The sequence below is a fragment of the Microcaecilia unicolor genome, chromosome 5 (assembly GCF_901765095.1).
Source record: "Microcaecilia unicolor chromosome 5, aMicUni1.1, whole genome shotgun sequence".
NCBI lineage: Eukaryota > Metazoa > Chordata > Amphibia > Gymnophiona > Siphonopidae > Microcaecilia > Microcaecilia unicolor.
In genome coordinates, this window is record NC_044035.1 from 314,310,580 (window position 1) to 314,382,668 (window position 72,089).

At 41.9% G+C, this 72,089-nt stretch overlaps 1 protein-coding gene and 1 long non-coding RNA gene across 2 annotated transcripts; one reads left to right on the forward strand and one right to left on the reverse strand.

The window, feature by feature from the left end:
- The first annotated feature begins 20,108 nt into the window (after positions 1–20,108).
- LOC115470828 lies at positions 20,109–37,378 on the forward strand. The gene is made up of 3 exons (XR_003942243.1): positions 20,109–20,120; positions 22,176–22,177; positions 36,092–37,378. It is a non-coding gene; the product is annotated as an uncharacterized LOC115470828 (long non-coding RNA).
- A 101-nt stretch (positions 37,379–37,479) lies between these two features.
- On the reverse strand, positions 37,480–53,961 carry LOC115470827 (cytochrome b-c1 complex subunit Rieske, mitochondrial). The gene is made up of 2 exons (XM_030204392.1): positions 53,671–53,961; positions 37,480–38,303 (listed from the first exon to the last, which is right to left on the reverse strand). Exons 1-2 carry the CDS (start codon positions 53,879–53,881, stop codon positions 37,693–37,695), a joined length of 822 nt encoding a protein of 273 aa, XP_030060252.1. The 5' UTR covers positions 53,882–53,961; the 3' UTR covers positions 37,480–37,692.
- Between the last annotated feature and the right edge of the window lie 18,128 nt (positions 53,962–72,089).

Here is a 72,089-nt window from a genome sequence, read left to right on the forward strand (position 1 = left end):
AAAGTGCCCAAACTGACCAGATGACCACCAGAGGGAATTGGGGATCACCTCCCCTTACTCCCCCAGTGGTCACCAACCCCCTCCCACCCAAAGAAATAAACAAAAAAAAACCTTTTTTGCCAGCCTCTATGCCAGCCTGAGATGTCATGCCCAGCTCCCTGACAGCAGTATGCAAGTCCCTGGAGCAGTTTTTAGTGGGTGCAGTGCACCTCAGGCAGGTGGACCCAGGCCCATCCCCCCCTACCTGTTACACTTGTGGTGGTAAATGGGAGCCCTCCAACCCCCCCCCCCCAAACCCACTGTACCCACACCTAGGTGCCCCCTTCACCCATAAGGGTTATGGTAATGGTGTAGAGTTGTGGGTACTGGGTTTTGGGTTTTGGGTGGGATTTGGGGGACTCAGAACCCAAGGTAAGGGAGCTATACACCTGGGAGCTATTTTTTTTATTTTTACAAGTGCACCCTAGGGTGCCCGGTTGGTGTTCTGGCATGTCAGGGGGACCAGTGCACTACAAATGCTGGCTCCTCCCATGACCAAATGCCTTGGATTTGGCTGGGTTTGAGATCGCCGGCATTAGTTTCCATTATGGGCGAAAACCGATGCCGGCCATCTCAAATCCGGCCATCTTTGACATTTGGCCGGTCCCAACCGTATTATCGAAACAAATGATGGCCGGCCACCTTTTTTGATAATACGGTTCGGGACTACTTTTTGCGGCGCCGACCAAATAGATGGCTGGCCATCTATTTGGCCAGCGCCATTCGATTATACCCCTTCACGTTGTTTTTGTAAAATAGTCCCCAAGTAGGTACCTACTTGGACTTTCTAACTAGGAGGCCCTTTTACAATACTGAAGTAGAACTACGCGGTGTTAGTGTGTGCCAATCTGGCATAACCACTGACCCACCGTGGGAGCCAGCGGTAGTGCCACTCCCACCACATGCCATTTCCGGTATGACTGGAAATATTTTTTATTTTTACCGCTGGGTTAGTGCGGGAGCCCTTACCACCTTCTAAATAGGAGGCTGTAAGGGATCTCCCAGGAAATGGATGCACAGCAAGTTTGTAGTTACCACAAAGCCATTTATTTCCTTTAAAAAAAAACAAAAAAACTACTGCGGTAAAAGAGACCTCACGTGTGGCAAATGCCACCACAGGGCCTGTTTCACCGCAGCTTACTAAAAGAGCCCCTAGGTGACCTGTAATAAAATTACCCTTCTTGTAGCTAAATAGGGAGTATATATATTTTTGTGGCGTGAATACAATGTGCTGGATTCCATAAATGTATTTATTTTATTTATTTATTACATTTGTACCCCGCGCTTTCCCACACATAGCAGGCTCAATGCGGCTTACATAGTACTACAAATTGTAGTAAACGTAATAATAATGGGGTTAACGGATAAGTAAATTGAGTATAGGAGGGATTGAGTGTAGAAGGGAATGAATAAATGGCACTCAAAGTTTGGCACTAAAATAATGAGTACTGAACAGTATTTATAACATGTGTTCCAAGAATGGCAGACTTTTATAGAATAGCACATAGCACTGAGATCCACACCCAACTTAGGGTGCGAGAAGTTACACCAACTGAAATCAGGTGTCGATCCCAGCACGGAAGTTGGGCACAGATTTGCACTACTCAAGCCTCTCCCATGGTCATGCCCACTTTGCAGATCCACGTGAAAATACTTAGGCATTATTCTATAAATATGCACATAAGTGTATTCTTTCATGGATCTGCCATTTCTACCATGTTTTGTCACCTTGAATCTATTTTCCATATTGAAAATTTAGCGCAAAAGTAGCACCAAACATTTGGCTTCATATATAGAATTCCCCTGATTCTGATCTCCAAACCCTCTACGATATCAGCTTGGGTTGTTAGATGGTACATCATTTTTACTTGTATTTCAAACTTTTAATAATTGTTTAAGGCAGCAATAAAGAGGAAAAGGTATTTATTGTCACATCAGAAGTTGTATGTAGGTAATGAAGCCTACCCTTTTTCCTAGGCTACTCTGCATTATCTGTTAAGAAGGTGGCGGAACATAGAAATTGATTTTAATTAACTGAAATCTGAAACTTGTTATTGGTAATTCCTTGTCAGGGACCTATCCTTTCACGTTGATGTTCTCGAGTTAACAGGCATGAATACCATGATTATTACTTGCAGGTTTCACACTTATGTTAATTAACACACTCATCTGCCGTTAACATGTAATTGGTACAAGTTTTATGAGTACGTGCACTTGTCATTTCTACAACAATTTTTGAATACACACCTTCCTTATCAAGAGACTTCTCCTATGCAGTAAATCACATGGAAAGAAAAATCAGTGAATCAGGTTGTTACTTCTTATAAGAAGCTTTTTTTTTAATATACAAATTTTATTTTGATGGGTGTTATATGAGAAAAAATATTATTTTAAGCCCCGTTTTGCATAAGATGATATGATAGGAGGTGGGATATCCAGGTTAGGATGTTCACAATTACCCCAGTATTTTATAAAACCACAGAGTTTTTTTTGTTAAATACATGTAAAGATGACAGCCAATAGATATGTATTTTGAAAGCACATGCAACAGGATCAGGAATTTCAAAAACCCACACAAGCAGAAAGAGTGGCATCACTTCACATCTTCTATGTATAGTTGCTGGCATTTGTACATGGAAGTATAACCTTTTGCTACTCCACATATAAGATATGGTAATTATATATGGGTAGTACCATTTTAGTTTGTGGATGGAGGACGACCAAAACTAGGGCTTTTGGTTGCAGCTGAAACTGAATCTGTGGCTGAAATTAGCTGCTGGTTTTCAGCTGAAACCATTGCCCCCTTCCCTTCACTCACTGGAGACAGCCCGTCGCTCCAGGCCACCTTTCCCCCACCCATAGGCCTTCCACAGGCCTAACTTTGAAGTCCTGGTGGTCTAGTAGCCTCATCAGGGCAGGAATGATCCCTAGTCACTTGTGCTCCCGCCAGCTCTGTAGTCAAAGTGGCAAAGTGCCCATGCTGGTTCAAATCTCAAAAATGGTTGCAGTGACCTCCCACAGCAGTCTTGCAAGGCTGCAATGGGAAGTTATTGCAGCCATTTGAGCTCCTGAGGGCAGGAGTGACTTGGGATCGCTCCTGCCCCAAAGAGGCCACTAGACCATGGAGGGGGTGTGTCAGGGGTGGAGAATTTATGTGGATGTACTATTCAGCTAGCACATTGACATTTGCAGACACTAACAGGTTGGTCTGTACAGCTGAATTTTTTTTCAAGTTATGCATGTTAATGCAAATATTAGCCTACGACCTGAAAAAGAAATACTTGAAAATGCTCTATTTCCTGGGTGCATTTGAAGTGGGCTTAGGGAGCAGAAATGTATTGTGATAGCACATGCTAAGCCCATGTGAATAGCACACTTTAATACTACTACTACTATAAATCACTTCTATAGCGCTACCAGTCGTACGCAGCGCTTTACAATTGAACATGAAGAAGACAGTCCCTGCTCAAAAGAGCTTACAATCTAAATCAGGACAAACAGATAGGACCAAAAAGAATAAGGGAAGGACAGACAGAAAGACACATAAGGATAAGATAAAAGTTACAAGTCAGGAGTCGAAAGCAGCATCAAACAGGTAGGCCTTTAGCCCGGATTTGAAGGCAGCCAGGGATGGAGCTAGACGTAATGGCTCAGGTAGCCTATTCCAGGCATAAGGTGTGGCGAGATAGAAGGAGCGGAGTCTGGAGTTAGTGATGGAGGAGAAGGGTGCAATTAGGAGAGATTTGCCTAGTGAACGGAGTTCTAGGGAAGGAGTGCAGGGAGAGATGAGGGTGGAGAGGTAGTGAGGGACTGCAGAGTGAATGCACTTATAGATCAACAAGAGGAGCTTGAATTGTATACAGAAATGGATAGGGAGCCAGTGAAGAGCTTTCAGGAGAGGGCTGATATGGGCATAACGACTTTGGCGAAATATTAGTCGTGCGGCAGAGTTTTGAACAGATTGAAGAGGAGAGAGATGGCTGAGTGGAAGATTTGAGAGAAGCAAGTTGCAGTAGTCTAAGCGAGAGGTGATGAGAGTGTAGATGAGGGTTCTGATAGCGTGTTCAGAAAGGAAAGGGCAAATTCTGGCAATGTTATAAAGGAAGAAACGACAGGTTTTAGCAATCTGTTGAATATGGGCAGAGAAGGAGAGGGAGGAGTCGAAGATGACCCCAAGGTTGCGAGCAGACGAGACAGGAAGAATGAGCGTCTCGTCGACAGAAATAGAGAATGGGGGACGGGGAGAGGTTGGTCTAGGAGGGAAGATAAGGAGTTCAGTTTTGGACATATTGAGTTTCAGGTTGCGGTGAAACATCCAGGTAGCAATGTCAGAGAGGCAGGCAGATACCTTGGACTGGATTTCTGCCGAGATTACTGGTGTGGAGAGGTAGATCTGGGAGTCATCAGCGTAAAGGTGATACTGAAAGCCGTGTGATGAGATCAAAGCACCAAGGGAGGAAGTATAGATGGAGAAAAGGAGAGGTCCTAGAGCAGATCCTTGAGGCACACCCACTGACAGCGGGATAGAGGAAGAGGAGGAGCCACCAGAGTATACACTAAAAGTACGCTGTGAGAGAACCAGGAGAGAGCAGAATTCCGAAATCCAAGTGAGGACAGCGTGTCAAGGAGTAGGCTGTGATCAACAGTATCAAAGGCAGCAGAAAGATCGAGAAGGAGGAGGATAGAATAGAGCCCTTTGGATTTAGCCAGGAATAGACAATTGTTTCTCTGTACAAGTAAGTGTACTCTTCCTGGTGCATATAGGGAAAGGGACTTTATCTGTTGCCTTTCTGTGGTTACAACCAAGGTGGTTTACATATTATATACAGGTACTTATTTTGTACTTGGGACAATGGAGGGTTAAATAAGTTGCCCACAGTTACAAGGAGCTGCAGTGGGAATTAAACCCCATTCTTCAGGTTCTTAGGCCACTGTACTAACAACTAGGCTACTTCTCCATGCTGCACACACATGTACAATTTTAGAAAAGCTATTTCCCACTTGTAAACCATATTTACATGCAGAAAATGCTTTATTAGATTACCCCCCTCCCTGTCACTCACACACATGCGCACGCACACGCACACACACACACACACAAATCTGGTGTTGGTGGTTAGACATGGAGGCCCATTTATTAATTAGCATTCATGAACCTTAAATGTCTGTGTTACTGCTTCATGTGGATTAAAAATGTTGTATTCATATCAGTGAGAATATTAATCTATTAATATGTATTAATATGTAGATGAGTTTTCAACATGCAAAATTATACAAAGCAACTCAACCATATTCTGGACTAGATATGCATTATTTCCATGATTAATGCAAAACCTTATTACACCTTTAGAGGCATAGTTTAAAAATGTGGCCGTTATTTTAGAAACATATTCATTTATAAAGAGCAGCATTTATACATGTATTTTGCATATACATTTAAATACTGATTTCAGAATGCTGCTATTTAGATGTGAATATCTAACACACATACAGATTTCACGAAGATGTCATTTGAGTGTGGCTTGGAGGAGCCAATGAGACTCATTTTCAAAGCACATAGACTTACAAAGTTTTATATACTTTGTAAGTCATCTGTGTGCTTTGAAAATGAGCACCTATATTCCCCATTTTGCAAAATAAATACACATATATGAGGGAGAATTCCCACATCAGGGTATAAAGGTACATATAGTTTTAAAAGAGTTCATTTTTTGGCCATGACTTTATTTATTTATTTGTTACATTTGTATCCCACATCTGACTTTACATCAGAGATTAAGGGAGTAATTCTCCATAATTCCGTGTAGTTTGTTTCCACCTAGAAACTGAAAACAAGTTAACAAAATGTGGTCTCACTGCTTAAGTGGCTGCACTTACCAGTAGTGCAGCCAGTCAGCAAATTCTGGGTGTACATAGAAGCAGAATGGGTGGGCACAACATGTACTCTCTTCCCCCTCCCCACCCCCAAAACACAATATAAATACCTGAGCTGGTAGGGATTCCAAAGCCCCATAAGCTGAATACCTCCTCCAGTCCTCCGAGTTTACCCAGGATGCCATGTCAGGAGCAATGTTCCAAAGCTGATATCTAGTGCATACTCACTTCTCATTCATATGTGAAAGCTGAGTATGCGTGAGATGCCAACGTTGACCCTGACTCCAGGCTCATGCTGTTTACACACATGCATGAGAAGTGAGCATGCACTAAGTGCCGGCTTGGGAATGCTGCTGCTGCCTTCAGAGGACTGGAGGAGGTCTTCAGATGACAACGCTTGGGAATCCCCGCCAGCTATAGTAAGGGTGTGCTGCTACTGGGTAAGCCTGAGCCCAAAGTGGACCCACCTATGGCTACAACACTGGCACATATATATGTTTGTAAATTGGGACAGCTACATATGGGGGTGTATTCTATATTTGGCACTGAAAAAAGTGCTATTCTATAAGCCGTGTTTATATTTAGGCATGGTTTATAGAATAGCGCTTATGCCCAGGAATTGTGTCTAACTTTAGACATGGATAAACTTCAATAAATGTGGCAAGATATTAACTCCAACTCTAAAAAGACAATCCAGCTTATTTTTGAAAGAGATCGCCAGCCATCTTCTGACACAAATCGGGAAATGGCCGGCGATCTCCTGAAGCCGGCCAAATCGGTATAATCGAAAGCCGATTTTGGCCGGCTTTCCGTCGCAGAAGCGGCCAAACTTCAAGGGGGCGTGTCTGTAGCGTAGCAAAGGTGGGACGGGGCGGAATGAGGGCATGCTTTGAGATGGCCAGTTTCGCCCGATAATGGAAAAAAGAAGGGCGTCCCTGGTGAGAATTTGGTCCGCTTTATTTGGTCCCTTTTTTTCAGGTCCAAGTCCCAAAAAAGTGCCCGAACTGACCAGATGACCACCAGAGGGAATCGGGGATCACCTCCCCTGACTCCCCTAGTGGTCACTAACCCCCCCCCCCTCAAAAAAACTTTAAAAACTTTTTTTTGCCAGTCTCTATGCCAGCCTTAAATGTCATACTAAGGTCCATCGCAGCAGTATACAGGTCCCTGGAGCAGTTTTAGTGGGTGCAGTGCACTTCAGGCAGGCGGACCAGTCCCATCTCCCCCTACCTGTTACACTTGTGGTGGTAAATGAGAGCCCTCCAACCCCCTCCAAAACCCACTGTACCCACATGTAGGTGACCCCCTTCACCCATAAGGGCTATAGTAATGGTGTAGAGTTGTGTGGAGTGGGATTGGGGGGGGGGGGGATTTGGGGGGCTCAGTACCCAAGGTAAGGGAGCTATGCACCTGAAAGCTATTTTTTTAAAAATTTTAGAAGTGCCCCCTAGGGTGCCCGGTTGGTGTCCTGGCATGAGAGGGGGATCAGTGCACTACAAATGCTGGCCCCTCCCACAACCAAATGCCTTGGATTTAGCCGGGTTTGAGATGGCCGGCCTCGGTTTCCATTATGGGCAAAAATGAGGCCGGCCATATCAAACCTGGCTATCTCTGACATTTGGGCGGCCCCAACCATATTATCGAAAAAATAAGTTGGCCGGCCATCTTTTTCGAAAATACGGTTGGCCCCACCCCTTCACGGCGCCGTCCTCTGATATGGCCGCCCTTAGAGATGGGCGTACCCGTTAGAAAATGCCCCTCTATATATCATCCAAATATGTACTAGAGTCCAAAGACATATGTTACAAATAAGATTTTTAGTTTTTTTAACAGATCTCAGTTATGCGACTCAAAACTAATATGAAGTTTTCATAGTTTCAAGAATCAAGCACAGTAATCGTCATCAGTCTCTTCATATATTCAATTTGTTATGTTTTACAGCTATTTTCTATTTACTATCTTCTTAAAGCTTTAATTCAGAAATTATAAGTAGTTTAAATAAAATACTTAGCTTTTGTCGACTCAGGGGCAAAACAGTTCGACATGGCACATGTTTCACATATGAAAAAATAAAAAAGAGAAATTCAGTCACAGTTTAAGAATAATTGTTAAGCACCTTACTTGCCCATTATTCCATGTTGATGTAGAGAACTCCCCAACACCCTCAATGTAAGGAGATTCCCCACCATTGCTCATCGACTCCTTGGCTTGCCAACCAGTGATGTTTGAGAAAACATGGTGCCGTTTTTTTTATGTGGTATTTAAACCATCAGCTGACTAAGTCCGTCAACCTCAGAACTTCTTAATCAGAGCCTGAAGGTACCGTCTCTGCTCCAGTTTTCGCTGAGAAAGACAGTATATGTTTTCGGGACAATTCTTGTTACTTCCTAAGGAGAAAGTTCTGTTGTTTTTTTAAGATGTCACAACTTTATTGACCCCTGATGAAGGTGCTGTGTGCTGAAACACGGCCTGTGTCGGGTCAACAAAGGAGAACTGATGTTCAAATTATATGATTAAAAATTGTGTCCCAATTTTGAAGGCTCCTGGTGCTTTTTTCGCTACTTAGACAAATTATTAAAACATTCGTCTTCACAGCTATTTCAAGGGAGCAACCTGCTTGAAACAACAGCAGTAATAAAAACAAACAAAAAAGGGAAATATTAAAAGAGCACAAGCAATACCATAGGACAGTAATCCTTTACACTCATAGAACAGGGACTCTTTAATTAAGCTGAGCTAAGAAATGAGATTAGTGTGTCTTTACATGGGACTTTTCCGTGTGCTAAGCCCATTTTTAGCATGACCATCAAAAAGACTTTTGTATATTTGTTGAATATCTGGTCATGTGCTAATGTTCAGAAAATACTGGACACAATTTTCAGCAAAAGTAACAGAAGTACTGGTAATGAGCTGAAAAAAGCTAAACTAACACAAGAGTTAGAGAATATGTGGTAACATAGGCGTAGCGTTACTCGTTTGCTCTTTTTTTCGGATTATAGTGGAGAAAAAGACCTCAGTAGTCACCGTTAGGAAACAATGTGCAAAATGCACTCAAGTGCCAACGTAATTTTGAATCAGTTTTTATCACTGGACAAAAAACTCCACTTGTATGTATGTAAAGGCTACTAATAGGGGTTACTTTACCCTGTATGCAAAAAAACCAAAATCGTGATGTTAAACTGTTTCTCAACCAAGAAACAATGGAAGCTTCCTCAGGGGGCCAAGTAACTGCTAGCTAATCATGATATCTTACAAAATGGCGTCCACCACTCATGTGACACCAGCAGTGAAAGCATTAGCACATGGCCATCAATAAAAATTAATGCAAGAGCACTTACCGCCTCCTATTTAGGATAGGCTAAGGGCTTTGGCCATAAAGCAGGTGATTCAATGCCCATTCTCTGCCCCTGACAAGCCCCCTCTAAAATTTTTTTTAAATAAACACCACACTCTTAGCATATGCAGATGGCAAAACAAATGCAGAATGCTATAGCGCATTCCACGTTAGGTTATTTTTATTACATTAGGCATGCATTAGCACCACATAGAGCTTAGTAAAAAAAAAATCCCCTGCATTAAATCTGTTAAAAGAACACTGAGGGGGTCTTTTACAAAGGTGTGATTGCATTTTTAGTGCACACAATAGGAACATATGGGCATCTCTAGCGTTTACCGCGTACTTATTTTTAGCACGCACTAAAACCACTAGCTCGCCTTTGTAAAAGGACCCCTGTATGCAGCATAGTCTATAGGGCCAATTTTCTGAGCTCCACTAATGAGTGTGTACCAACCAATTGCATGCAAAACAAGAAAGTGAAGTAAATTGTTACTAAATCAGACAACAACAGCTGGAAGCACACTGTAACAAGATAGTTCATTCATTCTATATTTCATTTATTCATCATCAAATCTTCCTAAAAATTGAAATCTAGCTCATGTGTGTCAATCTACCATATAAGGTCAATTGGTCCTTATTTAGCAGACTGACCCCTAGTGGTATCACAAGACTACAACTAGGAGTCATTGGTGCTATTTCACACCTGAGTAGTGCTGGGGCAGAAGCAGAGGGATACAGCTCTAGCCCCAGTCCAATCACTAGCAGAGATATGCGAGTAAGTCTACTACTACTTAACATTTCTAAAGCGCTACTAGGGTTACGCAGCGCTGTACAATTTAACATAGAGGGACGGTCCCTGCTCAAGGAGTGCTGCGTATGCTTTGTAGCGCTATAGAAATGCTAAATAGTAGTAGTAGTAGTACTTACAATCTAAGAGACAAGTGAACGGACAGTCCGATAGGGGCGGTCAAATTGGGGCAGTCTGGATTTAGTGAATGGTAAGAGTTAGGTGCCGAATGCAGCATTGAAGAGGTGGGTTTTAAGCAAAGACTTGAAGATGGGCAGGGAGGAGCCTTGGCATAAGGGCTCAGGAAGGTTGTTCCAAGCATAGGGTGAGGCGAGGCAGAATGAGCGGAGCCTGGAGTTGGCGGTGTTGGAGAAGGGTACAGAGAGGAGGGATTTGTCCTGTGAACGGAGGTTACGGGCGGGAACATATGGGGAGATGAGGGAGGAGAGGTAGTGAGGGGTAGTGTGGGTAGGGCAAAGGATGGGGGATAGTCAAAGTATGGTGTTGAGAATGTACCTGTTGGGGGAAGGATTGTTCTGGGGGCTCCTGTTGGGTGGTTGCTCTCTGTGGGGGTGTTTATTAGGATGGCGCACTTGAAAGTGATAGGGGCCTTGATTGAGGGTAGAGGCCATGATTAGGTGAGGGGCCTTGATTGGGTGGGATTAAGATGGGGTGGGTTGGTGTGCCAGAATGCTGGTGGGACAAATGCACTTAACATCACCTCTAGGGTATCTGCTAGCACTCAGGACTGTGCCGTACACTAGCTATCAATGATGGTCTCTGCCCACGAGCTGCTCTTACCCATGCTAAGCATCTGGCATTGAATTTTACTGAGCTGGCTGGTTTTAATGTCTGTAAGAGCTGAGCAGTGTTAATGGCTACTGCACAGCAAACCCCTTGCTAGCTGCTTAGTGCAGCTTAGTAAACATCTCCCTAAATGTTTTATGGTGGTCTAATAAACCAAATATACAGTAGCAAATGCAGATCTCTGGAGCATATCGAGGAATCCTCTTTATCTTCTCTGCAGCATGCCAGTACCTGATTGAGTTTCTCAGAGAACCGTGTGCTGCTTTTGAAATAAACTGGTTACTGGCACTAAATTACTTTCAGATTTACCAAGGCTGACTTTGACAGTACATGATTTAAAAAAAAAAAAAAAGAAGAAGACAATCCTTCATTTACACTTTTCCTTGAAAGATTTATGTTTGCATATTCAAATACTGAACTATATTAGTTTGGTATTCTATTCTGTGTACAGCATATGCAATATTATAAAAAAAAGCATGCATTAGAAATGCATCATTGATAAGCAGGTATGTTAAGAAGAAATGCATGCAACACTTGGCATAAGATGCCAAATAATACTTTGGTCCTAGAAAACATATAGGCAATCTACAAGATCCAGCACAGAACAAAAGGAAGCAGCAGATCATCAAAAATTAAATTCAAAATGTCCAATTTATTCACCATTAAAACAATAAATGTATAAATAATTAAAAGCCCAACACAGCCATGTTTCGTTCTTTCAAAGGGCTGTGTCAGGGGCTTGAAACAGAATTGTCAATAAACATACAAATATATATATTAGTATAAATAATAAAACCAAAAGTTAGTAGTGTAGATCATAAAATCAAAAATATCAGTTATAAATGCAGACCATATATAGGAACACATATAAGTGTTAACCATCCATATTTGTGCTATACCAAAAATTAAATGTCCATAAATATAACATAAAATACATACCCCAGTGGCGTTAACTGAGCACTTCACCTACTGGTTTTACATGATTGAAAACAAAAAACAGATTTTAAATTTCTTAGCTCTCTAATAAATGTGTAACAAATTGCACTCTGGATTCTTTTATAATAGCAACGTGATGGGGGAACTTATATACATGGAGTCTTATTACATAGTTAAGACAGCCTATAGGGTATGAGGAATCCTATAAACCTACTCATTACACAATATATTACACTTCATTCAAAAAATATCTTATCATTAGCTCCACATACAAAAGTGAATAACCTACTTCTAGAAGTGCGGGCACATACATTTCTTAGAGGCCCTTTTATTAAGCTGTGGTAAAAAGGGCCCTGCGCTAGCAGTGGCGGCCATTCTTACGCCATTCCAGGGCCCCTTTTACTGCAGCGGTAAAAAGGCCAAAAAAGAAATGTCTGTGTGGTAAGTTTGCACTTGCCGCATGGCCATTTCTGGGGGGAGTACTTACCGACACCCATTGAGGTGGTGGTAAGGGCTCCCATGCTAACCTGGTGATATCCAGACAGTGCGTGACGCTGACCAATTACCGCCAGGTAACATCCTGCAGAAATATTTTTTAAATATTTCTGCTAGTGCCAGAAATGTCACCACTAGCCACTTCCCTCCTTCACTTCTGACTCGCTTGTTCATTGCATTATAGTATTCTTGGTCTTACTTGCCATCCTTTTCCTAATTTATTTATTTATTTTTGTTACATTTGTACCCCACGCTTTCCCACTCATGGCAGGCTCAATGCGGTGGGCAATGGAGGGTTAAGTGACTTGCCCAGAGTCACAAGGAGCTGCCTGTGTTGGGAATCAAACTCAGTTCCTCAGTTCCCCAGGACCAAAGTCCTAACCACTAGGCCACTCCTCCACTCAATAATAATTCTTAGCACCTGTTTGTAGGGTGCTAAAACCCAAAAGTGGACCCTATCATCAGGTAACTGTGATTCAGATTATTCTTCCCAATGTGCGCCAGATTGCATTTGTGATACTGACATTGTGGTGTATGCCATTCTTTGTCCATGCGATTTGGTTTATGTGGGACGATCGTCACGTCCAATAAAACAAAGATTATCAGAACATAAATCTCGCATTCATACTCGGACATTATCAGCTCCATTGGTCCAACATTGGATAGAAAAAGCCCATTCAACATCGGACATACAGTGGAGATTTATTGATGTAGTACATGTGGGTTGGGAGGGTGGTGATATAGCTAAAATTCTTAATTTTAAGGTGCAGCGCTGGATATTTGAGTTACATGCACTAATGTTGGTCAAAAATCCTTAAACACAAAAGTGAAAATTCAAGTTCTTGAAAACTTTCATTAATCCAAAACTTTAAATGTAAAATTTAAATGGAGGAAAAGACCTCATCAAACTGTGGTGGAAATCACTGTTTATATAAATGTTTGCATGATAAATCCTGCTCACAGTTAAAACAGTAATCATAAGTCAAAAACCTCTGTGGCATAAATAGTTTTCGAAATCAAAAATACTCAAAACATGAAATTATTAGTGCTGTCTTCATTCTAATTAAAAAAGACAAAACAACAGTTGTGACACTTATCTTGTGTTGAACACAACGATGCAAATGCAGTGAGGTCTCCATCAGAACTGTAATGTTTAGTCGATTCATGCTTGAGACCGCACTGCATTTGCATCGTTGTGTTCAACACAAGATAAGTGTCACAACTGTTGTTTTGTCTTTTTTAATTAGAATGAAGACAGCACTAATAATTTCATGTTTTGAGTATTTTTGATTTCGAAAACTATTTATGCCACAGAGGTTTTTGACTAAGCTTTGGATTAATGAGAGTTTTGGATTAATGAGAGTTTTCAAGAACTTGAATATTCACTTTTGTGTTTAAGGATTTTTGACCTATATTATTTCAGTGAATACGATCCAGTTTTGTGTTTCAAAAATACATCATACACTCATGTTGCCATTAGCGCTTGGCCATTTTTTAAAATACTGCATGAGCACTTACCGCCACCCATTTTGGAGGCAGTAAGGGCTCCTGCATTATCTGTGTGGTAACTGTGAACTGTTTAGGGCAGGAATGCCCACTCTCTGCTCCTAACATGCTCCCTCAAAAAAAAATAATTATAAAAATTATTTACTGTGTGCAGATTTCAAAGTTACCACAGAATGGCTCAGTGCATCCTATGGTACTCTACTTTTTGCTGCATTATATTCATGTTAGTACCTAACACAGCTTAGTAAAAAGGCCCTATGCTCCCATTGACTTTAATGCAAATCAATTGGAATTAAAAAAAAATCATAACTGGATCCCCAAATTGTGGCACTATAGTGGCCAGGATTCATGGCATACCAGTACAAGCACCCCTAACACAGGGATAAAAGTGGATCAAAGGGAGCCAAAACTACCTTGCTTCCCCTCCTCTCCCCAACAAACAGAGGAGGGAATTCTAGAAATAGCGCTCAACAAGAAGTGCTGAAAATAATCAGCGCTAAGAACTATTCTATAAAGGGCATGAGCATGCAAATTTTAATGAGTGCCAAATAACATCAATAATTGCTGTGAGCACCCAAGTATTGATGGTTAAGAGTTCATTAATCAATGAATTTGTGCACACATCTCAGCAGTGCACCCAAATTTGAGTGCCATATATAGAATCCGGGGGACAATGCACAAGGCCTAGCCATATTTACCCAGTCAAGGGAATCATCCATCTAATTTGTTTTCTTCCCACACCATCTTGAAAAACGTGGCAATAGTTTGGCTAATGTCAGCTAAACTACCACCACCTTGGTTGGCTTGTAGTGTCTAAACCAGAGTACTCTGACATATGCTTGAGCCAAGGGGTTGGCTTGTTTGGGAAGGTCTTTGCCTTGAACAGTCCATGGATCACACAGCCCGCAAAGCTAAAGCAGAGGTAAAATTAACTTCTTTAACCTATTTCTACACTTTCACTGAAATTGTGAAGAAAGTAAAGTTTAGTTTTTGGTTAACTTTATTCTTAGTGTACTGAATTACTTCTGGTTCAGAAAGTTAGGCCTGCATAATACTGCTGAAAATCATTACTGACTGCTCTAGTGCTATCTAGATAGCAATAGGGCAGTGCCAGGGCTGAGACAGAGCTGAAAGCTATCTAGGTACCACCGATATTCAGCAAAACAGCTGGCTATCTGGCAACCATCTGAACCTTAATGCAGACAAGTCTGAAGCAATTATTTTCTCCTCTGGACAACCTACTATGCTCTTTTTGCCATCCCGTATTCTTGGCATAGATGTTCCCTTCAAGGACTATGTTAAGATTCTGGGTCCACTTGTATAATTCCCTCTCCTTTCAAAAACAGATCTTATCTGTGATAAAACATTGATTTTATGTGCTGTGGCACACCCGATCCGTCTGCTCCATGCTTGACATTTCCTCCCTCAGATCCTCCTTTTGGCCCTGGTCAATACAAAACTGGATTACTGTAATTTCCTATATCATGGCCTACCAGTTTCTCAAATCTGGTGATTTCAGTTTGTCCAGAAAACTGTCATTAAACTGTTATTTGGAAAAAAAAAAATATGATCATGTGACACCTTTGTAGATCACTTTTTTTTGCATTTTGGGAGGTGTAGTCTGAGATAGTTTCTTGCCTCATATTTAGTGTTTCTTTGAGGTAAGTTTATTAATGGTACTATATAGTCTGGATATGTGCCATTTAGGATTTGAAAGATAAAGGTGATTCTTGTTTGATGGGCAGCCAGTGTAATTTGATTAATAAAATGGAGGCACTTTCAAAATGAGAGATTTTGTATATGAACCTGGCTGCAGTGTTTTAAGCTGTTTGGAGTTTTTTTCAACGGGTACTCCTTACAGCCAGCATATATGGCATTACAATAATCAAATTGGGATAATGTTAATGATTGTACCAATAGTCTGAATGTTTCTGATGAGAAATAGGGTTGGATCCTTTTTAGTTTCCAAAGAGACCTGAAAGATTTTGTGATTACTGAGGAAATTTGAGTATCAAATGTTAAATATTTGTCTATAATTATATCTTGAATTTTCAGATTATTCTCAATGGGGAATGTCATTTGTGAAACTGTTGTAGTCATTTTGGTCAAATAGATTGGTAATGAATTTAGTTTTTCCTTTATCTAACTTTAGTTTGGATTCTGAGGCGCAGGTTTCCATCACATTTAAGCCACGTTTTGCCTTTTGTTAGATGTCTTGAATGTTCTTTGTGAAGGTTATGTATATGGTAACATCGTCAGCATATATGAATGTTTTGAATCCTGCTGTTTCTAGACTGTTACTTAGTGGTAACATAGAAACATAGAAACATGACGACAGATAAAGGCCATATGACCCATCCAGTCTGCCCATCCTCTGTAACCCCTAATTCTTCCTGTTCCTAAGCAATCCCACATGCTTATCCCATGCCTTTTTAAATTCTGGAACAGTCCTCAACTCCACCACCTCCACCGGGAGGCCATTCCACGCCTCCACCACCCTTTCTGTGAAATAATACTTCCTTAGGTTACTCCTCTTAACTTTGTCATATTCCCCCTCATTCCAGAGCTCTCCTTCATTTGAAAAAGGCTCTCTTCTTGTACATAAATGCCCTTGAGATATTTAAACATTTCTATCATGTCTCCTCTCTCCCTCCTCTCTTCCAGCGTATACATGTTGAGGTGCCTAAGCCTGTCCCTGTAATTTTTGCATTCAAGACCGCTTACTAATTTCATAGCCGCCCTTTGGACCGACTCCATCCTGTTTATATCTTTCCATAGGTGCGGTCTCCAGAACTGCACACAGTACACCAAATGAGGTCTCACCAGAGACTTATACAATGGCACTATCACTTCCTTTTTCCTGCTGGTCATGCCTCTCTTTATGCACCCAAGCATCCTTCTGGCTTTGGCCGTCACTTTTTCTACCTGTTTGAAAGCTTTAACATCATTACATTAAACAGAATGGGTGATAATGGAGACCGCCTGAGGGACGCCACAATCTGGTGACCAAGGAGAGGGTAAGGCTCCTTTCATTTTCACTTTGTAAGCCATTTGTGGACTGTGTCACATATACCAAAGTTGTCTAGTATGTTTAGTAGGATATTATGATCTACTACATGAAATGCGCTAGACATATCAAACTAGATTATTACGATCTTAAACCCTATGCTAATTTCTTTTCTGAGATTTGATACTAGGGTAGTAAGGTCAGTCTCGGTGCTATAGCATGGTCTGAAACCTGATTGCGATTTGTGTAGTAGGGAGAAATGTGAAAGGTAGTCCACATTTTGTGCTGCTACTATTCCTTCCATCGCCTTTACCATCAAAGGAATGGAGGCTACTGGTCTGTAGTTTGTTACATCAGTTATGGTGATTGAATTGTTTTTTTTTGCTATTGGTGTTAGGATAATAGAACATTTATTATCAGGGGAAAGTGCCGTAGAATAGTAGGAAAGAGATATGTTGCTGAAGCAGATTAATGAATATATTAGGAGCTTCCTTCATAAGGTAACTAGGACAAGGATCTAGTATGCATTGTGAGGTTGAATATTTTAGGAGGTAATGTTTTACTGTGTCATGGGTTGGTGGTTAGAAGGAAGATCAGATTTTATTGGTGGCTATTCCTGTATGTGTGTCTGACTGTTTTTTTAAATATCTTGATGGTTCATTTTTAATTTGAGGATTCCTTCTCTATTTTTTTGTTCAAAAAAGTAGCCAATTGCTCTGCTGTTGATGGAGACTCTGTGATTGTGGTTATTTCTTTTGTGGATAATATTTCTTTTCATTCTTCTTTTATTCTGTTTTTAGATTGTTTCTTGTGTGTGCTTCCCCTGAAACTATTTATTTGACTTTGTAAACCACTTTGATGTCTTGGTATGTATTAGTGGTATATCAAATAAAGCTGAACTTGAAATGAAACTAACTTACCCGGATACTTACTCGGGTAATGGTGCTGAGTATTAGCTATACTTGGATAAGTTCCAGTGGCCAGCACAAGTATCCATTTACAGCCCAGGGCTGAATATCTGAATATGCATTTAAATGCCATGGTTAGCTTTTTAAAGCAACACTGACTGTGGAGTTTAAACATTGGGGGTATATTTTTGCATTACTTCAGTTGTAGTGCAAATTTTTACTTCACTGCTTATTTCTTCAGAAGTAAATTAGCTGATTTCATCTAAAGTAAAGCAAAACATTAACATGGAAATGCAAAATAACCTATGCTAAAAATCAAATTTTGATTTTTAATGCTGGTTTATTGCTTGAGGCTATTAGAGTGCATCTCTTCTGAGACAGGGAATTAACAACTTCTTTTAACGTGTCTTGAGCCTGAATTTGGAAAAGGTGAATAATTAAATCCCCAAACCCAAATGCATGTAGCAAAGTGGCTATACTTATAGCTATCTGCAAGAAGGTACCTTGCTAGCCAATATATCATGAGAAATGTGTTTTCTTAATTAGCTCAGGACCAGTCTTCTTATCTACACCAGCATTACATCTTTCATTAGTTCAGACAACCATGCCTTCTCTAATCGGAAATTTCTCTGCTTTTCACAAATACCAATTCTCTGCTCCTCATCTTTGGAAGAAGCAAAACCGTTTTTTTTTTTTATTTGTTCAGCATGAATGAACACATCTCAGAAAGCGCCTCTGATGTACTCATGCTACTGGGGCCTTGCTACACTGCTTTGTGGGACACTAGCAAATGCTAGGGTTCTGCTGGCACTATAAAATGACATGACTACACCAGTAATAATAGCTATATCATTTGTGTTATTTTCCATCCAAAAAAATGGACAAACAGAAATGAAAGGAACTTCATTTAGAGGGGAAGTTATCAACGTGGGCTACCGTTAAGATGTGTTATTTTACTGTTAACTCGGTTATTAGCAACTAGGGGGTCCTTTTACTAAGGTGCACTGAAAAATGGGCTGCGCCAGTATAGGCGCGTTTTGGGCACGTGCAAATCCATTTTTCAGCATGCCTGTAAAAAAAGGCCTTTTTTTCATTTTTGCCGAAAATGGACATGCAGCAAAATAAAAATTGGTGTGTGTCCATTTTGGGTCTGAGACCTTACCGCCACCTATTGACTTAGCAGTAAGGTCTCACGTGGTAACCGTGAGGTAATCATCTACCTACACAGAATGATGATTACCGCCCAGTTTCCACTGCACGCCAGAAAATAAAAATTATTTTCCGGCGTGCGTAGCGGACACACGTAAAAAATGAAATTATCTCCAGGGCCATGTGGTAGCCAGGGGGTAACTCCAAATTGACATGTGTTGAGTGTGCGTAGGTGCCTACGCGCTTAGTAAAAGGGCCCCTTGGCTCATAGCATAAAATGGGACCTAAAATAGCACAAGTTAACACGTCTTAATGGTAGCCCAGTGGTTCCCAAACCTGGTCCTGAAGGCTGTCCATATCCAATCAGGTTTTCAGTATATCCACAAGGAATATTCAAGAGAGAGATTTGCATGCAGTGTAGGCAAATCTGTCTCATGAATATTCATTGTGGATATCCTGAAAACCTGATTGGCTTGTGTGCCTCCAGGACCAGCTTTGGGAACCACTTTGGTAGCCCATATTGATTGATAACCACACCCTTAGTGTTATGCCACTTTGGTATGCATTATTAATAAAGGGAAGAAAAAAACATTTTTACTGGTAGGAAGACAAGGTAGTGACTCAGTTAAGTCTCTTAAAATAGGGAGTACTGAATCCACGTTATCATCTACTATTAAAAAGAAAATACTAAGATGTTATTATAGAAAACACACTTTCTCTGGAACCCCAGTTAAATAATTTGGTTAAAAAAATCATTATTTCAGTTGAGACAGATCTTTAAAATTTTTAATGAATGTACTTTTAGATTTTTGACACAATCTTTAATACTGTCAATGCTTGATTATTGTAAATTTTTTTTTTTTTTTGGGGGGGGGGTTACTGTAAATTTATGATCAGAAGACTCCGAACTATTCAGAATACTGCTGTTCATATGACCTTTCTATTTCTAAATCTACTAGAGTAACTCCTTTTCTTTCCAAATTAAATTGGCTTTCTATAGAAGCCCGGATCTGGTTTAATTTTATTGTTTGCTTTTTAAACTTGGAAATGGTCAGGCTCCAAATTATATTATGAGATTATTACATATTTGAGCAAAATGCCTTTATATTCACTTTGCGACACCTCTTTTTTTTGCTTACCCTAATCTTAAAGGGATAATGTTTAAAACATTGTTTACCTCTTTCCCTGCAATCTACTGTGAATTATATTCATTTTGGACAGATTTGAAGACTTTTTTTTTCAGAAATATCTTTTGAATCATTATACTTAAGTACTGTAACAAAGTACAAGTAGTTCCTTACTACCCATCTCTGTTAATAAAAATTACCACATGAGCCTTAACTGCCACCCATTTTGTAGTCGGTAAAGACTTATGCGGTAATCCTACGCTAACCAGTTAGCATGCATAATGTAGCCATACTGATTAGCACAGGAACCCCTGGCACGTCCCTTCCGAAAAAAAATTGACATTTTTAGCATGTGGATTAGCATTTGCTACAATGGCACTTACCTCAGGATGCCGAGTGTGTCCCATAGTACACCATTTTAAGCTTTAGAAGCACACTAGCATCTAATGCAGCTTAGTAAAGGGACCCATGGAGGGGCATACTCGAAAGGGACACCTAAGTTTTGTTAAGGACGTCCTCGCAAAAGTCCTGATGAAGGGGCGGAGAAACCTGTATTATCGAAACAAGATGGACGGCCATCTTTCGTTTCGCTAATACGGTCAGGGATGTCCAATATCTTGAAATTTAGGTCATCTTTAGAGATGGTCATCCTAGACTTGGTCGTTTCTGATTTTCGGCGATAATGGAAACCAAGGACGACCATCTCAGAAACGACCAAATGCAAGCCTTTTGGTCATGGGAGGAGCCAGCATTTGTAGTGCACTGGTCCCCCTGACATGCCAGTACACCAACCGGGCACCCTAGGGGGCACTGCAGTGGACTTCATAAATTGCTCCAAGTACATAGCTCCCTTACCTTGTGTGCTGAGCCCCCAAAACCCTCCTCAAAACCTACTACCCACAACTGTACACCACTACCATAGCCCTTACAGGTGAAGGGGGGCACCTAGATGTGGGTACAGTGGGTTTGTGGTGGGTTTTGGAGGTAACAGGTAGGGAGGGGGATGGGCCTGGTCCCGCCTGCCTGAAGTGCACTGCACCCACTAAAACTGCTCCAGGTACCTGCATACTGCTTTGGTGGACCTATGACATCTGAGGCTGGCAAAAAATATTTTTAAGATGTTTTTTGAGGGCGGGAGGGGGTTAGTGACCACTAGGGGAGTAAGGGGAGGTCATCCCTGATTCTCTCCGTGGTCATCTGGTCAGTTCGGCCACCTTATGTGGCTTGGTCGTAAGAAAAACAGGACCAAGTAAAGTCATCCAAGGCTCGTCAGGGACGCCCTTTTATTTTCCATTATGGGTTGAGGACATCCATGTGTTAGGCACGCCCAAAGTCACGCCTTTGCTATGCCTCCGATATGCCCCCTTGAACTTTGGCCATCCGTGCGACAGAAAGCAGTTGGGGATGTCCAAAATCGGCTTTTGATTATACCGATTTGGACGACACTGGAGAAGGGACGCCCATCTTCCGATTTGTTTCGAAGGATGGGCGTCCTCCTCTTTCGAAATGAGCCTGATAGTGATGTAAGTTCGGCTGTTCTTACATCAACATAAAAGACAAGTCAATGCAGCTGAAATGGAAACAACTAGTGAAGTTCCTCTTCCATTGCTCGAAAACTGGGAAACTCAAGAGGCATTGAATACTAGGACTAGGGAAGTGAGAGTGGACAATATCTCATCTGGTTGTGTCTGGAACACCATTTCAGTCCAGGACAGCAGGCATTATGCCGGGCCATGTCCAGGCACTGACACTGAATATTCAGGTTTTTGTGATCAGCTATCCCTTAATCAGTTTAAGGGGCTCATTTTCAAACAGAAAACATCCCAAAATGACACAAAATGGCAGATGGTCTTTTTTTTGGTCCCAAAACGTCTAAATTGATATTTTCAAATCCATTTTTAAGATGGTTTTCTTTGCAGTTCATATGCTGTGCATCCAAATTACAAGGATGTTTTTTCTGTCATAATGGAACAAAGCAAAAACAGTTTGGTCTAGACCTGTTTCAATCATGACTAAATCACAGAAGGTGCCATAAATGACCACTGGAAGGATTAGGCAGGACCCCCCCCCCCCCTTACTCTCCCTGTGGTCACTGACCCCCTCCCATCCCCCAAAGATGTGAAAGAATCAGTACATATCAGCCTCTATGACAGCTTCAGATGTTATGGCCAGTCCTATTACAGCACCAAGTAGGTCCCTAGAGTAGTGCAGTGGTCGGTGCAGTGCACTATATAGAGAACGGAATCCAGGCCCATATCCCACTATGATACAATTGTGGTGGGAAGTGTGAACCCTCCAAAACCCACCAAAAACCTTCTGTACCCACCTATAGGTGAAACCTGTAAACATAAGGGCTATTGTATTGGTCTACAGTTGTGTACAGTGGGTTCTGGAGGACTCACCAAACAGAATAAGGGGGTAATGGAACTTTTATGTGAAGTCTATTGCACTGTCTCCTAGGGTGCTCTACTGCTTTGCTGGGATATCTATGTGGCCATTCCAATGGCTAGTTTTGTTTAATGGTCCAAAAAGATAGATGCAATGAGCCCAAAAACATCTAGCAAATGGCTATTTTTGAAGCAAAGGTTTGGATGTTTTTCTGGTTTGAAAATGGCCATGTTCGCTATTGGATTTTTGGATGTTTTCAGCAAAACGCTCAAAATCAGATTTACACATATTGAAAATGCCCCTCCATGGTGTTAGTAAAAGGGGCCTTATATTCTAGCATAATTCTCAGAATAACAATTCAGAAAAATAAAAATCAGGGTTGGGAAGTCAATCAACTAAACAAGACAGAAACTTCATTCATACTTCCCTTCTGGTGTTTGGGAGGTGGGGTTAGTGCTGGGCAAGACTTCTATGGTCTGTGCCATGAAAATGGCAGATACAAATCAAGGTAAGGTATACATAAGAAGTAGCACATATGAGTTTATCTTGTTGGGCAGACTAGATGGACCGTGCAGGGCCTTTTTCTGCCATCATCTACTATGTTTTATGTTACACTCCAAACTTCAATATACCTTAGGTGGAAGAACTGTTTTCAAGAAGAAAAGACCTCAGATAGCATTTTTAAAGTATCCAACAATATTTCTTGGCGCTTATTCATTTGCACTCATCAGTCTAAACAACCACTCCTCCCCTTTTGTGAAAAAAGCATGTGTACAAAATATTCAAAACACAAACTTCTGACAGTTCAAAAATCAATACAATAGACTATCACATAGCTAGGTCAGAGATTAGTATACAAACATAACTAAAAAGCAAAACACATCAATTAATATATGCCTCAGTTTAAAAATAAGAAATCTTTAAAAAATATTTCAGTTAATATCTCTCTCAGTTGAAAATGTACATTTTAAGTTGAATAGTAATTAAGATGCATTATGTCCCTAACATGCATTATTTGCCCCTTTAAGCATGTTAAAGGGTACTAACGTGCATTATATTACCTTAACGTGCAATAATGTGAGGTACCATACATTATATAGTAATGAGATGGAAAGAATGCAAATGAATACCATGGCTTATGGTTAAGCTGTGTTATTCCTGAAAAAATACTGCCCTTGGGCACTTCTTAAAGAGACCAGCATTTGCAATCAGGATCTGAAAGGCCCCTTCTATGCTATCCCTCTTTGAAGGCTCCTCCAATGCCAACCCTACCCAGAAGACCCCAGTTATAGTCCTCCTGCCCTGAAGACCCCTCACCAACTACACCCAAAGCACCCTCCCTTAGCCCCCCCTTGCCTCACTTTTATTAATCCTTGATGTCTAGTGGGTTTGAGGCAGGAGTCAGGCTAGGTTCAAAATGACACCAGCTACCCATAATGGTAGTATCCCAAGGTGCAAAGGTTTCTTCCATGTATGGTATATTTGAAGTTTGTACTATTAATTGTATATGAGGGTAGTTTCTGTGATTCTCAGAATCTATACAACTGACCTGAAGCAAGTTTTTTTTTTTTCTACGATATGTCTGTCATAGAAGGGCTGGACTGCAAGTGTCCTTGGAAGAATACAATTTTCTTCCCAGACTATCATCATAATTTTATCTTTCAGGTACAAATGGGTCATTTATAAAAGGGCTTTAAAAATTAACCAGGTGGATTACATTTTAGTGTCTGTTACTCCATATCAGCTCTTACTGTTCATTACAAAAAAACTGTGGGGTGAACACAATGTCTACTGTATAATGTAAAGCCAATTCACTAGAAAATCATCCACTGATCCAAACCCTTCAAAAATGGTATAAGTAGCTACAGAGGTGATCAAGAATGAAGAAAGGTGGAAGAAAGGACTTTACATTTCTTTTGTAAACTGCCTCCTTTGGTAAGTACTGTGTATTGTATGATTACATTATCTCATACTTCTACTGTAATTTTCCCTTGGTATTCCTCAAGATAAAAATGAAAGTGCACTTGTGGGAAGTGAGGTGAAATACAAAGGGCAGCTGCAGATTTGTTTGAAAGGATATTATGCAAATGTTTACCACTAAAAGCTGGGATTTTGGAAAACGATACAATAGATCCTTTTCTTTACTATCTACTAATGTATGGCTATAGTGTGATCTTGGTTTCAATAACAGGTCACCTAGGTAAGAAGTCCAGGTAGGTCACTATTTGGGGACTATTTTATAAAGATACCTAGGTGCCTAAATGCCATTATAAAGAAAAGGGGCATTAAAAAAAAAAAAAGAAAACATCTAGGTCCAAAAAAAAAAGTCCTGTTCATAATGTCCATAAAAATGGCCATCTCACAGCCATAATCAAACAGGAAAAACGTATAGACTTCCTGTTCAATTATGGCTGTGAGATGGATGTTTTTGCACTGAAAATGTCCACAATGAATAGCCATTTTCCAAAGTGAACAGGGGCATGAATGTCTGTCCAGTATTGGTTCCCAAGCCTGGTCCTGGAGGCACCCCATCCAGTCAGGTTTTCAGGATACCCACAATGAATATTCATGAGAGAGATTTGCATATACTACCTCTACTGCATGCAAACCTCTCTCATGAATATTCAATGTGGGTATCCTGAAAGCCTAACTGGGTGGACTGCCTCCAGGATCAATTTTGAGAACCACTGACGGAGAGAAATTTAACCTGTACAATCCTAAACAAAGGCATAGAGAAAAGTAACATGCATGCTTTGTACAGAGTGGCAGGTATGCAGGAGCATCGCAAGTGCTAAATGTGATCTGTGAGACTCGCCCCCAACTGATGTAGTGCACTCCTGCCCCACTCACTTTGGTGACATTAGTGCAAGGGAAGCCGATGGACTGCTTCCCTTGTGCCCTGTGTGGCCACATCAGCCGCACATAGCTTGCTATGGCCCTGCAGGTATAACTAACCATCTTGCTGGGCAGACCAGATGAACCATGCAAGTCTTTATCTGCCTTCTGTTACTATGTTATTTTATTTAATGTGCATATATATATACCTTCCACCATTTTCTATATAGGTCACCCAAATTTGAATGCGGATCTCAGCTGCACAGCACAAACTAATTAGTCAATTGGGTGCTAACCATTATTGTGGTTAATTGGATTTAAGTGGTACCAATTTGGATTTGCATATGCAGTAGCCCTAGTCACTATTCTATAACATCTGCACCTAAATTTTATAGCATGCAACTCAAAAAGGGATGTGGCCATGGGAGAGGACATGGATGAGTCAGGGGTGTTTGGAAATTAGGTGCAAGGATATAGAATACTTGGATTTGCGGGCCCAATTGCCATCAGTTAGGCGGGAGGATGTACACCAGGTTTCAGCACACATAGGTCTTTGAGGGAAGGGGTCTTTTACAAAGTATTAGTAAGCCCAATGCGGCCTTACTGAATGCTAAATTGGGACTACCACTGGCACAAGGCAGCCACTGGTGGTAGTTCCACCCGAGCATGCTCCATTTCCGGGGTAAAAATGAAAATCCCCAGAAATGGCTTGCATGGTGGTAACTCAGCGGTAATTGGGCATCACCGCATGCTGCCTGGTTACCACATGATTACCGTGGGAGCCCTTATCACCATCTCAATAGGTGGCAGTAAGGGCTCACACCACAGGGCTATGCGGTAAGAGTTCTCATACTGCATGGCCATGTTTGTCTGGGGGCTTTTTACATGCTGCAGTAAAAGGGCCCTGGCATGCAGGAAAAATGCTAGCGCAGGGGCCTTTTCCCACAGCTTGGTGAAAGGACTCCTGAGTGTGAGAATCTGCTCTAATTGCTATTCTATAAAGGTTGCTTAGCACTAAGTGACTTTTATAGAATTGGTGCATACCTTAGGATTCTATATATGACACCTTAATTTCCGTGCAGAAATTGAAGCGTATTCTATAACAATGCACTTAACTTAATTGGTTTACTAGCTAATCAGCACTACTAATTGGATGTTAAGCAATTATCAGCACTAATCAACATTAATATTTATGCACACAACTTGCTAAGCAAATTCTGTAACATGGGGCACCTAAATTCTAAGTCACATAGTTGAAAAGAGGGCATGGCCAAGGATAGGGCGTGGCTGATTCTAAAATCTATCCACATTGCTAAAGAATACATCTGCTCTTCGACTAATCTAGGTGTTGGGATTTACGTCAAGTAAAACATTTGGTTGTGTGGCGAGGCGCTCGGCATTATTCTATATACCATGTGGAATTGAAGCCTATTCTATAAAATGTAGGGGTACTTGTACAGAATATGCCTAGGCATAGTTTTTTTTTCTGCACGGAAATTTCAGGCACCACATATAGAATCTAGTCCTTTGTGTGGATCTTAACGGTGTTCTAACTTTAGGTGCCATTTACTGAATCCAGATCTTTGTGGCTCTACTGTACTCTGCTCAAGCACGTATCCTCAGACTGCATAAAATTATGCCCAAACATGGTCCACACCTACTTTATATGCATGCACCCTTGGGGGTAATTTCATAGGAGCCCTTTTCTGCAGGTGGAAAAAAGTGCATACATTACAGTAAACTGGCTCCATAGATAAGAAACTTCTACACTACCTATGGAATCAGTTGAAATCATTGCACTAGTATTACTAGGATCAATAACAAATGTCTGTTGTAAAAATAAAAAAAATACAAAAATAAACCTCTTTTAAAAAACAGATATGATTTCCAAAATCACAGCTTCCTATGGTGAGTGATTACAAGGTTTATTCACAAGAGCATTTTTAATAAGAGAAAAATAAGCCCCCGTCATGATTTTAAGTGACAGCATCCAGATAAAATCAACATACTTTAAATATTCTCAGTTGAAGATCTTTGGTTCAGGATTTGTCAGATTCTAGCATTCACTTGATTTACATAATTTATTGACTTTTTTTTTAAGAAACTCACTTAAGGCATTATATCAAGAATAAGTCAAACATAAGCTGTAGACAATTATAGCATAAATATATTAAATAGCAGTACACATTATGGCATAGTAGGCTGCTTACAATGTCAATACAACACACACAAAGCATCATAATAGACAGCACAGAGTGTAAACAGAGGTTGACAAATAGACAAATAAGACAGAGTAACAGGAGTTAGACAGAAATAAGGGTGACTAACTTAAGGAAAAATATATAGAAAAGGTGCAGGAACAGATTTCAGCTAGTGTAGGAGTGGATAAGCCGTCCTGATACACAGCATGTGCAGTGAGCATTATGTAGAACTTTCAACTGAATAGCATACTTACGGCATCCCTTGAGTATCTTTAAGGTTGTAATGTTTCTAGTGAATTAATCAAAATGTCTTAGTTCAAAAAGACAAATAGAAAGAAAACATAAAAAAAGCATAAAGTGAATTTGGACATTTTTCTCCAAAAACATCCAAATTGCGATTTTTGAAACTTAAAACTTGAGATGTTTTTCTCTGCAGCGCATCCAAATCACAAGTGGGCATGTTTAGGTGGGATTTGAGTGTTCCCAGTACTTGGACTTTTTTTTTTAAGATATAATGGAACAAAGTCAAATGTCCAGGGATAAAAGACATTTTGGTCTAGACCTTTTCAATCACGCCTAAGTCAGAAAAAGGTGTCTTAAATGACAAGATGACCACTGGAGGGATCAAGGCATGACTTCCTCTTACTCCCTCAGTGATCACTGGCTCCTTTCCTCCCACAAAGATGGGAAACAGTACATACCAGCCTCTACAACAACTTCAAATGTTATGGCCAGTCCTATTAGAAAGTAAGCAGGTCCTGGGGTAGCCTAATGGTCAGTGCTCTGTCCTTGAAGAGATACGGACTCCAAAACATGAACACAATAATCCAGTACTCACAGATGATTTGTACAGGGGTATAAACATCTCCTTTCTTCAGCTGGTTATGACTCTCTGCAACCTATCATTCTTCCGTCCACATCTACCACATTGTCACATTCACCACCTTGACATTCTTGACATTGTTACCTCAAGGTCTCTCTCCAGATCTGTGCAGGTCAGTCTCTCACCCCCTACTACTGGTTGTATTTCTACACCCCAAGTGCATGACTTTGCACTTCTTCGCATTAAATTTTAACTGCCAAATATTTGACCATTCTTCTAATTTTGCAGATCTCATCTCATGTTGTCCACTCCATCCAGGGAGTTCACGCTGTTGCAAATCTTGGTGTCAGTCACAAAAAGGCAATCTTTTCAATCTAACTCTTCAGCAATGTTGCTCACAAATATGTTGAATAGAATCAGCCCATTGCTGACATCTGAGGGCCTCCACTATTTACCTATCCTCTGAGTAAACTCCATTTACCACCACCCTCTGCCATGTGTCAGTCTACTAATACCCAATCCAGTTCACCACTTTATGTCCTAACTTTAGCCCACTGAGTTTATTTATGAGCAGTGTGAACAGCATATAGACATTGACAGCATATTAATATAGGCTACAGCCAAGGAACTGAATGAAAAGTGTAAGTGGGGCTAGAAATACATTGAAGCAACAAAATGACAGTTAGACCCAATGTATTTTGATAAATTTGCAAACTGAGATGTTTTTCTTGGTAAAAAGTTATAAAACAGAACAGCTATTTCTGAGTAGACCCATAATTTCCACAGAAAATAAACACAGGAAATGAGCTCAAAGCATATTTAGCAAAATGGTTCCTGTAAAACACTGTCCACAGAAGAAACATTGAATTAACAAGTGCAACTATAAAAATGATTTACCAAATTATTGTAATTCAAAAGGCACAGCACTGCAAATGTTATGCTGCAGTTTTCATTAAGAAGATGTGTAATGACTCTCTAACCACAATTCGGCAACTGCTGAAAAATACAGCTCATGAGAAAGTAGTTTGATCATGCAGGATCATAACAGCCAACAAAGTATGGGACCCTTTTACGAAGTGGCGGTAGCCCAACACAGGCTTACCGCTCACTAAAAGGGAAGTACCGCTGGGCTACCGCAGCAGCCTGGCGGTAGTTCCCTCCCCCCAGTGCACACCATTTCTGGCGCTGAAAAAATATTTCAATTGTTGTAGCGCCAGTGTGTACCTGGAGGTAATCCAGTTATCACCAGGTTAGTGTGGGAGCACCATCTCAATGGTTGCTGGTAAGTGCTCCCCTCCCCCCCCCCCCCCCAAAAAAAAAAATAAAAATGGCTGCATGGCAAGTGCTTCGCTTGACACATGGCCATTTTATGAAAAAAAAACAAAGACCTGCCTTTTACCCACCCCTCAGTGCATATCAAAAACACATGCCAATACCAGCACAAGCCCCCTTTTGCTGCAGCTTCATAAATGACCCTAATGTACAAAGTGGGGACAGAAAAATGGAGTAGTTTTTCAGCAAAAATGACTAAGTAGAAATACTAAAACAACACATTTTATAACATTCAAACTTCCATTTAAAAAAAAAGTAGATTTTGAAATGTTAATCTGTAGCATTTTTCTCATGTTTTAAAAAAGGTATTTTGTGCAACGCTGAAAAAGAGATACTCGAAACATAGGACACTATGGTCATTTTTAGAAGCTCTATTCTTGTTTTGGACATCTGAAAATGAGCATTTAGATGTCCAAATCCCAATTTACAAATGCAGGATATGGACGTCTAACACTGCAGTATGCCCATATGGCAAGGGGACGTGGTCTGGTGGGCATGTTCTGGGTGGGAATAGAAAGAGCCCAAAATATGGATGTCCAATTCTGATCATAGAAGAGGAAGGGACGTCGAAGTCTAAAAAGATGGATGTTGTTATTTAAACCTGGTACTTATGTCCAGGTTCCAGAATATAAAAGGTCTCGGAAAGGTGCGTTGATTGAGCGGCTGGCCACTGAAGGGCTTAAGGCTAAACATCTCCTTAATCCCCCAGTAACTGCTGGCCAAGAATGTGAAATCGGCAAGAGATACTAGGTTCTATGACAGCTTCAGGTATCATGGACATTCTTAACAGAACTGTATGCGGATTTGAGGAATAGCCTAATGGTTAGTCTGGTGGACTGAGAATCAAGAGACCCAGGATCAAATGCAACTTCAGCTATTTTTTTTTTTTTGTTATTGTGAGCCCTCCATTGACAGAAAAATGCCTATTGTACCTGTATAGGACATCTGCAAGTCTGAAGACTATTGAAACGATGTACATTCAGGTACAGTAGATATTTTTCAATTCCTGGAGGGCTCACAATTAAAACAAAAATCACAAACACCTAAAGTGGGATTTGAACTTGGGTCCCCAGATGCGCAACCCACTACTCTAAACCAACACGGAAGAACCACACTCCACAATCGAGCACCAAACAGACCACACAGTGGTGATAATGAAAAGAGCAAACAATCAAACATATAAACGGCGAGTGACCGTACTCACTCACAAATGCGCAGTAGAGACTTCCCTCTCTGCCCCGCCCCCGCTTCAATACGTGATGATGGGCGGACAGAGAGGGAAGTCCTCTACTGGCATGCTGCAGACGTCGGAACCGCTCCCCCCTCCCCTGGAGTCGCCGCCAGCCCCTCCATCTGGCCGGAGCACTGTGAACTTACATCAGCACGCAGCAGCAGGCACATCAGCAAAGCTGCCGTCGGGCTTCCTTCTCTGCCTTTGTCCCGCCCTCGCTGACGTTACTTCACATGAGGGCGGGACACAGGCAGAGAAGGAAGCCCGCCTGACGGCAGCTTTGCTGATGTGTCTGCTGCTGCGTACTGATGTGAGTTTACAGTGCTGCTCCGGCCGTGTGGAGGGGCGGCGGCAGCGACTCCGGGGGGGGGGGGGGGGGGCTCGGAAACCCCCCCATTCCAAAAGTAGCCCGTTTTCACGGGCTCAACGGCTAGTGTTTTAATAGCTTCATATGACTGGACACGGCTGTGTTTGGCTTAAATGGCCTGTATCAGGAGTCTAAAAATGTGAACAGAAATATCATAACATCATAAACACATATCAAAATATCCAATAAAATTCCAGAATATAATAATATTATAATTATACAATATTAAGGGGTCCTTTTACTAAGCCATGTTAAAAAATGGTCCCGTGGTAGTATTGTCATGTGAACCTGCCACGCACTAGGCCTTTTTACTGCAGTGGAAAAGGCCTTTTTAAAATGGAGTATTCAATGGCTGTGTGCTAATATTAAAATTAGTGTGCAGCCATTGCTGCCTGATCTGTTAGTAGCGCTAACCTGGTGGTACATAAAAACATAAGAGTAGCCCTACTGGGTCAGACCATGGTCCATTTAGCCCAGTATCCTGTTTTCCAAACAGTGGCCAAGCCAGGTCACAAGTACCTGGCAGAAACCCAAATTGTGGCAACTACAAATCCCAGGGCAAACAGTTGCTTCCCATGTCTGTCTCAACAGCTGATTATGGACTTTTCCTTCAGGAATTTGTCCAAACACTTTTAAAACCCAGACACACTTAACGTTGATACCACATCCTCCGGCAAAGAGTTCCAGAGCTTAACTATTCGTTGAGTACAAAAATATTTACTCCTGTTTTAAAAGTATTTCCAGTAACTTCCTCGAGTATCCCCTAGTCTTCGTAATTTTGGAACGAGTAAAAAAACTGATTTACTTCTACTCGATCTACAACCACTCAGGATTTTGTAGACCTCATCATATCTCGCCTCATCCGTCTCTTTTCCAAGCTGAAGAGCCCTAACCTCTTTAGCCTTTCCTCATAGGACAGGAGTTCCATCGCCTTTATCATTTTGGTCGCTCTTCTTTGAACCTTTTCTAATGCCACTATATCTATCTAATAATATATATAATCGGGCAGTGTGCTACAATGTGGCTGTACTTCTGATTACTGCCTGGAATGCCCCCATGGTAGAAAACAAAAAATTATTTTCTAGCTTGCCAAACAGCGCACTCCAAAATCAATACTACTGCCCAGTGGTAGTGCTGTTTTGGTGTGCATTACCCACGCAGTAGCCCTACAGTGCCTTTGTAAGAAGGCCCCTAAATGATAGATTATTTTAAAAATTATTGTTAATTGAAACAATGAAGAAATGTTAAAATCAAATGAAAATCAAACAAACATAAACCATACTGGTCAATAGGACCCACATATGAATAGCCATAAAATGTTAAGAAAAGAAGGGTACCCCTCTGCTATGCATGGATGTCTGTGTGTCCATTTTAAAAGCGTGACATTCCTATGCTACCATACAGACATCCATGTCCCTCATTTTACCCAGTTCATATTTTGGACATTCAGTTTGTAAAATGGATGTTCATGCTGGACATTTCCAGTATAAGGATGTCCATCTCACGTGTATTTTGCAACAGGCTGTATCCTGGTCTAAAATACATGTCAGATGGACATCCATTTGTGACATTCTGACTTGGATGTCCACATTCTGAGTTGGACATCTTTTCTAAAATGGCACTCCATGCAATAAAATTCTGGCTTCCTGTCATGCGAAAATATCATCCCATCTGCGATACTCATTTGACATGAAAAAGAAAAGCCTCAATAACACGGGAGTACTTCTAATAGGTTAACTCTTAAAAGGCTATTAATTTGCTGTTAGTGTATAATCACTATTCAATCAGTGCAGGTTATATCAAAACTAAGCTTGGTCAATTTAAACATGAAGATATTACAAAATGGAAGGGGAAAAAGAAAGACATCAGAAGCTCAGAGATTGTACTGCTTTCAACTCGCTGGACTAGTGGCAGTAGTAAAGGTATTTTATTTTATTCATATATTTTGTGGTACTATCGACTTCCAGAGCATTGCTAATATAGATGTAATCAGAGACCACTTCCTCCACCAGCCCATTCAAGTTAAGCATGATATTTTTGTGACCTAACTTGAATGGATCACCCATAACTTCTACCCATATATGCATATCATTTGTACATATAATTGTTGATATGCTCCATAACTGTTTTCTGTTGTATAAGGTTTTGAATAACATCATCTGGGCATCCAGATACCATTTACAGAACAGAGCACAGGCTTGAATTTACATTTCGACATTTAGGCTGAGCACTTACACCTGGTCTATGACAGCTGTAAAAGCGCATGCCTAAATGTTGCACTTTAGCATGTAACTTAAGCATTTTGTAAGTTATGAGTGTAAGTGTAGAACAGTATTTCCCCAAGTCAGTCCTGGAGTACCCCCCCCACTTCCCAGTCAGGTTTTCAGGATATACACAATGAATATATTGCATTCACTGCCTCCTTAGTATACAAATCTCTCATAAATATTCACTTTGGATATCCTGAAAATCTGCCTGGCTGGGGTGCCTCCAGGACCAGGTTTGGGAACCACTGGGTTGGATAACTAAGGAGTAACCTAGTGCACTGGTTCCTAAACCTGGTCCGGGAGGCACTCCAGCCAGTCAGGTTTTCAGGTTATCCACAATAAATATTCATGAGATAGATTTATATGCACTGTCTCCACTGCATGCAACTCTCTCATGAATATTCATTATGGATATCATGTAAAGCTAACTGGCTGGGGTGCCTCCAGGACCAGGTTTGGGAACCATTGACCTAGTGGTTACAACAGTGTGCTAAGCACCGGGGAGGCCAAGGTTCAAATCCTGCTGCTGTTCCTTGTGATTTTGGCAAGTCATTTAACCCTCCATTGCCTCTGTATGAAATTAGATTATAATTAATTTAGTCTAATAATAATAAACATAAAAGGTATCACCTTATTTACCTGTTTTGTTTATTTTGGGGCCGGGAAATGCTTTGTGTGACTGATGTACCTAACCTTGAGAAGCTACTACTACAACAAGCTAAACCCAAATAATGTTATCCCCAATTGAAACATCCATCCTCAGCACGTAGCTGCTTCACATCACAGACTGCCTTTAACTTTCAATAAACCATCAGATCCATCCAGTCATAATCCAAGTTAACCATCACCTTAAAAAGGTTAATATTCTGATATTTACCAATCAGGTAATCATTGGTAAATGCCACATAATTAAAATATCACATGCTGTTCAGATGTTTGTATTTGGTAATCTTTGTGACGGTAATTGCAGAAGAATGTTATGGATGGCTTCACTCAGTTCTATTGTACTTTTTGTTGTCTGACCTAAGAAACTGGCAAGTTGCACTCCAGGTTTAATTCAATCTTTGTTTAATGATACTTGTATTCAAGACATTTTTTCCACATCTGCTGCAGCAGATAATTACCATGCTCTCCTGTCCTCATTAGGTTGTTCTTAAATGTAAAACAGAAGACAAAAATACTTATCAGCATTGTTAATACCACAAGGTTATCATGAAGGGCTTTGATGGCATTTTGCTCTGTTTACACAGATTGCATGCATGAACGGCATTTAATTTTTATTGTTGAACTTGAGCATGGTTCCTTATTGAAATCTGGTATCAATGAAGTCCACAATGTGGCCATTCCCTCTTCTTTAATATCTTTGCCTACACAATCTAGCCTCAGGCCCCAAAAGTCATTTTAAAAACCTACTACAGTTAGTCCCACGGTACCAGCAAGTCTATTTAACAGAGTAATTTACTCAGTGGCATTCCTTGCCTGGATGGCACCCGGGGCGGAGCGCCGATGCGCCCCCCCCCCCCCCCCACTAAATTACACCATTCCCCCCCCTCCGGCGAAATGACACCCCCCCCGGGTGCACGCCGCTGGGGGGGGGGGTGCCACGGCGCGCGCCTGCTCCAAGTTCGCTAAACTTCTTTGCTCGTTCGCTACAGCTCCCTCTACCCCGGAACAGGAAGTAACCTGTTCCGGGGCAGAGGGAGCTGCAGTGAACGAGCAAAGAAGTTTAGCGAACTCTGAGCAGGCGCGCGCCGCGGCACCCCCCAGCGGCGTCCCCCCTTGGTACGCCACTGAGTTTACTAAAGAAAATGCTACTAACATATAAGTGGTATCTGTTACCAAAGGAGGTATTATAGGGAAACACAGTGCTAGTAAATCATAGTGTATGCACGTTTTTATTTCAAAATAATTGTTATATCAAGGAGAAGAGATCCTGAATGATAGGAATCTATGTGCTCATCTATTTAAGTACAAGGGGGACCAGAAAGGAAAATTTAGATTGTGCAGCTTAGACGAACTAGTTGGGCTTTATCAGCCATTATTTGCAATGTTATGGTTTTTTTGAAACCTTTTTTTAAATAATATTTAACAATATATAGACAGAAAATACATTTCATGCATCACAGAGGAAAAGTGTTTTACACATAATACAAAAAACTGACATTCATAGTAACAGATGGAGATAAAGACCAGCATGGTCCATCTAGTCTGCCCAGCAAGGTGGCTAAAGTTGTGCCTGCCACTCTAGGGTATTAGAGATAATTTAATTTACTTCTTGATATACTGTTTTTCAGGCTGTGTAAGACAACTTAGCAGTTTACAGCATAATACACAAAGATAATTACATAGTAACATAGTAGATGACGGCAGAAAAAGACCTGCACGCTCCATCTAGTCTACCCAACAAGATAAACTCATATGTGCTACTTCTTATGTATGTATACCTTACCTCGATTTGTATCTGCCATTTTCATGGCACAGACCGTAGAAGTCTTGCCCAGCACTAGCCCCACCTCCCAAACACCAAAAGGGAAGTAGGTAGAGTTGATGAGAGAGAAAAGGAGGACAATTAAGGTTGCCACTTTGAGCTGGTTCCAAAGGGAAGTTTAAAATGAGAGGTTTTGAGAACTAAGATTAACTGAGATCTGATCCTTCATATCAAGTGTATAAAAAAGTGAATTTTGGTGGAGCATGTGGAGACACCGTGGAAAGCTGACAGACAGAAGAAGGAAGCAGGCATGAATATAAATATAAGCCACGTTGAGTCAGACTAAGATCCATTAAGCTCTGCATTCTGTCTCTGAAAGTGGCCAATCTAGGTCACAAGTATCTGGCAGATCCCAGAAAATAGATCTGTTTTTCACAGTTCATTTCCAGGGAGAAACAATGCCTCTTCTAAGTTTACCTAGCTAACAACTGATTATGGACTTTTGCTCCAGAACTTGTCCAAACCTCATTTAAACTCTGCTATGCTGGTTGCCTTGACCACATCTCTGGCTACAGATTCCATAGAAAATTATTGGGTCCGTTTACTAAGCTTCACTATAAGGGGGCCTGCACTAGTATCAGTGTGTTTTTTTGACGCACGCTGAGGACTCCTTTTAATGCAATGGGTAAAAGGATATCTTTTTTTTCTGGAAAAGAAATGGCAGTGCGATAAGTGAACCACTTGCCGCATGGCCATTTTGGGGGAGCCCATTAAGGACAGTGCAGTATCTGTAATGAAACTGTAAACTGCTTAGGTCTAGGAGGTATATAAACACTTAAATAAGTAAAAATAAATACTTGTTAGGGTCTATAATTGTCTTCCTCTCAAGACAAAGTATTTGCAACTCCTACAGTCTACAACTGTAAAACCGCTGTACAGTGCACACAAATACAGTCATGTCTCTCCATTGCTACAAAAAGAATACTGGCTCCCAATCACAGCACAAATCAAAATTTAAGATATTGATATTAGCTTATAAAACATACTTCATCCAGGCTCCTTTGAAACTTGCTCACTTCTCCAAATGTATAACCCTAATCTCCCCCTGATACTTTCCCTAAACATACTCGCAGATCTTCTCAAATTGGTTTACTTACCCTTTGTCTTTGAGAAGTGAGCATTCACAATATAGCATTCCCCCTCCCCCCAAATATACAATAGATGTACACCGAGCCAAAGACCCTCATATCTGGGCCAAAAATACCATTTTCTAGTGTTCATAGTAACACTCATATTTACATACTGGCCAGTACAGATATTGCTTAGAATTTGAGAACTCCGAACACAATCCACAGTGAGCGCCTCAGGCACCAGGCCAGCCTCTATGTAAAAATCCATAAATGATGTGGCCATTAGGAACAAGAATGAAACATTATAAAATAAAGCTGTTTCAAATGCGCATTACAATTTAATAACTTGGTTTGCACAGAAAGCACTTCAGCCAAAATCATAGTCAGCTGTGTGTTTCTCTGTGTAATTCAAATTACATACACTGATATTTACCAACCCTAGGAAATGTTTCCTGCAGAAAGAATTACTTTATAAGCACAAATCAAAAATGACAAAACCCATCAGTCAGCATTTGATAATTGTTTATTAAACCCTTAAACACCAGTGAGCACTAAATGCATTCAACAAATACCTGTTGCTTAAAAAGTAATGTTTAAGATTATACCACAATAACAGTGCTATGTTCAAGATTAAAGAACCTGAATTTCTCAAATAAACTTAGCCATAGTGTGTATACACCATGGGCTAAAAAGGTGCTGCAATTTAAATGTCACCATTTTAACCAACAATTACAAGGTCATCTGAAGAAAATTCATAATATGGAACCTCTAGGTTATAAGGAGCAGGACCTTTTCTGATTCTGCCAGATGCATCATAATGTGACCCATGGCAGGGACAGTAATAGCCACCAAAATCGCCAGCATTTGCAATGGGTACACAACCAAGGTGAGTGCACACACCAATCAGTATGACCCACTCTGGCTTCTTCACTCTGTCTAAATCATGCTGTGGATCTCTTAGATCAGCCAAGCTGACTTCAGCCTCCTGATCAATCTCTTTTTGGGTTCTATGGCGAATAAAAAGGGGCTTCCCTCTCCATTTGAACGCCATGTTCTTGCCTTCTGGAATGTCAGACAGCTTGACTTCAATCTTTGACATTGCCAACACATCAGCAGATGCACTCATGCTTGATACAAACTGGGTGACAACATTCTTTGCTACATATGCAGTGGTAACTGCCGTCAAGCCAGTCATCAAATAGGAGAATCCTTTTCTAGAATTGCTGCTGCTTTGAGAAGATTTTTCATTATCCAACACTTCTTGGCGACGATAGTCTGAGAAATCTGGCACTGTAACGTCATTGTGAGCAAACCGGACACTAGATGTTCCTAACAAAGAAATACAAGAAAAAAATTAAATGCTGAAAGGGAGAACAATGATACTGCCAAAATCTGCGCGACACTAATCTACTTTAATCTGAAGCCAATTCAATACAAAATAGTAGATGATTCCTTCTTGAGTGTGCAACTAATGATAGCGACCATAAGTAATTATAAAGAAAAATATTAGAAAAAACTAAAAAAAAAACCCCCAAAGAGCTACACGATTAGTAGGTGTTTACAAGCTCTCAGCACACATTTGGAAGGAAGGGGGTTTTGTCTGTGATTAAAACAGTCACATGTTACATGTCTTTTCTTCTAATAATAAAGATATTAAAAAAAAAAAACAGTCACGTGAAGTGTTTCACCCACAAGGTGGGTGTATAATATAAGATATCCTTGTGACAGTATGAGACTTTCCCCTTAAAACATATTAGTTGCACACTCAAGAAGGAATCATCTACTATTTTGTATTGAAAGGGAGAACAAAGCAAAACAAAACCAGACTGCAAGAGACAACCCTCAGAGAATCTTCTGCACAAAGAAGTCATTAAAGTATCTGTTTTCATTTTGAAAGACAATTATCTATTTTCTCTCCCAAACGTTATCCATGTTTTTTTCCACAGTTTTCAGTACGATACAGCTATGCTGCATATTTTAAACAATTCCTACTTATTAAATCACTCCTGTTATTTAGATGTTTACAAAACCGTACAGTTTGAGATGGACAGCAGCACAAAAGAAATGTGACTAAAACATACTTCCCTAAAGACCAAATGAAACCAATATTTAAATAGTGGCATATCAATTTTCTCCCTAAGGCGAATGCGTGTACAGCCACACAAGGGGGGGGGGGGGGGGGGGAGAAGGCAGGGAAAGACATAAACTGGTAAAATACTTAAGGGGAAAAAAAGTGTTACAAAAATAAATAAAATGATGGGACATGGCCATGTTTTGGCTCCTGCTTGCAACAAGGGTATAAAGTATTTTTATATGTGATGATACTTGTATATGATGCTCTTTAACACACTAAACTGCAATTTCTTTATTAAGCATCAGCAGTTTCCTGCAGCTTTGTCTGAATAAACAACATTTATAAATGAATGATTTAAATATACATGATATATGCATGCTTGCTTTCTTTCTTGTTCCAGACAAGCAAAATTTGTTTTTAACGGTTTAAAATTTGAACACAGAGAAGTGAACCAAGATGAAGACAGTAAGGTAGAATTATGTCTTACCTGATAATTTTCTTTCCATTAGTCCTTCAGATCAATCCAGAGACTTGTGGGTTATGCCCCTCCTCCAGCAGGTTAGATAGAGAGAACACCGAAGTTTCCCTCTAGAGGGCATGTGCAGCCTTCCTAACTTCAGTATACCCGATACCAAAGCAGTAGCCAACGAACAGTATACAGTCTCCTGCCTCTATAACAGCATCATAACATGGGAGAAAACTCCACGCTGCCAAAAGTGAAAAGCTTAAAGTCAACTTAACATTCACAAAACCTATCAACCGTTCAACAAAAACCAGAACGTGAACAAAACCAACTGCCTAAAGTTCTCTGAAATCACAAGTTCGCATTACAGGGAGGGACTCTGGAATGATCTGAAGGACTAATGGAAAGAAAATTATCAGGTAAGACATAATTTTACCTTCCATAGCGTCCTCTCAGGTCAATCCAGAGACTTGTGGGATGTACCAAAGCACTCCTCAGCCAGGGTGGGACCGAACTACACCGGCCGCCAACACTGAAGCCCCAAACATCGCCTCTCGACGCGCAGCAACATCAATCCGATAATGTTTTCAGAATGTGTGCAGACGACCAAGTCGCTGCCCTCGCGATATCTTCCCACGGCACCAGACGAGACTCTGCCCACGACGACGCCTGCGCTCTTGTGGAATGTGCCTTAACGCTTATCGGAGAAGACCTCCCCATCAACAGATATGCCGAGAAAATCATCTCCTTAAGCCATCTACCAATGGTCGCCTTCGAGGCCATATTGCCCTTCTTCCCTCCTGCAAACAGAACGAAGAGATGATCTGACTTCCTGAACAAATTAGTTGCCTCTAAGTAAGCACATAAAGCTCTCCGAACATCCAGACAACGGAGCCTGAAAATCAGCAGGGTATCTTCCCGCTTGAAAGATGGCAACATCACCTCTTGACTAAGATGAAAACGCGTAACCACTTTAGGCAGAAAGGAGGGACCTGTCCTGACTGAAACTCCCGCCTCTGAAAAACGAAGGAAGGGATCTCTGCAGGAGAGCGCCTGAATCTCCGAAACCCGTCTAGCGGAAGCCATGGCTACAAGAAAGACGGTCTTCAACGTGATATCCTTCAAAGAAGACTTCTTGAGCGGCTCAAACAGAGGCCGTTGCAAAGCCCGCAGCACCAAATTCAAACTCCACCCTGGTACCACCGGAACTCGCGGGGGCCTCAACTGCCCTACTCCCCGTAAAAAGCGCACCACATCAGGATGAGAGGCCAAGGAATGCTTCCCTAAACGTCCCCTAAAACAGGCTAAGGCCGCGACCTGTACCTTCAGAGTGCTAAGCGACAACTGCTTGTCCATACCTTGTTGTAGAAACGCTAAAATAGAGCCTAGGGGAGCTGACTGCGGGGAAACTCCAGCCGCGACCTTTCAATAGCCAAGCTGTAAGCCGAAACTGAGCGGAGTCCTGCTGGACCACCGGACCCTGGAAGAGAAGATCCGGCAGAAGAGGCAGACGCCTTGGCCAATCAGATCCATTACCGGCTGCCCCACCAACTCACTATCTGATGAAAAGCAGACGGGGACAGAACCCACTCTCCTGCATCCAAACGGTGTCGACTGAGAAAGTCGGCCTGAACATTCAAGAAGCCCGCTATGTGAGCCGACGACAATTGAGGCAATCGCTTCTCCGCCCACTGACATAGTAATGCTGCCTCCTTTGCCAGAGGAGCGCTTCTCGTCCCCCCTGCCGATTGACATACGCCACCGTTGTCGCATTGTCGGAGAGGACTCGTACTGGTTGACCGCTTATAAACTTCTCGAATGCCACAAGGGCTAACCGAATTGCCCTCAGTTCGAGCAGATTGATCTGCAACTGAGCTTCCTAAACAGACCAAGTCCCCTGCGCAGAATGTCCGAGACAATGAGCTCCCCAACCCGACAGACTGGCATCCATTATCACACACCAATCTGGCACGTACAGAGGCATGCCCCGTCTCAAATTGTCCAACTGGAGCCACCAGCGGAGAGCAACCCAAGCTTGCGGAGCCCAAGGAAGTTGAATTGAGTAATCCTCGGACAGAGGAGACCACTGAGAGAGAGGAGATGCCACTGAAGAGGGCGCATGTGACTCCGAGCCCATGACACCACCTCCAACGTCGCCGCCATTGAACCCAGAAGCTGAACATAGTCCCAAGCTGTCGGGGCCGGAATCTGAAGAATGGCAGAAACTTGCGTCTCCAACTTGAAGCGACGCTGATCCGGTAGAAATACTCTGCCCTGGGCCGTATCCAATCTTACTCCTAAATATTCCAAATTCTGAGTGGGCTCGAGATGACTTTTCTGAAAATTTATCACCCAACCCAACGACTGCAGCAGAGCTATCACCTGTTGCGTGGCCCCCAAACTCTCTGCGTGAGAAGGGGCCCAAATCAACTAGTTGTCGAGATAAGGGTGAACTTGCAATCCCCTGGTTCTCAAATAAGCCGCCACGACCACCATCACTTTGGAGAACGTGCGAGGCGCCGTAGCCAAACCGAATGGCATGGCCCTGAATTGGAAATGCTGACCCAAAATTGCGAACCGAAGAAATTTGTGATGAGGAGGCCAGATGGGGATATGCAAGTAGGCTTCTTTCAGATCGAGAGCTGTTAAGAACTCTCCGGGCTGTACCGCTGCTAGGACCGACCGCAGAGTTTCCATTCTGAAGTGCCGCACAATGAGGGCCTTGTTGACCTCTTTGAGATCCAACACCGGACGGAAAGCCTTTTCTTTCTTTGGCACTACAAAGTAAATTGAGTAGCGGCCTTGACCCATCTTGTCTGCTGGCACAGTAACTACTGCTCCCAGACAAAGTAGCTCTGCTAAGGTAACCTTCACTGCCGCGGTCTTTACCTCCGACTTGCACTGAGATTCGAGAAAAACGTCTGCGAGAGGGCGCGCAAACTCCAACTTGTAGCCCTCTCTTATAATACTCAGCACCCATTCGTCTGTAGTTACCCTGGTCCATTCCTCTCCAAAACTGGACAGCCGTCCTCCTATCTGCGGAGAAGACTGGACCAGGGCCCCATCATTGGGAATCTCTGGCTCCAGATTGACCTCTGAGAGCTGTTTGTGGAAGTCTACGCTCCTGACGAAAGGGCTGTTGCTGTTTTTGAGAAAAACGGGGCTTAGAAAAACCGCCGACCCTACCGGGCCTATATTTCTTTGCTTCCTTGAAACGTGGACGGAAGGTTCTCGCCTGGCTTCTCGATTTATCCTCAGGAAGACGGCCCTTGGACTCACCCAGATCCTTAACAATCTGTTCTAACTCCTGACCAAACAACAGTCTACCTTTAAAAGGCAACCGAGCTAAACGGGACTTAGAAGGAAGATCCGCGGCCCAATGCTTTAGCCAAATCCAGCGCCTAGCCGACACAGCCAAAGAAATTCCCTTAGCTGAAGCTCTCAAGATATCATATAGCAAGTCAGCCAAATATGCCAAACCTGACTCCAGAAGAGAAAGATACTCCATCAGGTCCTCCGGCGACGACGCCTTCTGTACCCAAGAGAGGCACGCCCTAGCCACATACGAACCACACACCGCAGCTTGCAAAGATAAAGCGGCCACTTCAAAAGAATACTTAACCGATGCTTCGAGCTTCTTCTCTTGGGGATCCTTAAGCACCGCTCCACCCTCTACTGGCAAAGCGGTCTTTTTGGTAACAGCCATGATCAAAGAATCTACCACCGGAAGCCTCAAGGATTCTAAATCTTCCTGGCGTACCGGACAAAGCTTGTCCATAGCCCGAGCCACCCTCAGAGTAGCCTCCGGGTTTTCCCATTGAGCCCTAATTAGAACTTGCATAGCCTCATGTATATAAAAAGCTTTCGGGGGGGGGGGGGGGGCTAGTGCCTGACATTATCGACGCACTAACTGCGACCGGCACCGAAGGCTCTGTAGCTGAAAGACCCAAAATTTGCAGTGCCTGCACAATAAGAGAATGGAGCTCCTCCCTCCGGAAGAGCCTCGCCGCAGTAGGGTCATCACCCTCTGCTGCGGGGATCTCCCCGTCCTCCAGGGCCTCTGGATCAGACTCCGTGGACCCCAATTCGCCCTCCAGATCCGAGAGGACCGGATCATCTGCTATGGGCTGCTCAAAATCGACACGAGCCCGTTTTGCCTGCTGCTGAACCGGCTGCACCTCTGCCCTCACCGGAGCACCTAAAATGGCCGCCGGCTGCCGTTCTCCTTCAGCACGCAGCAAGCCTCATTGAATTAGCAAAACGAAATCCGGCGAAAAGCCCGCCAAAACTGGCGTCTCTGATCCCGCCACCGCGCTGTCCTTAACCGCGCCTTCAGCGACCGAGGTATTCGCTGTTACGGGCCTATCAGACCTAACAGAAAAAATGGCGCTAGCGGAGGCACGCGTCGAAAGACTAATGCTTCCCACCAAAGCTGCCTCGTTGTGCTGCTCGACTTCGGGTCCCAACTCAGAACTGGGCTTTCCTACCCCTGAGCAAACCTTGCAAACTCCCAACGCGTACCTACGAGCCCCGCAGCGCGAACAGCGCTTCACAGACTCCGACGGCACAGACATAGTAAAAGTAAAGTTTTACTCATAGCATCTTGTCAGCCCTGCTCACGTTCGCTGTAAAAACCGAACGGTAGACTTTTCAGCACTCAAATTTTCAGCACTGCTTGCAGGACAATGCAGTTTAAGAAAGATAAGTCCCCCCCCCCCCCCCCCACTTTTTTTTTTTTTTTTTTAAAGAGGCAGACTACCTTACTGGAGATTTGTTCGTCTGATAGGGGGAGAAGGGTAGGGACCTGGCACCACCAGGTGTATCCCAAATGTGCCTCAGCACCTCAAACCCCAAAAAGAGCTCAACACCCCCGAGGGAACAGGATAGGAGCCTTGTAATCCAGAGCTGCACAGTATGCTCCTTCTACCTACTAAGATAGAGAGAATACTGAAGTTAGGAAGGCTGCACATGCCCTCTAGAGGGAAACTTCGGTGTTCTCTCTATCTAACCTGCTGGAGGAGGGGCATAACCCACAAGTCTCTGGATTGATCTGAGAGGACGCTATGGAAGATGTGGTTACCAGCTGCTCCCACGTTTTGAGATTATCATCAAATATTTCCTATACTATATTACCTCTGAAACGTCAAAGCGTAGGGGGAAGCTTAAGAGTTCCTTGATCTTCTTCAGCAAGTGCGAATATCCACCAGCATACGTAGTGCCCTCCTCAGGCGTATCTGTGCTAGGGCTAGGAAGAACCGTAGCTTGGATAGTGAAGTGTCACTAAGCCCCAGTGGCATCTTCTTCAGCTGATGGGAATATCCGCCAGCATACATGGTGCCCTCCTCAGGCAGATCTACTGCTAGGGCTAAAAGGAACCCTAGCTTGGAAAGTGAAGTATCACTAAGCCCTGGTGGACCTGCTGTTCCCCCAAATCCCAGGACAAGCATTTCCAGCAACCGCAAGAACTGGAGGATGCCGATGTTTCAGTCAGCATCACAGGGCAGAATGGTAGATTGAGCACTGAGAGAAGGACGTCAGCTGCGGCGTCTTTGAGAGCTTTTACACCACTATTAGAGGACAGCTCAGCTCAGTTACTCAGATGGAGAAGGGAATGCTACAGGTGAATTATTACCACAAGAAGGGGATTTTTCTGCTACTCCAGTACAGGGCCGCCCACAGACAAAGCTGGGACTGCGGCAAATAATGTTAAGGGATTTCCTTGTAAATTTTTGTTTTGTTTTCTATGAACCTGTTCAGATTGTTACATTTTCATTACTCTGGCACGAATGCCTGTTCAAAGTTTTGGTTTTTGATGTTAAATTTGAAATGCCAATAAATAAAACTAAACTAAATTTGCATATAGAAATACTTTGGACCCTTGATGCAAGCAGGAATCGTTATGGCTATGTCAGACCTTTTTAAAAACTGTACTTTTAACATTTTATTCATTTAAGTCCCCCCTCCCCCCCCCCTTTTTGTTTTCCTTGCTGTGGTTCTACATGGGACTTCCCTCTCCTTTTTGTTGGTGCCTAGCTACACAGCATTGCTCCAGCAACCTTGCAGACCACATACCAAATTCTGGAGGATGTACTGCAGGAGCATACCCTGTGGCTAATGACCACTGTCAGCATCACACGCATATTCAAAATACATGGGACAGCATTTGCTGATTGCCAGTCTCACACACTAAGATTAATAGGCAGGCAGATATGCTATGAGTTTTCAAGTACATTTGGAATGGAAACACAAAGAGGCATATTTTCAAAGCACTTAGCCTTCCAAAGTTCCATAGGTTTCTATGGAACTTTGGAAGGCTAAGTGCTTTGAAAATGAGCCCTAAAGTTAGCTATCAGGAGCTGGGTAACCACTTCAGCAGTTAGGTTACCTGAAGGAGAAATATACTAGGTAGACAGAAAAGGTGTTGGGGGAGTGTCAATGGAACCGAAACCATCAAATCTACAAGGAAGAACTGAGGTAGTTACAAACTTAAAAAGCAATGGTATTACTTTACAAGGTTAGCGGAGCAACAAAAAAAAAAAAAAAAAAAAAAAGAAGGGGTAGGTTCAGGACTTTGTAAGTAATCTATACAAAGTGAACAAATTTTAACCTGGACATCCTTATTCTGAGTTGAATGTACAAGTCCGTACCTCAGAATGAGCATCTATACATTTTAGAACAGGATCTGCTGACTTATAGCCTATTCTAAAATAAATGACAAATAGACATCCAAATACTGGCTGCATCTAGCACGAACCTCCATTTTATAAACATCCAAATTATGAACAGCGCAAAACAAGGGACAATGGATATCTGTGTGGTAGCACAGGAACATTCAGATTATAAAATGGCCACACAGATGTCAATGTGAAGGAGTAGCCTAATGGCTAGAGCAGACTGCTGAGAAAAAGGGCAGAGATCCAAAAGTTGCTGGTTTAAATCATTCTGTGGCTTTTATATATATATAATTTGTTTTTTAAATTGTGAGTCCTCCAGGGGTAGGAAAATATCTACCCCATTCAGTGGAGAACTGCAAAATCCACCTTTCGGTAACCTGGATGTGCCAAGTACCAGGTCTAAACACAGACACCCATTACCCTTCTGCAATCAGAGCTGGACATCCATCTTTTGACCCCTTCTCTAGTCTCACCAAAAACATGCCCAGACCACTCCCCCCTGCCATGTGGACATATTGCAATTTTAGACATCCATAACATTGGTATTTGGAAGTTTGTTTGTTTTTTTACAATATGTAACGCTACATGACTTTGCTACAGACATCCAAAACACAAGTGGAGCTTCCAACATAAGCACCTTACACACATACCCCAAATTATATAAATGGCACTTAAAACTGAACATGTAAATTTGGACTCGAGCCCAATTTGTGCATTCAATTTAACTGAACAGGTTAATTCACACAGATAATTGAGTGTTACTGATCGATTATCAACACTAATCGGCATTAATTAAAATTTACATGCTCATTTTTAATAATGGGGATTTGAGCACGGCCATGGGTGGATCATGATCAGGGATCGTGGCGTTCCTATAATTTAGGCACGCTGTTATAGAATATGGGGGCTCTGTGCCTAACTTAGGCACAAAGATTTACACCAGGGTTTACTAACTTTTAACATTTCTTACAGAATAGCACAAGGTGTTGGGTTATTTTTGGAGCAAATGTTTCTGTGCTATTTATAGAATTTGGTCCTTAATGTGCGTGCAAACATTAGCACCTAGGTCAGGGGTTTTCAACCCAGTCCTCAGGGCACACCCAGCCAGTCAGAGTTTTCAGGATATTCCCATATAGCACTGTTCTTAACTGGTTCGCCTCCTTTTTTCAAGGATCACATATTTTAAGTATCAACCCATTCGATTACCTCATCGACATATCCTGTGGAGTACCTCAAGGATCTGTGTTATCACCATTCCTATTTAATATCTATCACAGTCCTTTGGCCGCAATTATTTAGGATTGTAGAATCAGCACATATTATGCCAACTTCTTGATCATTCATTACACCAACTCACTCTACTCTAACTTAATACAACTTGAGCACTCTCTGGCCCGAATTTCCTCCTGGCTTCAAAACAATTACCACCTGGCTGAAAAGGAGGACCTCCTGCACCTTGTATCTCCTATCATAAGAGCATAAGAATAGCCATACTGGGTCACACCTTTGGTCCACCTAGCCCAGTATCCTATTTCCAACAGTGGCCAATCCAGAACAAAAGTATCTGGCAGAAACCCAATTAGTACCAGCATTCCATGATACCAATCCTAGGGCAAGCAGTAGCTTCCCCATGTCTGTCTCAATAGCAGATTATGGACTTTTCCTCCAGGAATTTGTTTAAACTTAAAAGAAAAACAGATACATTAACTGCTGTTACCACATCCTCCGGCAGCGAGTTCCACAGCTTATTCACTGAGTGAAAAAAATATTTCCTCCTATTTGTTTTAAAAGTATTTCTATGTAACTTCCTTAAGTGTCCCCTAGTCTTTGTACTTTTGGAAAAGGGGGGAAAAAAAATCGATTCACTGCTACTCAATCTACACCACTTAGAATTTTGTAGAGCTCAATTATATCTCCCCTCATCCATTTCTTTTCCAAACTGAAGAACCCTAGCTTCTTTAGCCTTTCCTCAAATGAGAGGAGTTTCATCCTCTTTACCATTTTGGTCGCTCTTCTTTGAACCTTTTCTAATTCCGTTGTATCTTTTTTGAGATACAGCGACCAGAACTGAATGCAATAATTAAGGTGAAGTCACACCATGGAGCAGTACAGAGGCATTATAGTATTTCTGGCCTTATTTACCATTCCTTTCCTAATAATTCCTAGCATCCCGTTTCCATATTTGGCCGCCACCGCACACTGAGCCGATTTTCAGCATATTATCTACAATGATAATCTTTCTCTTGGGTGCTGACCCCTAAGGTGGACCCTAGCATCAGTTAATTATAATTCGCATTATTCTTTCTAATGTGCATCACTTTTCATTTGTCCACATTAAAATTTCATCTGCTATTTGAATGCCCTGTCTTCCAATTTCCTAAGGTCTTTGTGCAATTTTTCACAGTCCACGTGTGTTAACAATCTTGAATAGTTTTGTGTCACTTGCAAATCTATTACCTCATTTGTCATTCCGATTTCCATATCATTTATAAATATGTTAAATAGCACCGGTCCCAGTACTGATCCCTGTGGCACTCCACTATTCACCCTCCTCTATTCAGAGAAATGACCATTTAACCATACTCTCTGTTCTCTGTCCAATAACCAATTCCTAATTCACACCAGAACATTACCTCCTATCCCATGACTCTTCAATTTTCTCAGGAGTCTCTCATGAGGAACTTGTCAAAAGCTTTCTAAAAATCTAGATACACATCAACCGGCTCACCTTTATCCATATGTTTATTCATGCCTTCAAAGAAATGAAGTAAATTGGTGAGGCAAGACTTCCCTTGGCTGAACCTACGCTGGCTCTGTCCCATTAAACCATGTTTTATGTGTTCCATAATTTTATTCTTTATAATAGTTTCCACTATTTTACCCGGAACCAACGTCAGGCCTTGAGGTCTGTATCCCAGGAACCCTTTTTAAAAATCCTACATTGGACAATTTTGATGACAGGTTACATATTACTAACAACAGTTCAGCAATTTCATACTTGAGTTCTCTGAGTACCCTTGGATACATGCTATCCAGTCCAGGTGATTTACTACTCTTTAATTGGTTGATTTGGCCCAATACGTCTTCCAGAATCACTGAGATTTCTTTCAGTTCCTCTGCATCATCACCCTTGAAAACCATTTACGGTACAGGCAGTCTCTTCCATCTTCTTCCGTAAAGACCGAAGCAAAGAATTCATTCAATTTCTCCGCTATGGCCTTATCTTTCCTGAATGCCCTTTTTGCTACTTTGTGATCTAACGGTCCCATGGATTCCCTCGACTTTCTGCTTCTGATCTACCTGAAAAAGAACTAGTCGTCTCTGCGACAAGTTTCTCTTCATATTCTTTTAGCCTTCTTTATCAGTGCTTTTCATCTGACTTGCCAGTGCTTATGTTGATTCTTATTTTCTTCATTTGGGTTCTTTTTCTACTCTTTGAAGGACATTCTTTTGGCTGTAATAGCTTCTTTCATTTCACCTTTTAACCATGCTGACTGTCGTTTTCTCTTCTTTCCAATTTTGTAAATATGTGGAATGCATCTGGTCTGTGCTTCCAAGATGGTATTTTTGAACAACATTCATGCCTGATTTAGTGTCCTAACCTTTGCAGCCAATACTTTTAGCTTCTTTTCAACCATTTTCCTCATTTTCGACCTTTCGAAAATTAAATGCAGCTACAATAGATTTCCATTGTGGCTTCATTGCAGATAGTAGCTCAAACCTGATCATGTTATGATCATCGTTTCCCTTACCTCTCATACTGTACCCTGCACACCACCAAGGACCAGATCTAAAATGGCTCCCCCTCTTGTCGATTCCTGGACCAGTTGATGCAAGCAGCACAAATAATAAATGTTTAATTTTGTCTCTCCCATCAATGAAGGGAGTAAAGTTTACGCCTGCTCATGAAATGTTTTTTTTGTTATGGTGCAATTGGTATTTGAAATTCTTTACCTTTGAAAATTGGACCAATTTTGACTAGAAGCTGAAAAGTTTGTATGTGCTGATTGTTAATCTTTATATATGTTATTTCATTTAAGACTTTGCATTTGATAATGCTGTTACCAGTTTTGAAACTGATTAGGGATTTGGTGGGATACAAATCTTATATATATATAATGTAACAAATCCTCACAGACAATGCTCCAGAAGAACAAGCTAAACCTTCTACACCTCCTCAGACCTAGCGTTCAAATCCATGTTGTACTCTATTCTATGTAGTTCTCGCATCAGGGTAGAATAACTAATAGTCTCATTACGGTTTATTTTAATACACTGGGCGACAGCATCTAAAGAAGACTTTGTACAGGATTATCTTCTCAGCAAAACTCATTAAATTGTATGCAATTATCACACTAAAAAACGAACATAAATCTCGAACAAACACCAGGACTGATCAGGCTCCGTTGATGAATCACTGGATGTTAAAAAAATCACTGTGTCGGACCTCCACTGGAGAATTATTGACCAGGTTGTATTGGGGTGGGAGTGTGGTAATGCAGAGACTTTATTAAATTATAAAGAACAGCAACAGATTTTCAATTTAAATACTGTTGACCCTGGGGGTTTAAACGCGGAGATTGAGTGGATGTCTCTAGTTTAAGATACCCCTTTAAGTTCAGCCCTGCCTGTGATTGGTGGGATCCTTATGAACTGACAGTATAAAAGAATTGTGGTTACAACACCACCGCCATCTTGTCTAAGGCATGAAGTCGGCAGGCTATGGTAATCTGATCAGTAGGTAAGACTTTGCTCAATCTTTAGTATTACAGTCACTTTTAACATTAAAAGGGATAGTTTACTACTTTTACCCTTATTTTTTAGGGGACCTCCTTGAAAAAGCTTGCTGCGAAACATGTGCCGTGTTGGAGCACTGTGCCCCTATTGCTGACATACTTTAAACTTCTACTATAAGATGAGTATATTGTTAATTAAAAAAGTTATAACATTGGAAGACTTAGGTCAGTTACAAATATAATTTATGTTGAGGAGAGTTGAGGTGGCTGAGCCAATGACAATGCAAGCGCATAAGACTCTGCTATAATATCGGTGTACCTTAGGGTTCTGTTCTCGGTCCTCTCTTGTTCTCCATCTACAATTCTTCCCTTGGCTCTCTGATATCATCCCATGGCTTTCAATATCATCTCTATGCTGATGACTCCCAAATCTACCTCTCTACCCCCGAAATCTCAACCAGCATCCAGACCAATGTTTCAGCCTGCCTATCTGATATCGCTGCCTGGATGTCTCAACGTCATCTGAAACTTAACATGGCCAAAACCGAGCTTCTCATCTTTCCCCCTAAACCTACCTCTCCTCTCCCCCCTTTCTCTATTTCTGTGGATGGCACTCTTATTCTGTCTCATCTGCTCGTAACCTTGGGGTCATCTTTGACTCGTCTCTCTCCTTCTCTGCTCACAATCAGCAGATTGCCAAAACCTGTCGTTTCTTTCTCTATAACATCAGCAAAATCCGTCCCTTCATCTCCGAGCACTCTACCAGAACCCTTATCCACACTCTTAACCAGAACCAGCTTCTCACCGGCCTCCCTCTTAGCCATCTCTCTCCTCTTCAATCAGTCCAAAACTCTGCTGCGTGACTCATTTTCCGCCAAAGTCGCTATGCTCACATTAGCCCTCTCCTTAAGTCACTTCACTGGCTCCCTATCCGTTTCCACATTCAATTCAAACTGCTCTTATTGACCTATAAGTGCATTCACTCTGCCGCTCCCCAGTACCTCTCCACTCTTGTCTCTCCCGCCCCTCCCTCCTCGGGTACTCCGTTCTGTTGATAAATCTCTCTTATCTGTCCCCTTCTCCTCTACTGCTAATTCCAGACTCCGTTCCTTTTATCTTGCTGCACCTCACGCCTGTAATAGACTTTCCGAGCCTGTGCGTCTAGCCCCCTCTTTGGCCGTTTTCAAGTCCAAATTAAAAGCCCACCTCTTTACCACTGCTTTTGACTCCTAACCACTGCTCACTTGCCCTATCTTTTTATCCTCACCTCTTTATTCCCTTACTCTTAATTGTTCTATTACTACTTAACATTTCTAAAGTGCTACTAGGGTTACGCAGCGCTGTACAGTTTAACTGTCTGCTTGTCTTATCAAGTGTACAGCGCTGCGTACGTCTAGTAGTGCTATAGAAATGATAAGTAGTAGTAGTAATTGTAAGCTCTTTGAGCAGAGAGTGTCTTTTTGTGTATGGTGTGCAGCGCTGCGTATGCCTTGTAGCGCTATAGAAATGATACATACATACCAATAGAAATGCATCAATACACTCCCTTCTGAATGTCTCTTAACCCGTATCTTCACCACACTTCAAACTCCACCCACAGATAAAATGTTATACCCTTTGTTCTCCTGAAATTGTTCTATCGCCTTATCTTTTCTCCATTGTAACTTCACATGGTTTCCACGCCCTAACGATTTTGACTTGACTTTGTCTTCCCATAACTCCTCACAATGTAACCCATAATCGTACTGTAACACTATATCTCCATCCTTCACAATGTATTGTAAGCCACACTGAGCCCGCAAATAGGTGGGAAAATGTGGGATACAAATGCAATCAATCAATAAATAAATAAATAAATAGTAGTAATATGTAAGCAGTGTGGCGCGGTTGCGGCTCATTGCCTTGTACTCAAACTTTAAAGAGAATGTAAAGCTGTTTGATTGGAGCTGAGTGTGCTTGAAAATCAGATAAAGAATTTTTGGATTGTGATGTATGATTTGTGAGACACCAGCAAAAGTTTTTTGCCACATATTAAGTTATCACATTAACAGCACACTTTCACCTGTGCTATTTTCCTCCACTGGCTCATCAGTGCAGGCTGTTGGAATAGACTTCACTTGTGGATAGTACAAAATAGCCTTCTACCTTCACTAATGTCAAGAGATCCTGCTCCAGCCATCTCACCCTTACCAACAAAAGCCCCATAAGTCAGTGACTTAGCCAAAGCTCATAATTTTCTTTACAAAAAAAAAATGAAACGATCGATCCTCTATGCATCGTCTACATAAAAAAAAAGGGGGGGGGGAAATGGGGGACCATCCAGAGAGATTATTTACAGTGTGTCACCAATACTTCCCACTTTCAGCAGGTGAGCTGAATGTTTGGTACCCTGCTGTGGGATAATACCACAAAGTAAGAATATACATCATCTCCAAAATTTAACACATATATACTGAATCATTATTTTCACTCCCGGCTTCAACTAGAAAAAATTCTTCGCCCAGTCACGAGAAGGGTCTCCTGTTTCATGAAACACAACCGAATCCAAACTTCCTCCTTTCTGATTTAGTTTTCGTAATCATAGTAATTATGTTAATTTGAAGGAGCCAATTTCCTGCCCCGTCCTCATCCTCTTTAGTTGCTGCTTTCTCAGCCTGGCAGCCGAGAACAGCCCGAATAATGACACAGATAATACCAGAATGTGCGGTAGCTCCAAACAACCCTCACCCGGGCCTCCCACCTCACTTACCCTTCAAGCTGACGGTGGCGATGAGTGCGCCAAGCGGCGCCTGCCCGTACAGAGACTCTCGGCACAGGAACGGCTTCTTCACGTCCAGCAGCACCTTCTCAGCACTCGTGACCACCGCGGGCGCCAGCGGTTTCAGTTGCCCAGCCACGGCATATGAGGTGGCTGAAAGATATGGGGCAAAAGGCCCCGCGCGAGCGGCCAAGGATAACATGACCTGACCGAAAACAAAACGTTCCCACAGCGACCTTCCAGGCTGAGGTAAAGGAGAGGGCCGACGATGACGCAAATTTAACGCGCGGTGATGACGTCTCGGGCAGATTCAAGGAGGTTTAATAGACGGGCGTGGAAGTGAGCCTGGCTAGTCCACTAAGCAACGAAGCCAATTTGGTTCGTCTCTGTTTCCACTGCCTCGCGCAGCTGTCATTTCTGTACACTCAAAACAAAGCAAGCAAACCTATGAGCTGCTGCTGCTGCTGCTGCTGCTGCTGCAGCAGCTGCAGCTGCAGCTGCTGCAGCATTCAGGTTGGCCTTCTTATTGTTGGTCCTTCTGTAACAAGTCTAAAGCGATAAGCAGTGTCTTAAAATGTCGGTAAAACAGCTTCAAAAATTATTGTACCTGGTAGAAACAGCAATTATAAACTGTAGTTTGTGCTCATTTTTCTTTGTTCTTCTATACGATACAGATGGCCAGATTTCAGTGAGGATATCCTGTTTCCTGATGGATTCATCTTAACTGTTGTTGTAATCTGCCTTGGGAAGCCTGGTGTTATAAAGATGAAGGGATATATTGAAATTAAATGAAAGTAGAATTAAGCGTTCATTTCATTGGGGCACATGGAATCACATTTTCATCTGTTTTGTAGAAGTTTACCTTTTAGGTACACAAATGGATTATTCTGTTTTGAACATGTTTCAGGGGCAAGTCAAAATAAAAATAATTATTTTGTTTCATGCAGATCCGGTGGTTGAACAACTAGGTATAAACGGTGTTTTTTTCTGACCGTACTTGTTTTGGAGTGCTTTGGGTCCTGCTGATCTGTACATCTGCTGTCTGGAATTTTGGAAGACGGAAATAAGGAAATAAAAATTAAATTGTGGATCTACTCTGTAGAAGTTGTTGTTTACTTTTCAATGTGATGGATGCCTGTTCTGGTGTGTGCATGTGATAATCTTTGAATAACTGCCTATATTAATGGCTATGATTTCTGAACATATGGTATCATTAAAGGACAAACATTTAAATGCCCAGTTGGGTATATATGCTAAATGTTTCAGACATATCCATCTATTTGTTCCCATGATATAACTGAATTCTATTATTCTGTCTCACTGTATTTTCAAATGTAAGCCATATTGAATCTGACTGTGCTTGGGATATGTAAGCCACATTGAACCTGCCTTTGCTTGGGATAATGTGAGGGGCATAATCGAATGGGGACGACCATCTCTAAGGGCACCCATCTCTAAGGACATCCCGGCGAAGGGGCGGGGAAACCCGTATTATCGAAACAAGATGGGCGGCCATCTTTCGTTTCGATAATACGGTTGGGGACGCCCAAATCTCACATTTAGGTAATGTTGAGATGGTCGACCTTAGAGATGGTCGTCCCTGGTTTTTGGTGATAATGGAAACCGAGGACGCCCAACTCAAAAATGGCCAAATCCAACTCATTTGGTTGTGGGAGAAGCCAGCATTCGTAGTGCACTGGTCCCCCTCACATGCCAGGACACCAACCGGGCACCCTAGGGGGCACTGCAGTGGACTTCACAAATTGCTCCCAGGTGCATAACTCCCTTACCTTCTGTGCTGAGCCCCCCAACCCCCCCACCAAAACCCACTCCCCACAACTGTACATCACTACCATAGCCCTAAGGGGTGAAGGGGGCACCTACATGTGGGTACAGTGGGTTTCAGGTGGGTTTTGAAGGGCTCACATTTACCAGCACAAGTGTAACAGGTAGGGGAGGATGGGTCTGGGTCGCCTGCCTGAAATGCACCGCCTCTTATTCTATGACTCTTTAATTTTCTCAGGTGTGTGTCATGAGGAACTTTGAAAATCTGAACACTGGCATTTAGACATCCATATTAGATTGACATCCAAATCCCCAATTTAGAAAGCCAGGATGTTGATATCTACAACTGGAACATGTCCATATGGCAAGGGGGTATGGTCTGGATGTGTTTTGGGTGGGTCTAAGGAGGGTCTGAATGACAAACATCCAATTCTGATTTCAGAAGGGGAAGGAATGTCCCATGTTTAAAAAGATGAATGTTGGTATGTAGACCTGGTACCCCTCAGATCCAGGTTAACGAAAGGTGCTCAGATTAAGCAGCTCTCCACTAGATGGATTAAGGCAAGTCACCTTAATTCCTTAGTGGCTGTTGTCCCCTTCTCTCTCCTGAATGTGAAACTGTCAAGGGATACTGGGCTCTGTGATAGCTTCAAGAACTATGGATGTTCATGTACTAAAATTGTTTTTTAAATAATGTCTTATTGGACCTCTGTGTGGAATAAAGGAGCGCCCTAATGGTTAGAGCAGCGGAGGGCTGAGAACCAGGGGACCTGCTGCCAGTTCATATCCCATTTCAGCTCTTTCTGATTTTTAAAATGTAATTGTGAGCCCTCCAGGAACAGAAGAATACTTTTTGTACCTGAATGTACACTGCTTCATTAGCCTTCCAGCTTTTAGATTTGTTATATATCATCTGCAGGCCCAAAGGCTATTGGAGCAGTGTACAATCAAATTGTTCTATTCCTGGAGGGCTCACAAAAAACAAAATCACAAAGAGTTGAAGTGGGATCTGAACCAGGGTCCCACAATTCTCAGTCTGCTGCTCTGACCATTAGGCTATTCCTCTACTCTGTATGGATATCTATATAACCATTTCATAACATGGACATTCTTATGCTGCCTCAATGACATCTATGCCCCTTGTTTTTCCCCATTCATAATTTGGATGTTTCAGTTCGTAAAATAAATTTTCATGCTGGATGGCACCAGCACATGGACATCTATTTCTCATGTATTTTAGAACACGCTGTACGTTGGTAGATTTTTTTCTAAAATACTAACACTTCCAGCGATGTACCGACCTGGACGTTCTTATTCTGAGTTGGACATCCTCTTAAATGCTCCATGATTGTATCCCTAATCAGTGAACTTGAATATTCATAGGTTAAAAATAATAAGTACTGTGAATTCTGAATATCTTATCAGCATTATGTTAATGTTCTGTGCTTGGCAGCATAATGATTCACATCTTGATTTTGAGACAGGAAATCTCAACATGCAGAACTCGCATCTTAATTGTAGTGGCATTAGCAATACGAAGATATATACTGCTCTGCCTGAAACTTATAATGCACATTGATGCTACATCATAGAGCAGGATTAGACAAAAGTTTCCTATATTTGTTATTTCCAAACAGGTAAACCAAGTATAAAACAGCCACATTATTTTAAGTCTAGCATGTAGGTAGCAAATCCATTGTATTACTTTAGTATTTATAGTGTGTCCAAATTATTAATTGTGGGAGGAGGGGGAGTAGACACTGAGGTTACTAGCTGTAGCACTGTGAAAAAAACACTAGGGGTCACCTGCACCATTTTGAACCATATGCTGACAGCGGTAGGAGTGACTGGGGATCGCTCTTGCCCCAGAACTCCTAGACACCAGAGATTTAACAGGTAGGGTGGAGGCATGGGAGGGGGGTACTCTTCAGGGGAGGGTTGTGATGATGGGGCTCTATGGGAGAGGGGTTTTGTTCAAGGGAGATTAATCTTTTCTTTTGACCAGCCCTTTTAAGATGTTCCTGGGCAATACGAATAACACAGCTTGTGAGGTTGTTCCTGAGCTGCATTATTTATGTACTGTAATATAAGAGCCATTGACTTGCTATACTGAGATACCCGTGGGTTAGTGATCACCATGGCAAAACTAAAATGTGGTAAAATTCCAACTTTTCATCACGCACTTTACACTGTTTTTTTTATGTTGTACTTTGTTCATATTTGCAAGTTGATCAATAAAAATAAAGAAAAAATTCCAACTTTTACCACACCTTAATAATTACTCCCTGAAATCTATTCAAGGTATTGTAAAAATTTAAGTCATTTTGAAGTGCCTACTAGTTGTTAATATGTTCTGCGCTTTCTTAAAAAAGGAAAAAAAGATAAAATCAGAGGGTGTTTTTTTAATGATCTATGGAAGACAATTTACCAAATTTGGTAATACTAAGGATATTATTACTATAATTTAAAATGCCTCAGCATGAGAGGCTCTAATTTAAAACAATCTTTAATAAGCGACAGAAAATCTGAGAATGTTTTGAAAATTGGCAATCCTGCAGATAGTTGGGGCACATCACCCAATTTTTAAAGCCAGTTCAGCAACCATATTTGGCCACGTGAAAACATGGGATATCTTTGGCCAGTTTAAAGATAACCAGCTAAGGGTGCACCTTAGTAAGCAGGGCCCTAAGTCTGAATATCAACTTAACTGGTTATCTTTAATCCAGATATTCAATGCCGGTCACCAGAAACGGCCCGGCATTGAATATCCTGGCTCAGTGCCAACCTCGGGAGTTAGCCAGTCTAACTCGCGTGGTCCGAATATCGGCCCCTAGAGTTACAAAATTCTGAGGGTTGCAAAATGTTATTGATGATCCAAACCACAGGCATCTCCCAACTTCCCCATCCATTGACCATAAAGGGGGCAAATCTAGAACGGGCATCTCCATTTAAGGATCCTGATGGTGCATGTTAGGAGCCCATTCTATAAATGAACACAAGCACCTAGGTTTCATTATAGAATACTAGTATGACCCTAACATTTAGATGTTCACACTCATACTAGCCACAGAGACATAGGCAGATGATATAAAAGAAATAAAACCAATATTTAAATAAATTATCATCCTTTAAAAGTAAGGTTAGAATACAAAATAATTAAATGGTTTATGATTTATCAGAACTTTCTAAACCACCTTTTTTTGTGAGACAAGTAAAAGCTGTGCATAGTATAAAAATAATATGATAAGAAAGGAATTCCATAAAACAATAGCAAAGTACATTCATTCAAGAATTAATACAGGTGTTCAAAAAGTTGCTATTAAGCTGACACACCGCCTTATTTTCGAAAGAGAAAGACGCCCATATTTTGACCCAAATCGGGAGATGGGCGTCTTTCTCCCATGGGCGCCCAAATCGGTATAATCGAAAGCCAAGTTTGGGCACCTTCAACTGCAATCTGCAATCTGTTGCGGAAACGGCCAAAGTTGACGGGGCGTGTCGGAGGTGTGGTGAAGGCGGGACTGGGGCGTGTTTATCGGCCGAGGAGAGATGGGCGTCCTCGACCGATAATCGAAATAAGAAAGGCATTTTTAGCGCGAATTTGGGTCACTTCTTTTGGACCCTTTTTTTTTCATGAACAAGTCCCAAAAAAGTGCCCTAAATGACCAGATGACCACTGGAGGGAATCGGGGATGACTACCACTGACTCCCCCAGTGGTCACTAACCCCCTCCCACCCAAAAAAAACAACTTTAAAAACTTTTTTTCCAGCCTGTATGCCAGCATCAAATGTCATACCCAGCTCCATCACAGCAGTATGCAGGTCCCTGGAGCAGTTGTTAGTGGGTGCAATGGACTTCAGCCAGGTGAACCCAGGCCCATTCCCCCTACCTGTTACACTTGTGGTGGTAAATGGGAGCCCTCCAAACCGCCCCCAAAACCCACTGTACCCACATCTAGGTGCCCCCCTTCAGCCATAAGTGCTATGGTAATGGTGTAGAGTTGTGGGCAGTGGGTTTGGGGGGGGGGGGTTGGGGGGACTCAGCACCCAAGGGAAGGGAGCTATGGACTTCATAGGTAGTTAACTGGTTTTTTTTAATTGTTACAATTACCCCCTAGGGTGCCCGGTTGGTGTCCTGGCATGTGAGGGGGACCAGTGCACTACAAATCCTGGCCCCTCCCACGACCCAATGCCTTGGATTTGTTCGTTTTTGAGCTGGGCGCCTTCGGTTTCCATTATCGCTGAAAAACTATATCGCCCAGCTCAAATCCGCACAAATCCGATGCATTTGGCTGGCACAAACCGTATTATCAGAAAAAAGATGGCCGCCCATTTTTTTCCAAAATACGGTTTGCCCCGCCCCTTCACATACCCGTTCTCGGAGATAGAAGCCCATGGAGATGGTCATTCGCGTTCGATTATGCCCCTCACAGTGAGCTGGAATTGGCCAAACTTAATTCCCATGGGGGTCATCAAATGTGATATTGAAATAATGAGTTAAAGCAGTTTTAAAAGCTGTGAGGATTCTGAGTGAAGAGACAGTGGTAATTTATCCTAAAGGAATGGTGCTACAAAGAAAAAAGCACTATTGTGGGTTGATTCCCATTTGGCAATGGAGGTCCTGGGAGAACTAACCTGTGGTTGTTTAAGGAGCAAAGGAATCAAGAGGGAACATAGGAGGGCTACCAGTGTGTAATGCTTTAAGTGCTAAGATTACTACTTTAAATTTCAGAATCTAAATGCAGCAAAACAGCATAGAAACAATTCAGAAAAAGAAAGAAAGAAAACCTGAAGCTGGGCATAGCCAGACACAATTTTGGGCAGGCCTGACCCTAAGTGTGTGAACCCCTCCCTTGTCAAGCAAGTGCCCCCCCTCTCCCATGCGATCAAGGGTCTCTTAACTACATTCCCAATCTCCCTGGTACCTTTTAAGTCATGAGCAGCTGCTCATGTCAGCCCTGAGCCTTCCCTCTGCCGCAACTTCCTGTTTATGGGATTAGGAAGTTGCATCAGGGGGTAGGCTTGGGGCCAGCACAAGCAGCAGGTATGAGTAGCTGCTTGCTGCCAGTGAAGAGCTAAAAAACTTAAAAGGTACTGGGGAGTTGGGTGAGTGGAGATAAGACAATCCGAATTGCCTGTGAGGACGGAAAGGGGAGGGAGAGATGCTGGGAGTCTTCAGCTATCAGGGGATTACCCACCAGCCACATCAAAGCTGTGTCGCTGCTGGATGGGCCTGAGTTGAAAGTGGGTGGGCCTGTGCCCACCCGGGTCCACCCATGGCTATGTCTCTGCTCAAGCAAGCATTGAAAATATGATTAAAAAAAAAAAAGAAAACCCCAAAATTAGACATCAAACAAACTTGAAGCAGGAAATTGAGAGAATCAACAACAATTAGGGGGTAAGTTATCAATGTGTGGTAAAAGGCTTGCTAGTACTGCGCCTTGATTTACCATAGTGGTTACCAACCTGCAGTACCACAGCCACCTCACAAGCAGCATTATTCGAGTGGCCTGGGAGAATCGGGTCTCAATGCCATTGTCTAATGCTCTCAGGCCTCAACCTAAAGGGGCTGTGGTGTTGTCCCTCCCACCTCTGGTCATCCCCTCTATGTGAAGTCCACTACAGTGCCCCATAGGGTGCCCCACTGCTCTGCTGGGATGTCTGTGTGACCAGTCTACTAAGAATGCTGGTTCCTCCTACATCCCAATGGCTTGATTTTGTATGTTTTTCACTTGGACTTTCTTTTTTTAAAACAAACCAAAAAGATAGGCACACTGAGCACAAAAACATCTAGGAGCACAAAAACATCTAGCAAATGGCCATTTTCAAAACAAAAAGATAAATATTTGTTCTGTTTTGAAAATCGCAATATTCACCACTTGAATTTGGGATGTTTTGAGCAAAACGTCAACTCAGATTTAAATGTCATATCAAAAATGCCCCTCAATATGCTTATAAATTCGAAGAAATTTTATGAAAAGTTCATTTGCCGAAATACTGTTCAACTAAGGAAAATTAATTGCTATCTGGTTGCTTCATTTCAGTGAATTCTACATATTTCCAACCACCTACCTGATAATCAAGTTCTCCTTATCTGAGTAGACTTAAAATCTTTAACAGAGTCTGTGTTAAATAAAACTTGTTGAAGAGTTCAGTTTTCAGTTCAATAACTTTAGTTGAAAGAGTTGTATTTTTATTTCCATTTGGGCTGACCTAAGAGAATCTGATGTTCATGCAAACCTTGGATGATGCTTCTTCCCCATGGTCTAGCATCTCCCTTTCCTCCCCCTCCCCCTGCCAATTCACCATTTCCCCTTTCCTTGCTTACATTCCCATGGTCCAGCTTCTTACCTTACTTTCCCCTTTGTGTCCATCATCTACCCTTCCCTTCCCTTCTCTACCCCTCTAACTGCCTGCTGTGTTCAGCATCACTCCTTCCCTTCTTTTTTCCTCTTCCAGATATCCAGTGTTTCTTCTTCTTTTCCCTTCCTTCCTCTTTCCCCTGCCTCCACTGCTGCCACTCTACTCTTCCCTTCATTGGCTTCATGTAAATGCAGCTGCAAAATGAAAGTCACAGCAGCAGGAGGCATCAAACAAAGACAAACACTGAAGGCCTGCTATCTCCCAACTGCTCTGGCTCAAATTTCTTTTTAGTGCAGGTGTGATGAAGCAGGCCTTGACCATGGGACTGTGAGAATATCAGCTTTCAAATGCTGTTCTCCTGCCATATCCCATGGCATCCTCACCTCCCTAATTCTGCCATTCTAGACAGGTGCCTAGTTCACCTAATGGTGGTGCCTGCAGTGGCTGATTAATTGATTGATATATATTTTACACATTTTACATTATACATCAAATGAAGATATAAGGAAAAAGCAAGGATAAAGTGACAGACTTTTTGCTGTTTCTGGGAAAATTCCTAGTCATTGGCTGCACTGGGATTCTCTCCTTCTTTTTCTTCATGCATCGGATAAAGATTATCCAGGATCCGGCGCCACACCTGAATTATTACTGGGTCCCGATTCTGACGGTGGTAATAGGATCCTACCTCATTGCCCATGAATTCTTCAGTGTATACGGGATGTGTGTAGATACCCTCTTCTTGTGTTTCTGCGAAGATCTTGAGAGGAATGAAGGATCCTTGGAACGTCCATACTAAATGCCCCCGGAGCTCAGCGAGATCCTTCTGAAAAAGGAATCAGAGCCCCTGAAACCTGACGAGAGCCAAGATTAGGGGAGTGGTGGTAGGGGGAAGATGAGGATTAGGAGGAAGAGCTGAGGCTTGGCACCTTCTCCTACTAGGGATCCAGAACTCCTTCTGGTGGCAGTGGCCTTTGACCTCTAGCAGGGCCTGATGAGTGCCTCTCTCCCATAAACTGTGCGTGGGTTTTCCATTGGCAGCTCATGCGGTCCATTTTTACTTTGGACTGTCATTTTCTTTTGGAGTCCATCAGTAGTCTTCCACTGCCACTCGTTGCATGACAAGCTACACACCCCCAAACTAAAGGAAGCCAGTATTAACATTGAACTTTGACCGGCCTTATGAGCTATGCACTGCCTTTCCCTTTGCCCTCCTCCCCAGTCACAGATATGATAAAGGTAGGAGGATCTCATCCCATTTCAAATATTTCTGCTGGTGCTTTATTGTCTTGAGTTTAAGTAATGTTAAAAGCCCCTGGAATGTATGATTTATGTGTTAGAAATCTGACCCCCCGATTTTCCTCCTCGCTTTGAGAAGAAGAAAATTAATTTACACATGAACATGGGGAGAAAGGATGGAAATCCCCCTCCCCCCTCATTGTATTTTGCCTCATTCAGTTGCTGTGCTCTGAGTTGTTTCTTACCATTGGGTCTAATTCATGGACCTGTTCAGAAGAGCATACCCCACCGAACCAACATAGTAACATAGTAGATGACGGCAGAAAAAGACCTGCATGGTCCATCCAGTCTGCCCAACAAGATAAACTCATATGTGTATACCTTACCTTGATTTGTACCTGCCTTTTTCAGGGCACAGACCGTACAAGTCTGCCCAGCAGTATTTCCCGCCTCCCAACCACCAGTCCCGCCTCCCATCACCGGCTCTGGCACGGACCGTATAAGTCTGCCCTCCTCACCTCCCAACCACCAACCTCTCTTCCCCCACCTGCTCCGCCACCCAATTTCAGCTAAGCTTCTGAGGATCCATTCCTACTGCACAGGATTCCTCTATGCATATCCCATGCATGTTTGAATTCCGTTACCGTTTTCATCTCCACCACCTCCCGCGGGAGGGCATTCCAAGCATCCACCACCCTCTCCGTGAAAAAATACTTCCTGACATTTTTTTGAGTCTGCCCCCCTTCAATCTCATTTCATGTCCTCTCGTTCTACCGCCTTCCCATCTCCGGAAAAGATTTGTTTACGGATTAATACCTTTCAAATATTTGAACGTCTGTATCATATCACCCCTGTTCCTCCTTTCCTCCAGAGTATACATGTTCAGGTCAGCAAGTCTCTTCTCATACGTCTTGGAACGCAAATCCCATACCATTCTCGTAGCTTTTCTTTGCACCGCTTCCATTTTTTTTACATCCTTTGCAAGGTACGGCCTCCAAAACTGAACACCAGGTGGGGCCTCACCAACGACTTGTACAGGGGCATCAACACTTCCTTTCTTCTGCTGATCACACCTCTCTCTATACAGCCTAGCAACCTTCTCGCTACGGCAACCGCCTTGTCACACTTTCTTCACCTTCAGATCCTCGGATACTATCACCCCAAGATCCCTCTCCCCCTCAGTACTATCAGACTCTCACCGCCTAACACATAAGTCTCTCGTGGGTTTCTACTCCCTAAATGCATCACTTTGCATTTCTTCGCATTGAATTTTAATTGCCAAACCTTAGACCATTCTTCTAGCTTCCTCAGATCCTTTTTCATGCTTTCCACTCCCTCCCGGGTGTCCACTCTGTTGCAAATTTTAGTATCATCCGCAAATAGGCAAACTTTACCTTCTAACCCTTCGGCAATGTCACTCACAAATATATTGAACAGAATCGGCCCCAGCACCGATCCCTGAGGCACTCCACTACTCATCTTTCCCTCCTCCGAGCGAAATCCATTTACCACCACCCTCTGCCGTCTGTCCGTCAACCAGTTCCTAATCCAGTTCACCACTTCGGGACCTATCTTCAGCCCATCTTGTTTATTTAAGAGCCTCCTGTCAAAACCGTGTCAAAAGCTTTGCTAAAATCTAAGTAGATTACATCTATAGCACATCGATGATTTGATTCTCCAGTTACCCAATCAAAAAATTCAATGAGATTCGTTTGGCACGATTTCCCTCTGGTAAAACCATGTTGTCTCGGATCTTGCAACTTATTTGCTTCCAGGAAATTCACTATCCTTTCCTTCTGCATCGCTTCTATTACTTTTCCAATAACCGAAGTGAGGCTTACTGGCCTGTAGTTTCCAGCTTCTTCCCTATCACCACTTTTGTGAAGAGGGACCACCTCCGCCGTTCTCCAATCCCTCGGAACCTCTCCCATCTCCAAGGATTTATTAAACAAATCTTTAAGAGGACCCACCAGAACCTCTCTGAGCTCTCTCAATATTCTGGGGTGGATCCCGTCTGGTCCCATGGCTTTGTCCACCTTTAGCTTTCCAAGTTGTTGATACACACTCTCTTCCGTGAACGGTGCTATATCCATTCCATTCTCAGGTTTACTTTTGCCAGTCCCTCGCGGTCCTTCTCCAGGATTTTCTTCATAAAAATACTTGGTCACTTGAGACACAATATAACCAAAGACCGTAACGGACATTACCTGACTCTTCTTCCCCATTTCCCTCTCTAAGTTCCCCCTAGCTGGTCCTACCATACATGTACCTCATTATACCACAATATCACTCTGTATCCATTCATACCATGTATTTGTTCAGACCGTAATCGGCTAACACTGTTAACGGTTATATGTATGCCACATTGAGCCTGCAAAAGGTGGGAAAATGTGGGATACAAATGTAACAAATAATAATAAAATTAAATAATTACAATAACAATAATCTCTCTAGCCTACATTCTAGTCCAAAAGAGTTGAGATAAACATCCAAATGCTGACTTATGTCACTTTTTGGACATCTGTCTCTTTCGAAAATGAGCCTGTTAGTGATTTCCATGCATAAATTGTAATTATTGCCAATTATTGCTTGTTAAGTGCTGTTAAAAATGCTGATTAACTTGTTACGCCAATTAAGATATACACGTATCTCCATGCAGAATCTAGGCGCCATATATAGAATCCAGGGGAAGGTCCTCAAGGCAGCTCTATGTGAAACACTACAGTGCATCAGATATTTTTAAAGCATATCTGTTGCTATTTTCTTAACCCTAAATCTGTGTCTGGAACCTTCTTCTCATTTATTCAGCAAACTATTTCCCATTTCCCAATATGGTTCTTAAACTTTCTAGCACCTGAGAAAATTAAGTGGCAGAATTTTGAAAGCTACATGAAATTATTAACACTTTCTGAAATTATTAGCACTTCTTATTTAGCACCATTGCATAATTTTGCATGAAAATTCTACATGAGCTGAGCACAACTGAAGCACAAGGACCAGATGGGCTTCAACCTGACTGCTAAAAGAGCTGTCGATGAGCTGACAAACTCTCTTACATTAATGTTAATGAATTATTATGCGTAAGGCGAGAATCAAAAGAGTAGAAATTAGGAAATGTCACACCATAGTTATAAGATAAGCTAGAATCTTCTGGAAAAAAGAAACTCCTAAAGTTTCATCACTGTATGAAGCAAGATGATGGAAATAAGGATGACAAATCTGCCTGCCATGGAAGCTTGTGCATACATTTTTATTGGGCAGAAAGAAGACAATTTTCAGCCAAACCATTTTACCCAAGTAAATATCTTTGAAAATTGTCTCTCATTTGCATTGAATGCTAATATAAATCTAAGGGGTCTTTTTACTAAGCTGCAGTAAAAATTGGCCTTAGCATGCCCTTACACAGGTCTTTTCCACACACTAATGCCATTTTTACCATTGCTGTAAAAAAAAAAAACAAAAACAATTTTCTATTTATTTCATTAATGGCCATTTTTAAAATTGCTGCAGGAGCACTTACCGCCACCACTTTTGTAGGCAGTAAAGGCTCCCACATTATCCATGCACTAACCAATTAGCATGTGGTAATGTAGATGTGCAAACTAGTTAGAACAGGAATACTCACTTTCTGCCCCTGACTTGTCCCCTCTCAAAAATAAACACAAAAAAACATTTAGCACACAGCATATGCACATCCCAAAATTTATGAGGAACGCATTAGCGCATCCCACGCTAGACTGTTGGGCAACAGTCTCTTTTTGGTAGTGGTCTGGATTGTGACAGTCCTTGGTGGTAAAATATGAATGGTGTTAGAGGTGTTGGTTATGTATGAGACTTGGAGATGAAAAAGAAAATGCTGATATCTTGAAATGCAGAATTTGCAAATATTTGGGACAGGTATAGAGGCCAGTAACTAGAATACGGTTGTGGGCTTGGGTAAATAATCAGGGGAGGGGGAGAAATGGTATTAATTTAAGTATGAGAATTGATATGCTCATATAGCCAAAGTGGTAAAAAGCCCCAGAATAGGGCAGATGATGGATGAGCCAATTAATCTTTATCTATAATCATCTCCTATGTTATGCTGAAGTGCACAGTGTCAGGTGTTCCTCTGTTGTATTAACTCAGTGCAACAATTTTGCAGAGAAATGTATTTAAATAGTTTTAAAATGCTGAGAATCATTGCTCTGGGATTAAGAATGGAGCAATGTGCTTTAAAAACAAATTTGTGCCATTTGCTCATTTCAGGATCAACTGTTATTTTTTTTTCCAATTTTACTCCAGATGACAGAGGACAGATATTAGAAGCAGCTGCCAGCTTCTGAAGGATCATTCTAGCTATTGATAGGAGAAAAAGTGGCATATTTCCAAACAAGTGGAATACTGCCAGTATCAAAAGACAGATTATAAAGAAGTCTTAGGACCAAGTTAAGCACCGGCAGTCAGTCAACAACTGAGATTCACAGTTATCAACCCCACTAATCCTAAAATGATCAGTCCTTCTTGTTTCAGTTGCTAAAGAGCTTTTCATCATGGGCAATTTTGTAAGAGTTTAATTTAATAAAATGGCCATGCTACACATCTGGAATAATAATAAATGGTCACACTGAGCATCATAGGGGATGAGCCATCAGTTGGGTTTTGAAAGTAAGAAATAGAAAACAATTGACCTCTCAACTACTCAAGAGACTTTGCTCTCACTCTTTTTACCGGTGGCGTTAGATTTTGACCGCTTTGTGTCCTGCAGCTCCAATGGCATTGCTGCCATTGAACGAGCAGGGGCACATTCAGTCCTAGCTATACCACCGTGCTGCTCTTTTAGAGTTCTTGCAAATATCCAAGCAGCATAAGGCGCATGATTTCAAGGCGTTGCTGCCAGAATATTGCATATGCTTGGAGAATGTCTCTGTTCCTTCCAATGTTTTTGCTCTTATTGTACCGCTTCCACTGCTTTCTTTTTTGTTCTGTTGTTTTCATTCAGTGAGCTTTGCATTCTTAAATGATATTTTAAATTAGCAGTATTACATACAATCTTGAAAACTCTATTTCAGGTTTCATTTTGATTTTTTTTGCCCAAAGATGATGCAGTCTCCAGATGCACTATGCACATTCCTGTGCATAGCTGCTGAGCAGTGCATGTGTAGATCACAGGAGAAGAAAAAGACACTTCTAAGTAGAAACACCTTGCCAATCCAAGCCTGAGAAATAAACCGGCAAAAAGTATAGCATTCTAAATAGATTTGTTTCTAGTCTCCCATGCATTTGTTATTGTGGAAATTGCCGAATGCACCCTGTTCTTGAGCTCTCATCAAATCACTCAACAACTTTGAAAACTTGAGAAGCTTTACTAAAGCGTGCTTACGTTTTTAGTGTGCACTAAAATAGGCAAAAACTAAACATTAGAGACGCCGATGTATTCCTATGGGTGTCTCTCACGTTTAGCGCGCACCTATTTTTAGCATGTGCTAAAAACGTAAGTGCTCCTTAGTAAAAGATCCCCAGTGTTCTCTCCCAGGACATATCTGCACACTGTTTGATGGAGGTAGATCTTCCTGGTTCAAAGTTATAAGGCACACAAATAAATGTCAGCTACTGTGTACTCCCCTATTGTGTGTTATCCATACCATTGACAAACTCTGATGCACAGAAAAGGTTGTTGTCCATAAAAGACCCACCTGCACACAAAATTTGGTGGCACCAAGTCTAGTTCCTTAGGGGACCTGGTCAAAAAGATACCAACTTTGTTCCTTCCTCCTTTCACTGCACTTTTAAATCATTCTCAATTTTTTAAAGAGTATAATAATCTAATGCTTTTTCAAGGAACTACCTGCACATAATTTGGTGGAGCTAGGTCCAGCCACTTACATTACATCAGCATTGGCATAACTGCATTGTTGTTGTTCTTCACTCTGGAAGAAAATGCATTCTGGAGCTGGCCCTGCAGTGTACTGTTCCAACGAGACGTCACAGATCGTTAACAGTTCAGAAGATCTAGAAACAACATCAGAAATCAACAACTCAGGGATCCTTTTACTAAGCCACGGTAAAAAGTGGCCTGCGGTAGTGTAGGCACGGGTTTAGGGTGCATGCAGAATTATTTTTCAGTGCACCTACAAAAAATGCCTTTTTAAAATTTTTGCAAAAAATGGACATTGAGCAAAATCAAAATTGGTGCACATGCATTTTGGATCTGAGACCTTACCACCAGCCATAGACCTAGCAGTAAAGAATTTGTGCGGTAATGAGTGGTGAGCATCTGCTATGCGTGTCTGAAAATAAAAAATATTTTTCAGACGCACGTAGCGGACGCGTACCTTAAATGAAATTACCGCAAGAGGCACGTGGTAGTTGGGTGGTAAGTCCATTTTGGCGCACATTGGGCACGCGAAGAGCCTTACACGGCTTAGTAAAATGGGCCCTTAGAGTCACCTTCAGGCCTATAACATTTCAAACCTTAATATTAAGACGTTAAAAAGTGAGGATGAGAAATGTCCACAAAGGAATCCCTTCCACCATCCTTGGTTTGACTCTTCCCTGCACATGCTCAAGGAAGAGCTGAGCATTACTGGTGAAAGGATAGATCTCATGCTAGCCTGACACTCTGTAGATCTTTGCAATCCAAATTTAAATCTATGATTAGACAAGCTAAAATATCCTATATTTCCAAAGTAGTCCACTCTCAGACTATTATCTACACAAACTATTTCATGTAATTGGGAAACTTTTTTCCTCTGCCATCTTAGTTTTCTGCTCTCCTAATTTTGGTCCTGATTTGTTTGCTAGAATTTTAACAGATTAAACACTCAAAATTCCATGCTAGCCTCTTCTGCTCTCCCTGCATCCTTTTCTTTATTCTTGATCTTCTGCCATCTCCTTCTTCCTCAGCAATAGACGGAATACTTGCTCATTTTGCATTATCTAAGCTGGCCCTGTAAGCTGGCCTTGAATTTTTATAGTTCCCCAGCTTAAGGCTATTCCCCCCTCATATCTCTAGGATTGTTTCTCAGACATCTTGCTTCTGATCTTGGATTTGGTTAATTTCAGCTCAAGTCAAGGAATTTGTCCCAACTCTTGGAAAGAGCGCATCATTTGATCTTTATTGAAAATCCTAAGGTCAAGTGTTCATTGCCTCTGAATTATGACCTGATTTTTAATTTCCCATTTTTAGCAAAGTTGAATGAAAGGCCCTAACTTTCCTTCTCCCCTTGGCAGTTGAGGTTTAGAAAAAGTCATGGTACTGAGGCAACCCTTGTAGCCATGCTTAAAAGAAATTCTTACCCACCAGGACCATGGTCTAAATGTTCTTTTAATTCAATTACTTCTGAATGCAGATCTAATATTGTTGATTACTTTCCTCTTCTTTCTAGACTAATGGAATAATAATAATAATCATCATCATCATAATCATAGTAATCATAATATATCACTTTTATATACCATCCACAAACATTGGTTCAAATCAGTTCACAAATCATTATCCGGATTGTCCAAAGGACATTTCATTCTACTTCTCATCATGTACTTTTCAGGTTAGAGTATCAACAGCTCATCCTTTTCCTTATGGGTCTCCTCAGGAAGCAGTACTGAAGCCCATGCTATTGTATATTTATGCTGCATTTCTTATTGCACTTATTCAAAACCTAGGTTTGAATTTGTACCAAATATATATGCAGATGACATCCAAAGTTTTGCCACTTATGACATTTGTGATCTTAGGTTCTTTCACAAATTGTATGATTGGCTTGATTCCATTTCAAATTGTATCTCATCTCACAAGCTCTGTGTCAATCCTTAGAATCAGAAGGAATTTTGGTTCTCTTGTGATAAGTCATTCAAACAATCATGTCCTTGTATCTTGAGATCTTCCATTCCGGTTAGCGAGACTGTTCAATCTTTAGGGTTGCCTTTGAAAGTAAGCTCTCTTTTATTCCTCATATTTCTGCCATTGTCAAAAAAGTCCTTTTTTTTTGTTCTCAAAAGTTTAGTCCTGAAAATCTTAATCTATATTTTGGTGATTAATTGAATTGACTTTTGTATTTCTCTTCTACCAGGTGTTTCTTTAAGAGGGCGACTGAAATTACAGCTTTCAGTTCCAGCCAAAACCAAATCTGTGGCCGAAATTCACCACTTAGCTTCAGACAGAACTGAAGCTAAAACCAAAACCATAGTCCTGCCCTCACCCCCCACCACTGCCACTGCTGTAAACCCATTCCCTTCTTCCCAGGCAGGGCCAGCACAACCCCCCAGACAAAAAACCCATCCTCCCAGGTCACCCACCAACTTTGCAATTTCCTTCACACCGGGGCTACTTTCTAAAAGCCCTGGTGGTCTAGTGGCCTCTTCAGAGCAGGAGCAATCCCGAGCTGCTCCTTCTCCTACCCACTCCATAGTGAAAATGGCAGACAGAACTTCCTGCGGCAGCCTTGCGAGACTGTTGCAGGAGGTCACAGCTGCCATTTTTGGATAGGAACTGGCATGGGCAAGAGCAATCCCCAGTCACTCCTGCTCATTCCCAAGGTGGGGGAGGGTGGGTGGGCTTTTTGTTGGGGGAGGGTCACAGGAGCCTGACTTGGGGGTGATGGGCTTGTGGCAATGGCAATGGCAGTGGCGTGTGGTGGGCAGGGCTTCAAGTTTGTTTTCAATTGTGGATCGCTCCTGCTCCAAAGATGCTACTAGACCACCAGGGCTTTTAGAAGGTAGGCTAAGTGTGAGCAGTGGGGCAATAGATAGAGTTGGTGGGTGGTCCAGGAGGATGAGTTTATTGTTATGGGGGCTGGCCTGGGCTTGCAATGGTGGTACAAACTGGGGGGGTGGGAGAAGGGAGTTCAGTTTCAGCTGAAAATGTGTTGCCATTTTTGGCTAAAACCTGAATCTGGATTTCAGGCTGGATTTGGTGCCGAATCTGAAACTAAAACCGAAATTCAGTCAGCCTCTAGTTTCTTTAAACCACCTAAAGCATTGACAAGTTTTATAAAACACAGTAGTTAAGTTGCTATATAACACTAGACATTATGGTCAAGTAATCC

Coding starts and splice junctions, on each gene's coding strand:
- LOC115470827 (XM_030204392.1), bottom strand. CDS start 53,881: ATGTTATCCTTGGCCGCTCGCGCGGGGCCTTTTGCCCCATATCTTTCA. Junction 38,304..53,670: donor CGCCACCGTCAGCTTGAAGG/GTAAGTGAGGTG, acceptor TTTCTTTGTTAG/GAACATCTAGTGTCCGGTTT.